Source organism: Polypterus senegalus, chromosome 3, assembly GCF_016835505.1.
Source record: "Polypterus senegalus isolate Bchr_013 chromosome 3, ASM1683550v1, whole genome shotgun sequence".
Taxonomy (NCBI): Eukaryota; Metazoa; Chordata; class Cladistia; order Polypteriformes; family Polypteridae; genus Polypterus; species Polypterus senegalus.
In genome coordinates, this window is record NC_053156.1 from 143,650,327 (window position 1) to 143,722,415 (window position 72,089).

The window sequence follows — 72,089 nt, forward strand, 5'->3', positions numbered from 1 at the left end:
AAAGCATAGCGTTTGTGAACAATTGGGTTGATTTTTGGGAAAGGCCTGGATTTTTCAGAAGAGATGGTCTTCAACCTAACTGGAGGGGATCTTATGTATTATCCTAAAATATGGCAGCAAAACTGCCTGGTTGACTGATGAGAGCACCATCCAGGCCGCAGTCATGTGATCTTAAATCACAGGCTGTTGTTTATCCCACCTGTTATTTTTCTGTTACCCATAATCCCTGTCGTGGGGCAGTAAATTTAGTGTTGATACAAACCTTAAATTATTGATAACCAAAAAATAAGGTGTAAAATTAGACCAAGGGATAAAACCAGACCCTCCACCAGGGCCACTTGTAATAGAAATTTACTTCAAATTAAAACAAAAAATATATCACCAGTTCAGAAAAAAACATGCAGTTTTAAATGCTGTTTATTGAACATTCGCTCTCTTGGCACTAAAGCTGTTTTGGTAAATGATATTATATTAAGTACAAAATCTGATCTGTGTCTTCTTACTGAAACCTGGCTTGTAAATGTGACACTGTTCCCCTAGCAGAGGCGTCACCAGATGGATACTCTTTCCTTCATAAGTCTAGAGATTCTGGTCGAGGAGGAGGCTTTGGAATAATTCATTGTAACAAAATGCAAATCACGTCTAAAAATCTAGGCAACTTTACATCCTTTGAGGCATTCATTTTAAATGTTAAAACAGATTTCAACACAATTATAGTGCTAGTCTACAGACCACCAGGGCCATATTCATTGTTCATGACTGAATTTAGCAACCTTCTATCTGATTTGGCTATAAATTATGATCACGTAGTTCTGATGGGGGATTATATTGTACATATTGATGTGGAAACTGACACTTTTAGCAAATGTTTTACTTATTTGTTAAATTCAGTAGGATTTTGTCAGATTGTCAAAGGCTCAACTCATAATTATAACCACACATTAGATTTAATTATAACTTACAAAGTTGAAATTCAAAATTTAAGTATTACTCCATTAAATTAAGTTATTTCTGATCACTTCTTAATTACATTTGATTTAGTTCTGCCCATGCCAACGCACTCACAGATTAAAACAAAGACAGTGCGACATCTAGATTGTAATTCTGCTTCAAAATTTATAGATACCTTGAGAAGAGCCAAGCAAAATGACACCTTTTATTGGCTAACTAAAAAGATTACAATATGCAAGCTTTCGAGGCAACTCAGGCCCCTTCTTCAGGCAAGATGATCTTAGATCTGTTAACATTAAATGTAAACGTGGAATACAATTTAGATCAGCTAACATCACGTTATAATTAGATGCTCTGGACACAGTGGCTCCCCTTAAAACAAAAGTGATCAAAGCACATAGAAACTCTCCCTGGTTTAATGAAAATACTCGAGCTCTTAAATTAGAGTGTCGAAAACTGGAGTGCAGATGGAGAACAACAAAGCTACATGTCTTTCAAATTGCATGGACAGAGAGTGTTAATAAATATAAAAAAGCCCTCTTTAAAGCTCGCTCAGAATACTATTCTACATTAATAGATAGCAATAATAAAAATCCTTGGGTACTGTTTAGAACAGTGGCTAAATTAACAAATGGGAATTCAGATCAACAGTTCAAAATACCAACAGATATTAGCAGTACAGACTTTATGAACTTCTTCAATGAGAAAATTAAAAATATAAGATCCCAGATCTTAGCATCACAGTACAAACCAAATACTAGCTCAGCAGACCCTGTCGCACATTGCATTCAGCACTTTAGTAATTTTAATCCTGTAACTGAGCAGGAAGTCTTAACTTTAATTACTAAAATGAAGCCCACTACTTGTTCCCTAGATCCAGTGCCAACAAAACTAGTAAAAGTGCAATGGATGTTCTTCTATTCTAACCATTATCAATAGTTCATTACTGCATGGCACCGTACCTGATGCACTAAAAGTGTCAGTCATTAAACCTTTACTTAAAAAGTCAGACCTAGACCTACACCAATAATTATAGGCCTATTTCAAATTTACCATTTCTCTCTAAAATACTAGAAAAATGATGTCGCCAGTCAGCTTCAGTCACACCTTACACATTACAATTTATTTGAGAAATTCCAGTCTGGTTTCGCACTGGTCATAGTACAGAAACGCACTAACACGGGTTGTAAATGACATTCTGATATCCTCTGATGAAGGAAACTCCACTGTAATTATGTTGTTGGACTTAAGTGCAGCATTTGACACCATTGACCATTCTATTTTACTGCACAGGCTAGAAAACGATGTTGGGCTTACAGGCCCGTGCTCGCTTGGTTTAGTTCTTATTTATCAAATCGATTCCAATATGTACAGAAATGTGCTGACAGTACTCCATCATTATACACAGAAGTTCAATATGGTGTCCGCAGGGCTCAGTACTGGACCTTTACTGTTTTCACTTTACATGCTTCCACTGGGATCTCTCATTAGGAAACATAATGTTAATTTTCACTATGCAGATGACACCCAGTTATACCTTTCATTTAAATCAAATGAAGTTTCTCCGATGTTGTCTTTAATTAGTTGTGTTAGTGAATTAAAGGAATGGATGAATGAGAACTACTTGTCTTTAAATACAGATAAAACAGAGATGTTAATTGTTGGAGGGAATGACGCTGATCACAGCAATATTTTGTCATCATTTAACTCAGTTGGAATCCCAATTAATTTTACTGAATCAGCCCGCAATCTAGGAGTTATCTTTGACTCTAGCATGTCATTTAAAGCACATATTACAAAGTTGTCCAAAACATGTTTTTCCATCTTAAAAATGAAATTAAGGCGCTTTCTAAATAAACAGGATTGTGAGAAATTAATTCATGCATTTATCTCTAGTAGGATTGACTACTGCAATGCGGTGTTCACTGGCTGTTCAAACTGTTCTCTATACAGCCTCCAGTTAATCCAAAATGCGCTGCAAGAATTATTACAAGAACAAGAAAATATGAACACATAACTCAGTTCTTAAATCTTTACACTGGCTCCCAGTTAAATTTAGGGCAGATTTCAAAATCCTCCTTTTAACATATAAAGCATTAAACGGCCAAGGTCCGCTTACTTGTCTGAACTTATCATGACTTACAAACCTGAGCACATTAAGATCTCAAGATGCCGGTCTGCTTACGATTCCAAGGATTAATAAAATAACAGTGGGAGGTCGAGCTTTTAGTTACAGGGCCCCTAAACTGTGGAATGGTCTTCCTGCTTCTATAAGAGATGCCCCTTCGGTCTCAGCCTTTAAATCCCGGCTGAAGACTCACTACTTCAGTTTAGCATATCCTGACTAGAGCTGCTGATTAACTGTACAGACTGCATCTCTGTTGTTAGTCATTAGCACTAAAACATAAGTAACATGATTGTTATAATTTGAATACTAACCCTCACCTATTCTATTTCTATTCTCAGTACTCAAATGTGGCAATTGGTGCCATGGCCCACCTGCCAAGTTGTTTGCCTGCCTGTGGTAAAGTCATCCCTGATGGAGGATCACAGGAATCATGGGTAAAAGGGGTCCTTTCATCGGATTGGCTGGCCGAGCAACGTTTCAGCCGTGGAATGGCCAAATGGGGAGGCAGCTTGATGGATGAGGTCTCCAGGACTCTAAAAATATCCAAATCTTATTATGTGATATCATCTACTGTTAAATTCTGCTCCATACTTCTAAAATTTTATTATTATGCTGTATTAAGGATTTGTTCTGTTCTGTGTATTGTATTGTATTGACCCCCTTCTTTTGACACCCACTGCATGCCCAACCTACCTGGAAAGGGGTCTCTCTTTGAACTGCCTTTCCCAGGTTTCTTCCATTTTCCCTACAAGGTTTTTATTGGGAGTTTTTCCTTGTCTTCTCAGAGAGTCAAGGCTGGGGGGCTGTCAAAAGGCAGGGCCTGTTAAAGCCCATTGCGGCACTTCCTGTGTGATTTTGGGCTATACAAAAATAAACTGTATTGTATTGTATTGTACTCTGAGAAATGCCAAACATTATCATGCCTACACTGAACATTGTATGGTCCATTGATTAAATGACAAAAGAAAGTATAGTTTAATTACTTTTATGTGCAAATCTACAACAAAAGACTCACATTGCCCACTTTTTGAATTATTACCCTATTCAAACATGAGATACCAAATATTTGGCCTCAATATTTGTACAGTAATTATGTCAGTGGCATCTCATATTATTTTAAGAATGGAAAAGATGATTCAGTACCACAATGACACAATGATATTCGTATTGAGTATGTTTCACCCAACACTTTCCTCCTGGCTGGGGTACAAATTCATATTTGGGGTTTGTTTTGTCTAATTTGATGTCAGTTATTTGTATCTATGTCTATTTTATTTATTATGTACTGTACATTTTTCTGTTTGTATGTGGGAAAAGGAGAAGGGCCTTAGTTATGTTCCTTATGCTTTGTGGGTGGTCCTGCCCATCACTGCCAGCCAACGGCCCTCCAACCTATTTAAGGGAGAGCTTCCTATAGTTCCATGGTGGTTCATTAAATGTGCTAGTAGTGTAGATTTACAGGGTGGTCCAGATCTCATTATGCAGATCCAGATCATCTGGATGACTTTAATTTATATGGGGACGATTCCAGTTTGGCGCAAAGATGATTCTTCATATCGTCAGTTTGCACACTTCTCTGGGATTTTTCGGGTGATTTTCTATGTAATAAACTTAATAGGTTATAGCATAATGAAAATTGCATAATTAGATCTGGACCACCCTATATTTATTTATTGTTATTGTTTTGTGATTTTCTGTTTTTTGACCTTGCCTCTAGATTTGACCTTGCCTCTAGATTTTGGATTGGGACTGTGTTTATTGTTACTGTATTTTTAAACCTCTGCTATGTTTATGACCAAATATTTGGATTCTGTATTAGGAATTTGTTTTCTGTGTATTGCCTTGCCTTTGCAGGCGTCTCCTTTGTGGTCTTGTGTGCTTTAAGGCTTGCACAGCCTTTTTTCGCTAAAATAAACATTTTATTTTATCAATATTTGTCTCAACCCTTTAGGTTCCTAGTCAGGGTGTTTGGCAGTGTTTCCCCTCTCTATTGGGCAACTTTAGATGTTTTTTTGGCAGTTAGTGCATTCAGAACTCAAGCACTTCATGACAGACAGCTTTAATGTGTGAGTGTGCGCAGTCACATCTTCAAAATTAAACTCAGTTTTACAGTTAATCTGTCTTTTATGCAACATCTCCAACGTTGAGAAGAAAACTGCCCTTTACCAAAAAGAATAAAAAAAGGCAAGAAATGTCCATAATTTGCATGAATCTCAGTTGGTTTAAAGCCACAATGGGTGAGACTGAATATGTCATGTTTCAGAAGGTTGCTTCAGATGTAAAATGGTAGCACACATGCAGACCCATCTCTGGGCATGCCAGAATGTCTGATCATAGTCTGATTACTTTTATTCTAGGCAGAATTTGGTGATGAAGTTGTGGTTTTGTGTCAACAGTTCATTAAGGAAGGGCATGGCGTTTTCAACATTTCATCATTTCTTTTCTGATTACTTAGTAGTGCAGCTGGGGTTAGCATTTTGACATGACATTTACAGACTTTGATCGTATGATTCGATGCCCTTATCCTTATAATAAGGATATAATAAGGAATAATAATAATTCATAAGCTACAAATTGTTAATCCTGCTTATTCAAATTGCTTTATTTGCAAGCTAGTTTCAGTGCATTGGATATCACAGTAATTAAGATGGGTTTTGTTAAATCTTTCTTTCTGGAACAGGCAAATCCTTAGCTCATTCCAAAAAGCAAGATTAGCGAGATATCCATATCTTTGGCCTCATGGATCATGAACTCCTGGCTTAATCTGTTCCAGAAATGCAGGTTTGGCCTAATCAAGGTTTTCTGAAACAGAATTATCCTGATTTCCATAAATCCTGACTTTAACCCTATTTTTCATTAATTCTGCATTCTAGAACAGACACCAGATCAAGTATTCCATAGTAAATTGTAAAAGCAAGTAATCCACACAACCTGGTAAACATTATTGATTTATTAAATACCAGTACCCAAGCACTCTTTCACTCTCTCTACTAGAGTCTGACCGACTGAGATGGTCTGATATAAGATTTTAGCAGATATATTACCTTTTTTGGAATGCCTGTGTTTCTCAACCTTTTTAAGAATTCTGGAATAAGAAAGTTTACTATATTTTCCATGTGTGCCTGCATGTGTGCACACCATAGAGAGAACATTGAACAAGAATTTGTAGGAAATGAGTTAAAACAGAATCAAATAATTGTCGTTTCCACCTATTTTAATTTTATTTAGGTTAGTTTTTTAAGTATGTGGGTTGAATATCAGATCTATTTTCATTTTCCAGTGAGCATTTTGTTTTACTTTTATTTGTAATTATGAAATTATTTTCTAGCCATTTCAGTTATAGTTTTCTTAATGATAATAACCTTGGTAATCCTTTGCCAGCTGGGAAATTGCTTAAAACAAGCAGAACTAAAAATATCACAGTAGAAAAACAATGTATTCTAAAACACACATTTAAAAGTCTAAATTGAGTTATGTGTTCATAGAAGAATATGGCTTTGAATATTAATACAGTATAACATCAGTAAAAAGAAAATGTACTTATTCTGCTCTCACCGCTGTGGTTTATAAAAAAAAGAATGTATCCTTTGAACAAAGTCAAATGTCTATACCCCTCTGGGTTTTTCTTAATTGTGGATTGATTATGTATACAATTCAGTACACTATTTTATTACAGTATAAAGCTGATATACACTAGACATTCATATAGTACAATAATATATTCATAAAGGTGTGGTGGGATGGGTGTTTTATCATAATATTTACAAGCAGATGTTGGACATCATATAGTAGAAATAGTAGTAGTAGTAGCATTGTTCTGTGTACAAAGTGCACTGAATTTCTCACTTGAATGTTCAAAAGTGCAACCCTGTATATCTATATTAATAAAAGGCAAAGCCCTCACTCACTCACTCACTCACTCACTGACTCATCACTAATTCTCCAACTTCCCGTGTGGGTGGAAGGCTGAAATTTGGCAGGTTCATTCCTTACAGCTTCCTTACAAAAGTTGGGCAGGTTTTATATCGAAATTCTACGCGTAATGGTCATAACTGGAAGCAGTTTTTCTCCATTTACTGTAATGGAGATGAGCTTCAACGCCGTGGGGGAGTTTCGTGTGACATCATCACGCCTCCCACGTAATCACGCAGTACATAGAAAACCAGGAAGACCTCAAAAAGCGCTGAAGAAAACATGCATTATATAATTGAGAAGGCAGCGAAACAATAAGAAGCGAGCGAGTGACATATACAACCATATTCATGAGTTCTGCTACTTCGGAAACAAAGCACGATGTAAACCTACACTTTAAATTAAGTTCATAGACAAGCTGCCGCTGGCGTTTGTAATTTAGTGCCTGCCCATATAAGGCCGTCCGTCAGCGGCAATCCAATAGCAAACTGCCACGGGTGAATATTCACGGGTGAAGGACTGTGTTTATGGAGAGGAAGATGAGATGGTCAGGGTGGTGTTTGACACAAACTCAGCGAAACTGCGAGAGAAAGTTTTAAGTGCCAGGACTAAGGTAACATTAAATACAGCCATGGACATAGCACGAGATGGCACCAGCACAGCTGGGAACCTTCGATGCATGTACACCGAGCGGCTCACGTGAACTGACGCAGTGCACAGATAAAAAGCAACAGTTCCAAAGACGCTGAACAAAACCGAATTACACAATTGAAAAGGCAGCAAAAATATGAAGCGTCTCATACATACAAGCATATTCATAAATCCAACTACTGCGGAAACAAAGCACACGTTGGAAAAAGTCAATGTCCCGCTAAAGGAAGACAGTGTAAAAAACCCGTGCATGCAGTGTGTCAGGTCTCAGATAAAGAAGAAGACGAGCTGTTTATTGATGCAGTAAGAAACGAATCGATGAATGAAACCTGTCATCTTTACAGCGATTGACAAACACGGAATGTAACTTGAACACAACACATCCTACAAATACGAACCTGATTGAAAGAAATAATGATAATCAAATCCTTGATGACAGCAACACTCAGTAACACTCACAAAACAAATACTGTATATTGACAGTCATGTTACGTTATTTTTAAAATGTTCCCTTTTCTTTTCTAGCTTTTTAACACACTACTTCTCCGCTGCGATACGCGGGTATATATATATATATATATATATATATATCCCGATCTACATACTCGAATAATGGATACTTTATTCGCCATCAATGATTGTTTTGGTAAAGCCATACTCAGTGTATTCATTAGATGAGCGGTAAAAAGTAAGAGCGAGGGAGGATGACTTATTGAGGCATGCAGGCTGTAGTGCGTCAACTCTATCTGAATTGCGATCACATTTGAAAAAATATATCTTTTCAAGTTCTATTTAGTCCATATGTGTCAAACTCAAGGGCCGAGGGCCACATCCGGCCCGGCGTGTAATTATATCCGCCCGCAGATCATTTTATATACTGTATTATTGTTATTAAAGCCGGGTATATGAAGCGCTGGTAACACAATAAACTACAGATCCCATAATGCAGCGCTTCAGCTGCCTTGCCGAACACTTACGCGTTAATCAAGTCTACCTTATGATGCTGCAAGTTATTGCGAAGCTAGCTCACACGATGCTGAAGAGAAAAGTTGATTCTGAAAATAGAGCCTTTAAAACCGATGGGAGGCTGAGTATATGTTTACTGAACCCGTGTGTCTCATTTGTGGAGCTAATGTGGCTGTAATTACAGAATTTAATCTAAGACGGCACTATAAAACAAAACATCAGGGTAACCTGAAAGACCTGAATGCAATGCAGAAGATACAGAAAGCAGAAGAATTAAATAAGAATCTGACACTTCAGCGGACGTTTTACCCGTGCACAATCACAAAGTGATTTCAATTGAAACTGCTTTTATGGGAGACACAACCACTTGCCCCACTTTCCCTGTTGCCAAGTAATGTTAAACCAAGTCGTCACTACGGTGTTCCCAAATACGCACTTTGCTGATAAACTGGCGCACTGAGTTTGCACGGCGCTTTGGTGACTTTGAAGAACAAAAAGTCCGTCTACATGCGGCTCGAACCTTGTGCATGTTTGGTAGCACATATCTGTGTGAGAAGCTCTTCTCAGTGATAAAGACTAACAAAACAGCACACAGGAGTCGCCTCACTGATGAGCACCTGCAATCCATCCTGAGAATCTCCACAACACAGAACCTCACACCAAACAGAAACGAACTTGTTGCCAAAAAGATGCCAGGCGTCCAGCTCTAAAATGACATATGAGCAAAGACAACTGAATGATTTGATTTGTTATTGCTGAAAGGAACACATTTTATTTATATTTCCAGGTTTTGTTATGCAGCATGTTCATATTTGAATTTGTATAATTTTGACAGGATATATTTTTATGGAGAGCAAAATCTTTTGGGATATTTAAAATCTAAGTTTATTTTTATATAAAATTACATAAGAGTAAAGAAATTTGAATGTTTGTTCTTTTAACGTTTACTTTATTTCTAACTTGTATAATTTAGACAGGATATATTTTTATGGAGAGCAAAATATTATAAGTTGTTTAAGGTTTGAGTTGATTTATTCAGAATAATATTCCTGTCTGTTTTACCATTCCTACCAAAGATATTTCTGTCGACTAAATAAAAATTCCTTCTATTTAAAATTTAAATAGAACTTGAACAAATACGATAGTTCATAATATCCACGCAGACTTGCACGTAAGAGCGGGAGTCATCCGTTTTAACAAGCAGCGTATTGCACTGATACGAAATAGCTGTGTGTGTATATATGTAGATATGTATGTATATGTATATATATGTGTGTGTATATGTATGTGTATATATGTAGATATATATATATGTATGTATATATGTGTATATGTATAGATATGCATATATATATATGTTTATGTGTGTGTGTGTGTAAATATATATATATATATATATATGACAACAACACTCATCACTCACAGCAGTGACAAAACAATTACATTGACAATCATGTTACGTTATTTTCAAAATGTTTCCTTTTCTTTTCATTGCTTCTTTAACACACTACTTCTCTGCTGCGAAGCGCGGGTATTCTGCTAGTTATAAATAAAACACGGGTATTGATGTGTCAAAAAGAAAAGTAAAGAAAACTTTTTGTCAATGCGAGTCTATAAAACAGACTGTTCCAGTATTATTGGCTCCAGGCAGAAAGAGGCGGATCCAGACAGACAGACATTGGAAGTGATGTCATGGTTGTTAATCTTCTACTCTGTACAGAGAAGAGAAATGGCATCAGTTGACAGTGCCCTCTTGGTTTTTGGCGTAAAATTACAATTATCTGAGTCATTAAATTGTCCCCTAGACGAAAGCATGTGACTATAGTATGTATATACACTACCAGTCAAAGGTTTTAGAACTCCTTAGTTTTCCCTGTTTTTCTTCAGATGTAGTCACTTAAACGTAATGAACCACCTAAAATGGCGAAAAGGTAGGCAGTAAACTGCCAGAGGTTTAAATTTAAAGTTTAAGTTAGCAAAAACTGAAAAATGAAATTTCAGAATATTACAAATGAGCCTTCTTCATGGAAAAACTAATAGGTTACAACCTGCAGATATTCTGCAGCAACTAAACTAAATTACACCTTGCATTTTGAAGCAAACAATTTGCACAGGTGTCCCAGCTTCTGTTGATTACTTAAAAAACCTCTGTCTTTCTTAAAGCAGAGTTGAAGCAGGCTGTGTTACTACACCCTCTGAAAGACTACAGTACTTGGACAATATTACACAGTAGAAAGTTATAAATTCCAGTGATAATGGCAAGAAAATGATAATTAACTAATAATAACATCGATTCATCCATTATCTAACCCGCTATATCATAACTACAGAGCATCAAAGTTATTTAAGTTCATGCGAAAGTGTGGTCTCTTGCAGCAAAACCATTCAGTGAATGCAAAAGCAGCAGCTTAACAAACCACTGCAAAACATCTGCATTTATAGTTCATGTTGTTTACCAGAACAATACTGCCCTGGAAAAGAAAAATGCTGGAGGTGGGCAAACCATAATGTTAATCTGAAATTTGTGACCTTATGTCAAAAATCAACTGATCTGTAACCAGAGTAAACGTACATCCCTAGAGATAGTAGTGTAGTGTTTCTACTGCTCGTTTTATCTCCAGACATTCCTTTTCAATAGTGGAATAATTACATACCCTGGGCAACAACGTTTGGCTTAAACACATGATTGGATGTTACTGCTGATCAAAAACCTGAGATAAATTGGAACTCAAACTAAAAGTATTTACATATGTCTATAAAATGTCCTTTGAAAAATCTGGGTTCCAGAGTATATGGTTAGAAAAGACTGCTTTCTTTAAATCAACCAGACCTTTTTCTCACAAGCATCAGTGCAGGAATTTTGTCAAATCAGTAAAAGGGACAGAACATGTAGCAACATTAGAGATAAATAATCAACCAATCCCAAGAGAGCATAAACCTGCTTCTGTGTTTCCAGGTGAGCATGTAAAATAACCTCATGAATCTTCTTGAATAGTGGTTTCACTAAAATATTCCCACAGAATAACCAAGGTAATAAGACTCTAAAATCCACAGTTTACACCCTTTAGGATTTGGAGTTAGTTCAACGTCACTCAGGCTGTCTAACAACATTTTAAGTGGTGTCAGAAGAAAATCACAGTCATTACCAAAAATAACATCATCAAGATAGGCACTGGAAAAGTCTGCAACTTCGATCCTAGAGGGCAAAAATGACTACAAGTTTTCATTTTAACCCTTTTCCTAACCATTGACCAGTTTCAACTGCTGATTAACTTTTTACCCTTCATTTAATAGCCCTGTTTTTAAGGATTCAGTCCTCTGAATTGATTCTCTTCTTTATTAAATGGCAGCCAAACAGAAACGAGATGACCAGCTAAATCAGGGCTTCAAAGTCCATCCAATTTCACTCCAACCAGATTCTTAATGAGAAGCAGATTCTTGCTGTTAATTAAACCCATTAATGAATTTCATGGCATGCTTCTGCTCTCATTCTGCCATAGCAGACATTTCCAAAACTGTTGAGTTCCTGTTTTCTAAGGACACCATCAAAATGTTTTGGGAACCTGAGCAGATCAACCTTACTGAGGCTTTCACCTTACTTTATTTTCAGATACTGTGTGATGGGTGCATGTTGGCTGGTCATTTGGCAACTTGTTTTGTGTATCATTATTGTTTGTCTGTACATTTAAGGAAAAAGAAACAACTAAAGGATCTAAGTCAAGTTAATTAAAACTAAAACAAAAGAGGTTAATTAGCTGCAGAAAGTGGTCACTAATTAAGAAGATGGTTAGAATGAAAACCTGTAGCCTCTGTGGCCCTCCAGGACTGGAGTTGGACACCCCTGATCTAGGACATTAAAAGTTTTCCTGCAACTGGCTCCTGTAAAGGTATTTGCCAGTAACCTTTAATTATGTTAAGTACAGAGTTTTAAGATACTTGTCCTAAATTCTCCAAAAGCTTATCAACTAAAGGCATTCACTATTTAGAATCCTTATTTGGTCACCTAAATTTTATGCAAAACTGTATAGTTCTATCTGGCTTAAGAACTATAATGATTGAAGTACTCCATGCTGTAAAACTGCCCCATATTACACCTAAATCAGCCATTCAAGTATCATTAAAGTAAACCTTAAAAAAGTTGATAGCAATGATCAGGACACTATCAGAAGTAAATGCATAAAATGCAAAAGTATCACTTCGACATAATATAAGTGTTCTCAGGCTTTTGTGATATTCAAACTGCAATGTACAGTGATTACAAACCTGAATTTATTTTCTTCTAACAAATCTTTGCATGATTCTATTGAATTTCTCTTCTAGTTATATTAAACTGAAAAGTATGTATGAGGAAAATTTATACTGCCGCACTTGCATTGATTTTCATAAAACTACTCAGTCAGAAGTCACTTTATATTAGACATTACACAAATAGTAATCTATTATTACTATAAAGTGTGATGTTTGAGCAAGTTTGCAGATTGAATATTGCATTTTTATTGTATTCAGACCGTGGAGAGTTAACAAATATTTTAAGATTTGTATCTTAAAATTAAAAAAAAATGAGAGAACCACGTTTTTAGTGCATGAAAGGCATGAAAAAAAAACACTACAAAGAAGTCTCTTAAATTAGCATGTGTAACAACATTTACTTTATGGAATGTTTAACACAAGAAAATACAGTACATCCTTAAGATGAGGAGATTAATTGCATCAATAATCTTTTATGTTTAAACACATTTTGTGTCTTCTTTTAGTAACTAGCAAATTTTGCTAGTGCAATCACTGAAATGATGATGAGGGACAAAAGAACATCACACACTACAGTAAGAAAGATTATTTTAATAAGTAGTTACATGTAGTGTACCATGGGTAAAAACAGGGCCTGGCAAATAAACTCCAACGTTATTAAACGTTTGTCGTTGTGACTTGTGACTTACTGATAGTCATACAATATGCTAAGCAAACAGGGAATTGTCTACGCCGTAATATCAAGGGAATATCTTGTTTTGAGTTGTCAGTGTTATGGAATCCCTATAGTTTTTCCATCATAATGTTTCTTGTTGTCTGGCAGTTTGCCGCTGCTCTTCAAAAAGGTTGTGTGTGTAATTTGTTTTTCATTCACTGTCTAAGTGCAAGAATTGCTGCTGCTGATCTTTGGATAATGTCGCTCTGTGGTTTGTCATACATTGTCTTTAAAGTTCTAAGGCATCTTGCGTGTACTAGTTGGTCTGGCGTGATGTAGATGCTTTTGTTTCTGTGCATTGGTGTGAGTATGTAGGCCGGCAAGACCATTTTTGTTGGAAGCTAGACTGTATGTGCCTTTTCATTTTATCAGGAGGCTTACGTTGAAGTGAAGGAAAAAGGAGGTGTAAAATGGTAGTGTCATAATGCAGTTTCGGTCAGTAACAAAGTATGCATGGAATAAACAGTCAAATACCACAGTCGATAATTGGTCACATTGAAGAACTGAAGAAGGCTAAGACCAAAACTCTGCCAGGAACACAGATCCCTTGCTATTGTTGTGGAGAGGTATAGTAGTTGTGGCAACTGTTTTTTAATATTGAGTACGGCTGGATACAAACTAAATAATATGAGGATAGGTCCTGATTTGTGCATACATTGATTGTGTGCTTACAGCCACAAATCAGTTGCTGTGAAAAGGACTATGAGATATTCATGTCCTATGTCAGAAACTGGACATGTGTATTAACAACCCCAACTGTTTGGAACCCATGATTGCATCCAAGTTTCTGCCAGTTTGCACTGAATGAGTGAAATGACTCAATGTAAGCATCTGTAGCACCCACTTACTGGGGACAAAACTAATGTTAACAACCTTATAGCACTTATTATTGCTATATACTTGCTTATTTGAAACCATATGTACATGGGTTTTTTTCTCTGAGAGCTCCAGTATTCCAAAGATGTGAATACTAGGTTTATTTTTGACTCTGAATTTACCCTATGTGAGAGGGCTCTGCAATAGACAGTTGCAGGGTTAGTCCCTGCCTTGCCCCTGATGATTACGCCTGCTGGGATAAGGTAAATGAATGAATGAATGAAATCAAAATCTTAATGTACATCTTTCTAGTTTGAAATTTTAATGGCATGCTACCAACTGTAACCTGAACCCTCACTCATGGTGAATTTAATTATTATAAAATGCTTTGGATGTAAAAATATACACTACAGTCATGGCACGTGCTAAAGCAAGGGAAAACAGCAAACTAAATATCTGGTAAGAGGAACAGCCATGCAGAGTGCACAAAATAGAAAATGAATTTGTTCACTTTCAATATTTTTAAATGTGCACTTCATCAGAAAGCAGCTGGCAAAGATAGCTGAACAAATGCTGTATGGCATTTCTCACAGATAATCCTATTACTAAAATCTATACATGTTAAAAAAGGACACACATGTATGCAAGATAATATCCACAGCTCATGATCAAAGAAACAGAAAATTGTTAAAGGCAACATTTTTTGCCCTCTAACAGAATAAAATTGTTGTTCCCCAAACATATGGACAAAAACACAACAGTGTGATTAGTATTTGATTAAAACTGAAACAATACATGGAGGTAGTTATGCAACTGAAATAGGAGCAATGCAAATAAATGAACTCCACTCCTCTTTTTGCCTGCTCCAGTAACAGACTGTATTTACCATTTACTCACAAACTGAGTATAATGGTAATTAAAGTTTCTTTTGATCAATCAGAATGTAACTAAGTATGGGCAAGAAAAACGTATATGGCAAATTATACTTTTGTATTCTCTCTTTAACTCTTTATGGGGGGGAGTTTCAGACCAGTTGAATTTCCCCGTTCCGAGTAGCATTTAATGAAATAGCTAAGTGCATTGGGTGCTGCTGCCTCTAAGAAAGCATGATTTTAATTTTCAATACATACAACCTAACAGTATGACTTTTTTTTTTTTATTTTGATGTGTGTTCTAGTCATATAAACTGAAATCGGACCATTGTTATTGATGTTATATTATATTTTGTTCATGACAATATATTTTTTGTGTTCACCTGTTATTAAAATCAGGTTATTGAAAAATAGGTCCTGATCATACCTTTACATTTTTTTGATGTTACCAATGTGCAATATTATTTAAGAATAATATTAAAAATAAGAAGCTATAAAAAGAATTATATAAAAGGTTCTGACTTAATTTTATCCAGTATATTTGTCCATCTTTTTAATCTGCTATGACATTCATCTCAGTATATAAAAGTGCCTTTTGCTATACAGTATATATATTTATAATTCAACTGCCAATCTACATACATGGTTTCCAGAACTAATGAACTCTCTTAAAAAAAAATATATTTTGTTTTTAGTACTTGTTGCATTCCCATTCAGGTCGCTATCTGTGTTTGATTTACTGGTTTTCTTTTCCGTCCATGTTCTAAAGATTTGCATTTTAGGTTAATAGTGACTTTAAATTGCTCCAGAGTGAATTTGTATGGGTATCTTCATGAGTGTGCTGCAAGCCTTTGGCTTCTGTCATTTAAAAGTAAATGGAAGAACTTTTAATTCTTTGACAATGTCTTTGCCCTTATTTAGTCTAATATGCCCAACAATTTAAAGGAGCACACTCACAGTATGTTTGATTAAGTATTAACTACACAAATGTTTTATATAATCACTAATAAAATCTATTACACTTACTTTGACACAAGAGTCAGGGACACAAGAAAAATGAAAGAAAAGATGAGGAACTCCAGATGTCTTAAAGACTGCTCTTCTATCAGTTTCGAAAAGTGTTGGAAACATTGCAATGGAAAGATTTCTCAGCAGGAAATCAGATGTACCTTGGAGACTACCCTGCCCAGTAAGGTCAACAAGAAAGAGTGAACTGCCTTGTCATTCAGGTTACCTAGAGCTGCCATTAAAAGAAAAATTCTTAAGCGCAAAGCTTCAGTTCATTTTTGGCAACAACAACATATGGAACTCTGCTTTTTCTCAAGGACTTTTTTGAGAACTTTGAAAGGGGTCCTGTACCTCCACTACTACTGGTATTTCTACTGTGAACTGTCTATTGTGAATTCATTAATTTTTTAACATCAGGACAGGAAAGAGACTAGCACTCTCACCTGTGGTTATTTTTTTATCAGACTTCTTTTTATTTAATAAAATCATCCATACCTGATCGAAAGTATTGTAAAAACAGTATTTGTCCATGAAGCACACCATACCCATCATGATCAAGGCTACATATGTTTGTCTATATTATTTAGTATTTACAAACTTTCATTCATATTTTTGTAGTGGTACAGAGACTGTTGACGAACAATTTTTCAACTCTTTCCTCAAATTTTTCTACAGCTTTTGAAATTAATGTAGTGCAGCTTTGACTATATTGCCTGTTGGAACATGAACCACAACATCAGTGTATGAGCTACTGCAGACTAAATATGATTAACCACAACAACCGACCCCTATTTATATTGTTCTTTCTAACCTGAAAAGCATCCTAAACCCTGCTAGTGAAAGTGTCCATATAACAGGATGCTGTCAACAGCATACTTCATTGCAGGTATGGTAATATAAGGGTATGTTTATTTCATGCCAGATACAGCAATTTGCAATTAGGCCATAAAGTTCAGCTTTTTTTTTCACAAAAGACCAAGATCTTTTGCCAAACTTCAAGTGTTTTATTTTGGCTTTTTTGCCAGGAGCTTCCCACCTCTCTGGAAAAGTATAGGTATGAAGTTCTTTATTTATTTTAAGGTTGCTATTAAATTACTAGTCATGTTTCTGACAAACAATGTTTTTACCCAGTCATGTTCAGAGGGCTGATATCTCAAGAATGAGTTATATTTTATAAACAAGACTGTACCTCTAGGAACACCCAATTGGTATGCCTGACCATAGTCAGATGTAAAACAGCAACCAACATTGGTTGACACAGTTGACACTATTGCTTCTGTGCTCATACAGAAACATATGGGGTCAGAAAAGTGTATGCAGTCAACCTAGAGAGAGCGGTTGGGAGCACGCGCTGAGAACACGATGCCGCATCCACCACATGATGAACCACCTGGATTGGGACCCAAGTGCAGCAGGTGACAACCTTAGCAGAACAGTGTGAGTTTTTTTTTTACAGAGGCTGGAGTGCCAATCCAACCCTCAAATTTTCCCTGTAATTTGGAGGACCTGCTTACAGGGCTGGAAATTAATATCATACCCAAGATGAAGCAATTGCAGGTTAAGGGGCCTGTAGCGAGGCATTTCTGGATTCAAACTGCTAACATTCTGATTGCTGGCACAGATCCCTAGCCTTGTAGCCACCATTCCACCCATTCAACCTAACCTGGTTGTAATTTGAATATGTGAAAAAAAACTGAACATCTAGCGAAAACACACACAGGTATGGATAGAATGTATAACTGAAAACAGACAGTGGCAGGATTTAGATCAGGTGTCATTTTTCTGGAGTTTTAAGGCAGTAGCACTAAGGTCTGAGCCACGCCATCTCAATCAGCATTTCTGTGCTTTAAACATTATTTGTTGGTTGGTGCTTTGAAATCATTCATTAGTCTTACAGTGAAACTTGTGACCTGTAATAAAATAAAACCCATCAATATCCAGACCTTTTATGCTCATAGATTTTTACAGTTTATTAGAAAATACCATTCCTATTAGCAGTAGTAGCATTAATAGCAGTAGTACGGTATTAGTACAGTGTAAATAGCTATGTCTACAACCCAGTAAATGTGTAGAGTTTATATCTCTTTCTGTTTGTGTATGTGCTTTTCACTGAATACATCTTTTTCCCTTGTGCACACACAGTGATGTCCATATAAGCTTAATAGACGATTGTACATTTTCCCTCTGTGTAGGAATAGACCGTGGAATGGACGGACACTGTTTTTACTGATGGTTTTCTCTTTTCTCTAAAGCTGCTAGAATAGACTTGCTATCCCTACAACCCTGAAAAGGTTTAATACAAAGAGTGTTATGTCAACAAAGCAGAAATCCAATGTTTTAACACTAACTTACTATATGGTCCAATTGCAGAAGATACTTGAAGGCTAAGATGTTATTGTCCTTAATGTATAGTGCATATATCTCGTAAGTGTTAGCATGCAGGGTAAGAATAATCTGAATTGAATTGCCCCTTATAAGACAATGAAGTTCAAAATATTTTATATATGGAATATTCCCAGAATTAATTTTTTAAATGTGTATAATGATAGTACATTCTTTCTTTAAATAACTGTGTCTCAGATATAACCATTTAACAATTAAGTTCCCCTATGACATGTAAGTGACAGACTGAACAACTTTCCAGATATTCTTAAATATCTACAGTAGAAATGACACCTTCTAGCTATGATAAATATATGTTATATTTTCAAAGTAAATCAGTGATTCCAAAAGATTTACATCTACAATCGATATTCTAGGATAAGTTTGAGAATACAACCTATTATTTTGAACTATGCATGATTAATAATATATACTTTTTCAATATGTGTGAAATTTTCACTTAGTTCAGAATTTTACATTGCAGAAATCCTTCTTGACTCATATTATACAAATTTACTATAATCAAGGCCCTACTTTAAAGATACCTATTCTTCTGGATCACATTTTTAGAATGTCCTCTGCTGAGATCTTATTGAAAAAAAATCTTTTGAAATTTGTCAGGCAGTATTACAAAAATCCCTAATCCTACAACAGTACTGGTTAGATAAATCCAATGGAACATTACTGCTTAATGTAAAATCTACCATGGTCTCTTAAACTGCACAAATATTATTCCATTTTGATCAACTAGAGGGGTCCTCGTCCACCTGCTATAACACAGTTACATTTTATTTAACTTATAATTGATTAGAAATTCCAAAGCTTTTTAGACTATGACAGGCTTATATTAATGTCCTTATATGAACATGACAAACCATTGCTAACATCTTGGATATTTTATATCTCTGAGTGACTATGTCATGTCAAATCTGTCTTTTCCTTTGCTCTCTATATGGATCGAGGAAGTGGTGTTTGATCTAAATAAGATATAAAAATGTGTTATCAGTAATGTATGCATTGTAGAAAAGACTTGAAGCCAATTAAATTTTTATTTACAAATGTGAAATTATTTTCTGTGTCTATCAACTACTATTTATATTGAAAAACATTTTCTGTACTCCTAAAAGCAAGAAGACTACATAAAGTCAAAAATATTTAGCCAAGTATGTGCAGAATATATCCATAGCTAATAAAAATGTTGTGTAACATTAAACTTCATACAGAGTTGGCCCCTGTGGCAGTGAATATCTCTAAAATCATAGTTATTGTGTTACAATGACATCACAGTTTCTTACTCACTATCATATGACTTGGCTTAAAGATCTTAAATTGCTTACATTTACAAGTCTACAGAACATTCAGTTTTGATTTTCCATAATTTACCTTTAACGGGCATCTGTTATTAACTTATTACTTGTAAATGTAAGCATTAATACTGTTTAGGTTAAGTGACTGTTGTCAAAAGAGTAATGAACGGTGCAGAGTCTGCTTTATCAAAACTTAATTCCCACATTGGAACAGAAAACTGGTAAAGAATAAGCTTTACATTGCACAAACATGCCAATTACTGCATGTGAAAATTTATCTCAGACATGCTTTTTTTCATTGCAACATATTATTCTTATTAAGTTGTAGAAAAGAACATTATTTTTTTGTTAATAGTTCATCATTTATGTCAAAAGATTTTTTTTTTTGTGTGTTGTAACTTACATAATTTTTCATTATCATTCTTACTTTTCTTCAACATTATTCAAACAAGCCAGATTTAAAAATATCTTGTTGTGACATTAATATATTAGCAGATTTTATTTTGCACGGGCAGCACTGACAGGGTTTTGATTATTGCATCATATCATAAAAGGCTTTATAATGTTCATGTGAAGTAACATGTCCCAAGTTTTAAAGTTTTTAGTTCTGTTTCCTAGTAGTTCCTTTTATAGGGCCCTTCAAGAGATACTAAAGTGAATGTCAGACTTGGTGATTTCTGTACTCCAGCAGAGATGTAAAAATGTAAAACATGTCAAGTAATTCAGCAGAAGAGTAAACCACAACCCTGCAAGTAAGAACAATGCTATATAATGATTTGCAAATGTTAAATATTGGATGCAGAACTGCAGACCATTTGATTTATATGTAATGCAGTAGTTCAAATGCAGTTTAATGTATAAGCACTTTGACATGCCAAAATGATTACGCTGTGTGTTTTATTGACTGGTGTAGAGCAGGTTACACTGTATAGTGTGAGAATGTCAAAAGATTTCACAGCAGAGAATTATTATTTGCCTTATCCAATAACTTTTCATGCAGCATTAGTAAGTGGTGTTCAAATAAAAGAGCTTGCCATTTATTTTTCTAGCCTAAGATTGCTTAGTAATGAAGAGCGTGCATATGTATTTATTAATAAATATCATATATACTTTATTCTGTATACTTTACCTCATAATAATTATCTGAGCCTCAAGGAAAACAATGAGGGGCAACACATAGTTTTAATGACTATTCAACTTATGTGTGCAGTTTTTAATCAGCAAAAAGTCATAGCACCCATTGTGTTCTTTTTTGTAAAAGTATTCAATATAATAATTTACCTTGGTTATTTGCCTGGGTAGTTTTTACTAATAAAGACAATGCCAATATGCTTCTGCTTGTCCTGGTCATTGTATTGGTGGCTGCAGTCTTCATAAGTCAAATCAGCATACTCGATCACTAATTTGAGCCTACAAGTACTCTACATCAGGACAATTCCTTAGCTCAGCCGTGCCATCTAGAATACATTACTATTTCAGCATGACCTGTGTCTTCTTACCTTTATGCCTCTTGCTGTAGATAACTAGAGGCTTTCTTGTTATATTCACAAACTAGCTCATCTAATTTTACTTTGTCCGTAGAAGCAGTGATTCTACTTTGACATCTTCACATGCAGTATTACATAGTTCCTCACCATGAAATTTACTCAATTAGTTCATTCTATTGCACACTGCTCCACACTTTAGAAAATAAATTATTATAGTGATATAGCCTAATGAATTAAATAGAAATTATTGGGTCCTTAGGTCCTAATTTACAGTACCTTGTCAATCCGTTTCTTATTTTCCCAATTGTCCCTACCCTTATTCATGAGCAAAGAAACATTTCAGGTTACTAATATTGCTTAATAGACAGTATATTATGCATGTAATTTTCCTTTCAGTATTGAATATTTATTTGAACTGTTTAACAATCTCAATATATTAAAGAACTGCTGAGTAAAAATTAGAATGGAGACTACAATATTTGATGTTGACTAGAATTTGAAGTTCACTTATTGTAAAGAGTATCACAGATGTGTTGGGACTTAGGAACAAACTAATCACAGGAGGAGCCAAGAGATCTGTGTGTGTATATATATATTGTCGCAGCCGGGATGTCTGGAAGGACCGAGAGGTGGCATGTATGTCCTCCGGGCCATAAGGGGGCATCCGCCCTGGATCCGGAGAGGACCACAGGAGTGGAGCAAGGAGACTCAAGCCCACTGGGGCCCGTGGCCACTGCCAGGGGGCACCCCGAGTCTCAGAGGGCCCGGGAAATATCTACTTTCACCACACCTGGGAACATGGAGGATGATCCTTTCAGGGACGCCCGGAGTTCTTCCGAGTGCTCTCCTGACTGCACTTCTGCTACACCAGGAGGTGTCGTCAGACGGAGCACCTGGAGCACATCCGGGTAGGAATAAAAGGACCCGCCTTCCTACAGTCTGGGAGCTAGAGTTGGGAGCAGGAGCAGGATGAGGCTGCCGTGGAGGAAGGAAAAGTGGCCAAAGGACAGAGAGAGAGAAGCCCGGAGGAGTGGTGATAAGTGCTGGGAGCACTGTGTGCTGTGCGGGACTGTGTATTTTGGCTCTGAATAAAAGTGTAGTTTATAAAGATGTGGTCTCAGTCTGATGGTGTTCAGGCATGCCTCACAATATATATATATATAATGTGTGTGTATGAGCTACCCTTTGAAACCACCATCATCTCTGATCCACCAGCTAGTCACAACTGTGAACTGCCACTAAAGCCCTGGAAGATGCTTAAATCAACCTCAAACAGTAAGACACCTATAATGTATCATAGCTTTAACCTGTGCACCAACTTCAAACAATCAGAGATGTGCAGAATGAATGCTGACTCTGTAGTAAAAAGCATCTTATGGGGATATGAAAGTAATCTGCGCCGTCAAATAACTGAAGGGTCCCTATATTGTGGCCATGGTAAAAAAAATTCCAATATCCAAAATGTTAACTAAATGATCAAGGGCCAGAAGATAAAAAGCCAAAACATGAGGATAAATAAAACATGCTGTATGAGTCCAGACGGTCAAAATGGACCAGGAAACAAAGCCTAAATATAAGCCAAACGTTGATGGTTAAAAGACAAAAAAAGGTCCTACTCATAACTAAAAATTCCTTCATCGTAGATTTTAGGTTTATCCAAAATCTTGGATGTTATACAGTGTGCAACTCAATCTTAAATGGGCTAGGCGATGCGACATCACATGCAGTACTACATGACGTTATATACCTGCCAACAAACCTGTTGCCAAAAACCATATTGCTGTGACCATAAAACGATAACCACAAAATGTCAGAAAAAATGTAAACCAAATGTTAGGAAAAATTCAATAAACAGAATAATCAGTAATGATAAAAGCATGAGAAATGGCATAAAATAATATTTTACTGTTAAAAATCAGAACACTTTGTGTAAACTCAGACCCCCTAAATGTATCACAACTGTCACAGTCCACCTTGATGTTTCTTTTAAAAGGTTTTGTTTTGAGCCTGACTAACTAAAAGAAACAATATTAAAACCAAACATCTTTACTTGAATATAATCCCTGTAAACACTAGTAAACTCATTATAATTTTCACAAAGTTTTTCTGTGCTACTCAAAACATTTTGCCTTTCATGTGCAATCACTCAACACTAACTATCTTAACACTGTATCTCCATTACTGACATAGCACATTCAACAGGCAATTCAGACGGAGGACAGAAGGGAGTCACACTTGGCCTGTTTTGGAGTACAGGGTGTGTGTAGCATCTCTGACAACCAGTTTCATAGAGTAGACTTAGCAAGCCATACTGTATAGTGTGAGTGGGAACATTACTGTGAAGTATAAGCAGGATGGTCAACAGTTTTCCTTCCTTCTTTTCTCTGAGTGACTGCTGCTAACACCGAAGCAATCCAGGTTAATATTGACTGGTTATGTGGGCCTTATGAGACATTAAATCAATACAGACTACAATTTTTACATCCTAAAAAGTCATACATGTTATCTTGCCAGCATTGGCTTGGACCATGAATTACTCCAATCTTATCGAGTCACTATGCTTCCAATATTTCAACTGTTGTTTGGACTGTGTGTCAGTTTGATATATCTAAGTTACTCATGTTTAACTATTTATAAAGAATGGATTCATTCATTTATGACTAATCCTATAGTGTTTGCTGTCTCACATGCTGTCACGCTGAGTCTCCATTAAAACATACTTTAAGTAGGCAATATCCTTTTCAATTTAAAAGGCTGGCTTCACCTTGGGTTATCTTTGGCAGATGTTCTAGCGCAATGAAATTGTGTAGCTCATTTTTTGAATGTTGCCAATGTAGCCGACTATCCCTGGTGCAAATTCACTGGGAGGGAATAAATCAACATGCCATGACATCTACCTGATTTTGACTTGCCTTGTATTATTATTGACAATTCAAAAACAGGAAACACACACTATAAGGCATAAATGCTAGAAACTTTGTATTTTAGTGGAAAGAAGCTAACTTCTTACCATTTACAAAAAAAGTACCATGGAATACCCCTTTCAGATTTTCACTTAATACGTTGCCATGATTCATTGTCTGACTAGGCACAAAATCTTGTGTAAGAACAAATAATCATATATCTTTTAAATTCATGTAGAATGAATTGTTACAAGATTGATGTAGTTTGTAAACTGTAGCAAAATACATATGTACATTCTTCCCATGAAGTATCTCTCCACGTTTCCAAAAAAAGGTCATAATCTTAACTTAGAGAGACATAAACAGCCTGAAATAAACTGAAATGAGACAACCAGCCCTCAGGCTGAGGGTCAGCCAGGCTGATGTATTGAGGCAAATCATAGGTTCTACCACTTGATGGTGCCTGTAGCCCATGGTGTCCAGTCTATTTACTACAATGACATGATGAGTTTTAGAGATGAGCACAGACAGCAGTTTTCATGTGGGCAATGCTCCATGAAGCTAAGCTGACATCACTGACTTCTTTCACACTTAAAATTATTGTGAACATCAGTAATTAATACAGAGATTCATCTTGCATTGCTAAATTAGATTACATGTGTAGGTCAGTAGAGAAAGCAGCACACCCAGTTAGATAAATACATGGCCTAACAAAGCTATAAGACTTCTTTGGATTCATAATACTCTTAATTACTGTGGGTAAATCACTTAGTATTTAATGGCCCTACAGTTGCTAGCACACTTCCTAAAAAAGCCTACTGAACATGGATTCTGAAATATACATGCCAGGTCTCTGCTAAACCTTTTCTGTAGTAGTAATAAATTAGCTTATTTCTATATATTGCTACAACTCATGTAGGTAAACGACATTGAGTGTTCCATTTGATGTTTTTTTCCTTGTATACAATGTGTCGATTACTGTATTGATATGATGGTACTATGCTTTGTAGTTTTTTTTCTTCTCATTAGAACATTGGAACTTTAGTACAATCTAGACGAGAACAGGCGATTCAGCCCAACAAAGCTCGCCAGTCCTATCTACTTATTTCTTCCAAAAAAAAACCATCAAGTCGAGTCCCTAAAGTCTTACTGTCTACCACACTACTTGGTAGCTTATTCCAAGTGTCTATTGTTCTTTATGTAAAGAAAAACTTCCTAATGTTTGTGCAAAATTTACCCTTAACAAGTTTCCAACTGTGTCCCCGTGTTCTTGATGAACTCATTTTAAAATAACAGTCTCGATCCGCTGTACTAATTCCCTTCATAATTTTAATCATGTCACCTCTTAATCTTCTTTTTGCTTAAACTGTATAGGCTCAGCTCATTTAATCTTTCTTCATAATTCATCCCCTGCAGTCCTGGAATGAGCTCAGTCACTCTTCTCTGGACCTTTTCTAGTGCTGCTATGTCCTTTTTGTAGCCTGGAGACCAAAACTGCACACAGTACTCAAGATGAGGCCTCACCAGTACATTATAAAGGTTGAGCATAACCTCCTTGGACTTGTACTCCACAGATCGTGCTATATAACCTAACAATCTGTTTGCCTTCTTAATGGCTTCTGAACACTGTCAGGAAGTTCATAGCTTAGAGTCCACTATGACTCCTAAATCTTTCTCATAAGGTGTACTCTTGATTTTCCGACCACCTGCTCATAAAAATAAGCACATTTAAAAAAAAAAGGTAAAACTATTTATAGGCTGTTTTTTTTAAGATGAAGGAAACCTCATCAATATCTTGTACTGGTGCTTCAAAAAGAAGGCAAACCACGAACAAAGAGCCATTAAGGTGGCAACATAATTATATCTTTCAGCTTAATTAAAAAAAATAAATAGTCAATTAAATTTTAAAAATAGAAAAATGGTGATCGTATCCTCACACCAAGATTCTCTAAAGATCTAAGATATTCCCTTTAACAAATTTGCAGCCTAGCTCCAGACCTACAGTGGCACAGTAAGTTTACTGCATGTAAAAACTTGATAAGGCTGTAAGACCAAATAAACATTATACATTTTTCTTGGTGTGCCTCTTTTACAGAATTAAATTAGGTGAGTTAACGAACAGTGGATTAAGTGTTTACATGTGTAAAAAGTGAGGCAATTTGTAAAACTATTTTGAGTAGTGTAGAGATTCTTTACTTGCAGGTGGTGAATGCATTTTTGGTCATAAAGACTTTTAAGAGAGATGTGGCTGTTTATAAAGGAAACATGAAAACGCTAATGTAAATGTTCATTCCTCCTCTGAAATCCTCAATGCAGAGCACATTTTCTGTTAAGTGTAACCCATTTCTTTCTGAAATTCCATATTGGTGTGGTGTCTTTGCCTAATTGATATTCTATTATTCTATTGTTCTATATTGGTCAAGAACATTATTTGTGTTAATGTCAATGAAGCTTCATTCTGTAAAAATGGCAGAACTAAGATGGTTGAAATACCAAGAATTAAGGAAATGCATTTGAGTGGTAAGCAGTCATTGTACCTTTACTCTTAAAAAGTGAGTGTAAAAGACTAGCTATTACTATGGACTAATTTAGTAATAGTAATTAGAACAGTCTCTTTATCATTTCATGACAGTGCCCTAAAGCATTAATAAAAGCAGAAGTTTTTGAGCAAATTAGGAAAGCAACTTTGTATGTTCATCTGTAATTGTGCCACTGCTCCAAACTGATATCATGACATTCATATATACAAACCATTTTCATCCTTGTTTTGATGTTTTCAAGTGTCTTTTAAGCTTAATGTTCTGTAAATTTAACCTTGGCATCGTTTTAAGCTCTTAATACAGCTTCAGCAAAAATAAACAGTACTTCTTAAAGAACTCAATTACACAATTAAGTGGACTTCATTATTAAACTGCTGTGACCCACATGTTGGCACTAAACTAAACTATGCAAATAACTGGCTAGTTTATGTAAACAGAGAAAAAAGTGACTCACAAACCTGCTGTCTACAGTAGCTGCAACAAACTTGCAAGAGCTTTTAGGCTTTGATTAGAGCTTTTTAACTTTTAGAAAAACAAACTGGAATTACCACTGAACTCTAATCTGACATTAAATCATATTTAGTCAGGCTATGGGATAAAGTCACCATAGGCCACCTTCATTTTTTTGTCAAGAGATATGCATGCATGATGAAAATGGTATTTTGATCACCACATGAAGGCAAAAGTTTTTTGTTTTAATTTTTAACTTGAAAAATGAATATTTTAATTACTGTTGCTAATTTCCTTTATGCTGATGCAGCATCAATACTGGCAAAAACACATACTAGGAAATAAGTGATTTTAATTTCTTAATATTAAATAATCAAGGTTAGGGTTATGTTGCATTTGATTACACCATATAAAAATAATGTAAAATTCTCAGAACCACTTAACACAGATTACCAAATTTATGTTTAGAATTATCTAGACCCTATCACAGCAACACTGAGTGCATAGCATGAATGCATGCTAGAAGGTTACATATTCTTAACAGGGCTCATCCGCCAAATTAGAATCACTAATTAACCTAACATGCATGTCTTTAGACTGTGAAAGGAAAACTACAGTACTCAGAAACTGGTTGTCAGAGAAAAATACCTGCATTGTCATGACAAAATGTACAAATTCTGCACATTAACCAGGGGGTGGGTTTCGCATTATGGATGGTGGATCTGTGGGGCAGTAGCACCAACCGCTGCAGCACACATTAGATAGACAGGTTGGGAGCATGCGGTGATTACAGCACATTGCTGCACCCACCACACAACTAACTACCCAGATTGGGATCCGAGTGCAGCTGTGAAATGGGTGACACCTCAGCAAATAATCATTAAAAATATTTATCTTTAAATGTTATAATCAATATTAAATTTATCTTTGGTATAGCTACAATACTTTTTAATAATAAGAAAAGTGGATGTCACTGAAAACTGCAATTCCAAGAATATCTGATATGAGTAATATGTGAATCTAAATTCTTATTCTTTGGTTAAAATTTGTGATCTCCATAATCTAAGTGTGTGTTTCTAAACTTTAGCCCTGGGTGTTCACTGAGGGAGCAGGCTTTCCTTCCAACTAACCTCTTCTTTTAACTGGACCTCTGCCTGAAAGGGTTTGGTGTGAATCCAGAAACTGAAATCCAGAAACGGAATTTGCTAATTTTTTTACCGGAATGTATCAAGCATTATACATGTTTGTTACTTGGAGACAAGTTAGTGTTTTTATTCAATTTTTTTTTTAGAATTTTCATCATTGTCATTTCCTTTCTGTTTTACCAGGCATTCTGGATATTTAAGCCATTATTTATTAAAGTACCTCAATGAGTGTATTGCAGAACATTGAAATCTTATGCTAAGCTACTCCCAAGTTAATGACACAAAGGCCTGAAAATATGAATGTTGTATCAAAGGCCTCTGTTGAGACTTGTACTGCAGATATTTTTACACATTGCAGGACAGGTGTTGGCTCTTAGGGAGCCCTATGCATTGTCAATAGCCACTTTGGTAGTCTTGTCAGTAACACTCATCCACCATCAACAAGGGATACAATTCCTCCTAATTATGCAAGTACTTTTAGAGAGAAAGGAAAAAGGTGGGCACTGGGTAGGATGGTAGGAAAGACCCAGCAGGTAGGAGGTTGGCATCATTGAAACTTATTGTCTTATCCATGGGCAGACCTGTGGAATGCCTGGCCCCATTTTTGAGGCTAGATTTTAGTACAGCAAGGACAACTAATACTGTTAAAAGTAGCACAAAGAATAGTTACCAATTCTATTCCAAATCACTGATTTGATCCCAGGGTTGCACCCAGAAGAAGTTCTGAGCTAGGGCTAAAATGTTGCTTCTGGTCATCAACCAGATGTGCTTAAAGTGTGAATTATTATTATTATTATTATTATTATTATTATTATTATGTACTTAGCAGAAGCCTTTTTCTAAGGTGACTTACAAAGGAAGTTAAAATACATACATAATGAAGGTTCAAGCATCAAAGCAACAGAGAACAAGATAAAAAATGAGCACAAGAGAGTAGAACTACTACACAATCACACCTACAGCTAGACTAAGACAACCATCAATACCCTAAGCTCTTTGTTAGTACAAAAGCAGCTATCCTGTAGGACAGAAGCTAAGCAGATCCAAAATATTTAACGAAAAGTAATGCTTTCAAAAGTCACCTAAACATAAGTAAATTGGATGCAATATAAATGGATAAAAGGAGATAATTCCATAGCTTGGGAGCAAGAATGAAGAAACATTATCCAGTCTTGGCATATCTGGCAAGAGGAGGAGCATTCAGCAGAAAAGCAGAGGCAGAAGTGACACTTCTTGAAGGACGATATGGAGAGACCAAGGAATGGAGAAATCAAGGAATAGAACAGGTTAGAAAGGGGCAAAGTCTCAAACTGGAAGAAGAGAAACCAGAGGTAGAAGGCATACAAGAAGACCTATAATTGATGTTGTAGTGCCATGCTGATGCTTCTCAGTTTCAAATGACAAAGGATTCTGGCTTTTTACATTGCTTTATTAGGTAGCTTTTTATGATTGTTAAACTGTAGAGGGAAAAGCTGATGTCTCACATGATGAAAGTATGGGAAAGGGTTATACAGAAGAGGTGCAGGGAAGAGTCCACCATAGGGAAGGAGTAGCTTGTTTTTGTGGCAGGCAGAGGAGCAACAGTTTTTGCATTGAGATAGCTCACAAAGAAGCCTTGAGAATAACAGAAAAGGTTGCATATGGTATTTATTGATTTGGAGAAGGATTATGATAGAATGCCACAGCAGCTCAAAGATATATAAAAACATCTCAAGAATTTTCTCTTCAAAGATCCTGTGTATGATGGGAAAAAATCTCTCAATTACTATCTCAGAAAATGAAATAAAGTCAGTCTCAACTCCATCTTTCAGTCACGTTTATCTTGTCTTATTTAAAATTGTCCAAAATGTATCCATGGCAAGATCTAACCTGCAAGTGTCCTAATCTTGCTTCAGTCTCACTCGACCATATGTTCTATGCATCAAATTAACATAATTCTGGACAAACATCTTTAAATGCTTATTAAATAGCCTTGTTGTCACAATCACTCCTAACCCATTAACAGTTGTATTTGGTGCACTAACAGATGAGCTTAAAGTGGACAAGAATAACTTGATTGTAAATGTGTATACCACATTACTAACATGTAGACTTATTGTGCTTAACCAGAAGAATTTTTTAATTCAGTGGGTAACTGATGTTGTATACTATTTGAAATTGGAAAATTCTTGCTTAGGGGATCTTTTTCAAAACTTTATTAAAACATGGCATGATTTAATTAATGCAATTTAGAATAAGCATTCATATAGGGAAAAAATCACATTTTCCTTTCTATTTTATTTTTTTTTCTATTTTTGCCCATGCTCTTGGCTCTCCTCTTTTTTTTCCTGTTTTTTTTTTAGTTTGATTATGAAGTTATTTGTTGTATAAGTTTAACTTGATTGTATTCAGAGTTATTTTCTTGAAATAAAATTAATAAATAAAAATGAAAAAAGAATGCCACAACAAGAAGTCTGAAGGTACATGAGAGATAATGGTGTACCACAGAAGTATGAGAAGATTGTCAGGGATATATATGAGGGAGTGAGGACCCTGGTTACAACCAGTGCTCAGGTAACAGACAATATCCTGTCTGGAGCAGGTCTGCACCAGGAATCCTCTTTAGGCCCTTACCTGTTTGATCTGGTTATGGATGTATTGACACAAAGAATAAAAGAACAGTCCCCCAGTGCATGCTTTTTCCTGATGATATTGTGTTGTTTAGCATTAGACAGGAGGAAATGGAGAATAAGTTAAAAGAATGGAAAAGGGCTTTGGAAGATAGAGGATTGAAGATAAACAGAAAAAAGACAGGATATTTGAGGTTTAATTATAATAGGTTGTCCCCAGGGGGAAATTTGGCTTTTTACAGAAACACTTTCAATAAATCAATAAATAAATAGGTATATAAGTAAAAAAATAAATATTGTACATATACTCATGTACTTTGGTACATGAACACACACCAGAATGACTACAAAGCAAGAAAATTCAAAAGAAAGAAAAGCTCTGACTTGTTGAGTCTTTTTGGAAGCGATGTTACCAGCCTGGCACACCACAGTGTAGAAAAATCACACTCACCATTAGAGTTATAGAAGATGTGGAGCGTGTTACTTCTTACATTAAAGGAGCTTCCTAAGGAAGAACAGCATGCTTTACCCTTTCTTTTATCGCTACCAGAACACCTCAGTTTTCCCAGTTTTTCTTAATCAGCTGAAATGCAATGAACGGCCTTAAATAATGAAAAGGTAAGCAGTAAACTGCCAGAGGTTTAACTTTAAAGTTTAGGTTAGCAAAAACTGAGCAAAAGGGACTTTCAGAGTATTACAAGGGAACAAGTAATAGGTTACAACCTACCGGTGTTCTGCAGCAATTAAGGTAAATTAAGGAGCCTGTATCGAAGGAGTGACACTTCATAGGAGTGACATAACAAAGGAGTGACATTTAATTGGAGTGACATAACAAAGGAGTGACATTTTATTGGAGTGACATAACAAGTCACCTACCACACACAAAATCGTTATTGCCTCACCTACTACACAAAACTGAAAGAACGTTCAGCAAAAATATCGTTGTCACCTCAACTACCGCACACAACTGAAAGTACGCTCGCGAAAAAAAATTGCTGTCACCTCACCTACTACTTGGATGATTGGTTGGATGGTTGTCACTCCTTTGAAATTTATATCTGAGGTTTCACTACTTTGTTATGTCACTCCTATGACACGTCACTCCTTTGAATAGGACCGAAATTAAGCCTTGCAAGTTGAAGCAATTTACACAGGTGTCACAACTTGTGTTGATTACTTAGAAATAATCTGTCTGTCTTAAAGCAGAGCTGGAACAGACTGTGTTACTACACCCTCTGAAGTACTACTCGGAGAATATTACACATTTTCCTAGCCTAAACTTTGAATTGAATTCTCTGGCAGTTTACTGTTTACCTTTTCACCATTTTAGGTCTTTCATTGCATTTCAGCTGATTATATTTGGTGAAAAACTGGAAAAACGAATGTGCTTTAAAACTTTTGACTTTTTGACCGGTAGTGTAGTTCATTGTGTTCTGAGACCAGTTCGACCTGCTATTAATGTGGACCCCCAAGTATTTATAGGAGTAGACCACCTCTTCATCCACTCCTTGAATATTCACTGGACATAGATACTCTTTGTTATACTGATGTTAAGATGAAGACAATTCTCTTAGCACCAAGAAATATACTTCTCCACCTGACACCTATACTGTGTCTCATCTACTTTATCAATACACCCCATAAGTGCAGAATCATCTAAGAATTTATGAAACTGACATGATTAAATATGTTATATTTATAGTCTGAGGTGTACAGACTGTAGAGAAAAAAAGATAGAATAGTTCCCCGTGCTGCTCCAGTGTTGCACACATCTGTATCAACTTTATACTTACTGTACTTTATTTAGGACACCATAGGTTTATCCACCTGCGTATCTCTGAGTTTAACCCTTAACAGGAATGGCTAGATAACATGGAAAGTGCTGGAGAAATAAAAAAAAAATATATCCTCACAGTTCTGCCCACTTTGTCCAGGAGGTTAGCCTACAGGGAGAACTACTAAAAAGAATAGATAAGTTTAAACAGTTAAAAGCAGTGGTAGCACAAGATGGAGAAATGGACGCAGAGATAATCCACATAGTACAGTGTAGCTGGAATAATTGGATAAAGTTATCAAAAGTATTGTGCAATTAAAGAGCCAAGGCAAGGAATAAGAGTATGTTTTTTAAGACAGTGGTAAGACCAACAATGATGTTTGGAGCTGAGACATGGGCAGTAAAATAAACAAAAGAGAAGAAGTCAGATGTGGCATTAATTTCAATGTTGAGGTGGAATGTGGAGTTACAAAGAAGGACAGAACAAGAAATGAGACAGTCAGAGGTACAATAAAAGTAGGAGAGCTATTGAAGAAAGTGCAGAAAATTATATTGAACAGGTATTCAGTGTAATGAGGAATGGCAGTGAAAATGTGGGCAAAAGATTGATGGCAATGGAACTACAGGGGAAGAGAAAGCTAGAGAGGATGAAGTGGAGGTGGACAGATAGAGTAAAAGAAGAGTTGAAGGAAAATGGTCAGATTGGGGAGGTTTTAAATGGAGAGTGTTGATCAGGCGCATTGACCCCACATAGTATGGATTGTATTTTCTACAAAAAAGGAAATGAAAATTAAAAGTATGAAATAAACATACACATACAAATACAAAGTTAACAAGAAACAATGACAAAAATAATTCATTCAAAAATATTTTTGCACCTATTCAAGTATATTTTTGGAAAGATTTGCTCAATACTTTCGAGAATGGTAAGAAAATTGATTCTGGTTTGTTCAAATTTTATTCTTTTTGTTTATAAATATGAAATTAATTGATAGATAATACAGTTCATGTTTGTTATTCATATATTTCTCAATGAGATGGATTTTTTGAATTTTATAAATGATGAAAAAAGAAGCATGAAGTAAATGAAAATTTTGGATTATTGAACATCATTAAAGTGAATAAAATAATCACTACCATATCACCTTATTGTATAAAGTTATAACAATAAAGAGTCTGATCAAGGTGTCTATCAACCACAGAGGAATGGAACAGAGGAGGAGATGGTGAATATTGTAGAGGGGTAAATTATATAATTTTACAAAAAAACAAAATACAAAGTGTCCACTTCAGTGTAAATAAATGTAAATTGTGACGTAATAAAGGCTAATTTTTGTTATGTAAAATATTGTAATTCAATAGCACATTAATTACTTCAGAACTACAATTATGTGTGGTGATTGGATTTTGTGAGACGGTTTGCTGTGAAGCTCGCAATATAGCTACAGCTACGAAGGACAAAGAATTGTGGGAAACTGAGGTGTAAAGTCCCGGCCTACGCTATCTGCATGCTGAGAACTTGAAAGTGCTAAGTGGAAAATGAAAATTCAATGAGAAGCAGGTGGTGCCAGTGCTTATTTGCATTTTACTTCTTATTTTTGCAGCATTCTTGCATGTAGACTTTGAAAATAAAATTGCAAAAAAGAGATTGCATTTTCATTTTATAATTTTAATTTTAATTTCCTTTTTTGCACCATATATCACCCATACACACTGAAGTGGGAAAAGATGAAGAAAAAGAAGAAGAAGAAATTGGAATTCAATGCAACTTTGACAGGCTTACTATTTTTAAAGGCTCCGCTGAAGCTGACTGTTAAGCTACTCATTAGTGTGATGAAAAACCATGAACAGTGACACACCCCAATGTCATTCACAGGGTCACACAACTTGTTAGTGTCATTACAATGGACTGGCCACCTGCCTAATAGCTGGGTACCACACAATTTCAGCTTGGACCTATGAAGGCTTTAGATTTTTTTATTTATTTTCCTTTTGTGGTGCACCTAATGTCTCTAATACTCTCCGCTGCTTTATATTTATTATTTTTGCAATAATAAACCCTTTTTTGTTTACTTTTTGCCTCATTGGTACCATTTGTAATTTATATTATAATTTAGCTTTCACATTAATAGAACCAAAAAATTAAATCACATATCATTAATTGTACTTTCTTATACATTCACTCATTTTCTAAATCCACTTAGGGCCACAGTCAGGTGGAGCCTATCAAAGAAGTATCAGGCAGAAAATGCCAGGCTACTAGAGAGCACTTGTAGCGGCAATCCAAACAGATACTGGCAGAATGTGCAAACAACACACAGACAATGTCCAAGCATGGATATGAAACCAGCACAGAAGAGGTAGGCAGCAACAGAGCTAACCTTTATGCTACAATGCCACCAATGCTCAGTCACAACACAATAATAATATACGGACACCTGCTTAATTCTGTTCATGCTTACAGGACCCTGGAAAATAGAAGATAATAAAACAGAAGACAATAAGGTGCTGCATTCAAACCCATAACACTGGATCTGTCAGATAGCAATGCTAACTAACTGAACAAATACCATGCCACCCCTCATAAAACATACAAATTTGAAATAATATGAAAGGTTAAAATGTATTAAAAGTAAAGGCATAATGAGACAATATAAAGATTCAGTATGGAAATGAAAAAAATACTCTATAAAAAGTATGTTTTCTCATATTTGTTCTTTTTGCAAATGTACTGTATTTCTGATGTTAATATATTCACATAAATTATATGCCTTAATCACAATTCAATCTCTTTATTTTAAACCTAAAATAAAAACAAGTTAAATAATCTACAAGAATTTCCCCACTCTTAATTAATAAAAGACAAAGATCTTTTGAAATCTTTAAAAACAACCACTATGCCAGTAAAATTAAAATTTCCCTTTCTTTCATGATCAAACAAATGAAATATCTACATCAGTCTAGTGCAAATATTTCTGCTTTATCATTTCCTGCTGCTGCCCTCAATGCTAACGATAATTAGGTTGGAATAAACTGCCAAATTAGTTGACCTCTGTATATTGTTGACTTAAGATGGGAGAATTATTGCTTTGTTTATTTGCTTCTGTAATTTCTACCAACTGAAGAAATATCAGCCAGCCTTAGAATAAGCAGCCAGGGTGTTCCTTTTAATGTACAAGGTATCCTTGGTTCCATAGTCCTGTTTTATCTTCTGGTATTTTTTTCATGTGAATTTGTATAAATACAATTGATAATTTCTTATTAACCCACTTATGGACTTAAACAATCAATTCATTTTAGAAAAAAATATAAAATTAGAGACTATTCGGAACGTACTGTATATCACATGCTCCAGCAGACCCCCGTGACCCTGTAGTTAGCATATAGTGGGTTGGATAATGGATGGATGGATATCACATGCTTTCAGCTTATACATTGAAAAATAATAAAACAAGTCTGCACTCCAGTCTACACAACTTCATTACACATACAGTATAATATCTAAATAAAATTAGAACAGAATCAAAATAAATAACCCATCGGGTATTACAATATATCCTAGTCTTTTACTCTGGAAAATCAGCCACAAAATTGAATTAATTATCAAATATCAAATATCATTTAAGGAGTAGGTCTTTTCATTATGTAGTATACTGTACTTGTTGCTTATCATGCAGTCTATTATAATTAATATGTGCTATCAGGAAAACTTAACCGACTATTGATAAAAAGAAACAAATATGTTAACTTCAAGTCGGGTTGGATATCTGGGAAATCGTGACAAAGATAAATAAAAATTTAAAACCCTACACCCTTCTGTGTTTACTTATTGTTCCAAGCATTGACAACAACTTATTCTCTGCGAAGATGAGTTCTGGATCAGCTTCCATGTCTTATTGTTATATTGTTGGACACAGCAGTCTGCTGTCTAATATTAGCTTCCTGGCACATAGAAAATTACAAGGTTGGAAGGACAGAAAAGCACAGAAATAAAGCCCATGAAGCCTGTAGTGTACTGAAGTTAAATAGGTTTTTGTGGTTGATAAAGAATATGACCTGTGACAGATGACCAGGGACCTTGCTCCACCGGGATGCCTGGAGCAGGGAAAGACCGGGAGAGGGGCAATATTTTCCTTGGGCGTAAGAGGGCAGCTCAACCCTGTGGGGGTCCGTGACCGCTACCGGGGTTGCCTGGATGGTTCCCGAGCCCTGGAGGACAGCACTTCCACCACACCAGAAAGTGCTACTGCTCCAGGAACTGTGTATGCTCGGAGTGCTTCCTGGTGCAAGGGCAGCACTTCCGCCACGCCAGGAAGTCCTGCCTGAAGTCCATCACTGAGCACCTGGAGCACATCCAGGGTGATATAAAAGGGGCTGCCTCACTCCATTTGAGGAGCCGGAGTTGGGAGGAAGAAGAAGGAGCTTGCGAGAGTGGAATGGTGGCAGCCAAAGAGAGGAAAGGACTGAGTAGTTGTGTGTGAGTTGGTAGAATCAGATTGTATAAATAGTGTAAATAAACACGTGTGTTGTGGACATCTGGTGTCATGTCTGCCTGTGGCCGGGCTATCTTTTACAGACCAAACGATTGCCAATTTAACCATTTTACAACTTCACAAGATTAGGCTTTTCCCAGATTCCAAAATCATACATACGTTCTGTAGAGAAGAGCTTTCAAGGGAGAAGTGCACAGAGATGGAACATTTTGGCACAAGGCAGCCATCACAAAAGTATCTATCCAAAAGCAACATCCAATGGTTGGTTGGCCTGGAGGGTAGGAGCTGGATGATATAGTCTAGAGGCTGACAAACATTTCTGAAGTGTCTAAAACCTTGTTTGGTTTCTTAAAAAGGAAATTGATAGATGTCACAGTGAAACTCAGTTTTTAATAAACTGACAGCAATGGCTGGTAACCAAATGAATTTCCACACTTAAGGGGCCTTAGAAAAGTCCAGTCAAGGTCTATTTAAACTTCAATAGGGTCATAATCTCTCTTATAGATAACTCAGAGCAGAGAGCAAAGAACTTCTGTAGTTTTTTTTAAACCAACTTCTTTTTTATTATAACCTATTAAGGATTACTAATAAGTATTAAAATAGTCTCTCTCATTTCTGGCCATGAGTTGATTTTTTCCTAATTAAACACTGGTTTCCAAGTACACAAATCATATACTGATAAAGCATTGAGCTACTTTGAAGTTTATAAGATGACATCCATTTTCAAATTGTTCCTGCCCACCACTGCTGACAGCATTCTGCTTCCAACCATATATTATGTTATTGAATAACTGTATTACTTTAGTTGCAGAAGTTGCTTCACCTTGCATTCAGAAACCTCAGACTAATATGTATAAACTGATATTAAATATTCTTGAAGGATGTTAAAAACGTTGTGACCACAAATGAGAAAGGCCTATTATAGGGGCTTTTCTCTCACTAGAGGTATGACATATGAGGCTTTAATTCTAATATTTTTTCTGATATTTTTACAGTAGCCACATTTTATTATTAACAATATAAAAAATTGATGCAAGGGTTCTAGGAGTAGGTTGTTTTGTAGACAATGATAAAATTTGAATGTTGCACAGTTGTTTAAAAGTAGTGTCTCTAGCATGGAAAAAAATGTCACAAAATTTGTAATCTGCAAATATAAAAACATTTTATTACAGCATACATTATCTCTTACAGAGCTATTTGAATGTAATGCATAACATTTCTTTAAATAAACCTCTAAGGGTCAAGATTCCATATTCATGCAAGAAACCAAGCATATAAATATTTCAATAAGAAAGTAAACAAGTGATTTGTTTTTAGGGATACAAAATAAAATATGCCTACACTATATTGTCAGATTCTCAATGAGAGCTGACCTGTTGTATTTTTGGAGCGTGCAGATAAAGGCATGCACACATGGAAGACTGATACAAAATGGAAGGATACTTTAGCCTTATAAGTCAGGAAGGTATTGGTTAAGAGTTACTGCACAAAATACATACCTGGACTCCATTTCACTGTAGTGATTTTTTGAGGCCATTTCATTTTTCCAAATTAATGAGGTTATAGCTGTTAAAAAGTTACAAGACAGCATTACTTCTTCTACCAGTTAGACATAGATGTCAGTCCAGTTTGAACAGTCCAACTGAATGTACTCTAAGAATAAAGTAAAGTTTAGATTGAATAGATCTTTGAAGCTGTATAAATGTCTGACATCTAAACATGTGACACGTTGATGTGTTTTTTGTTTTTTTGATGATAAAACTTATGAAATGCCAGGGACATTTGAGGAATACAAGGGGCAAATGTAATTAGTTGCCAAATGCATACCATAAAATTTGCAAGTGAGGATATAAAGGCCCTGTACAATTTTAAACTGCAAATGTTTTGAGGATGCAGAGAAGATTCGGAGATATTGTTAAGTATAGTTTTCCATGATATCATGTGAGAAGAGGGATGAGGGGAGTCATACTTCCAGACTGAAAATAAAAATTCAGGTCTAGCAGATGCCTTAGTCAGGCTTGTATATAAGCCAAAGGCGTAAAGTTTGGAGATAACACGTAATAAAATATAAATGGGGAGGACATGAAATGCAGAGGGTATTGGGATTACATTGGCTTTAATGACTAATCTGAGATACAGAGGGCAAAAATAGTAGGAATCAACATAAATGATAGCAGAGTTTCTTAATACCTTGAGCAGCCTATAGTGAAAGAGAGAGCGATTGCCACCGACACAAAGAGGAAGCTTCTGAAAGACGAAGCTGTGGTTCTGCCAAACTGGAAAAGTCCCAAGATGTTTCTCAACTTTCTTCCAGATCTGAAAAGCATGTAAGGCTCAAAGAACTAAAGTAGGGCAACATTCAAGGAAGTAAAGGGAAGAATAGTGAGGTGTTGTTAGGTTATAGTATTTATAATGCCAAATATTGTAGATGGTGAAGATAAAGACCAAGGGAGCCCCCTTTTTGTTTTGTTTTTTCTACATACAGTACACACTACTGTATATCACTGTTTCTTAATTACTGTATAAGAGTATCTGCCTATTTGTTGCTTCATTATTACGTACAAAAAGCACATATTGTAGGAGGACCCAGGTAGATCTGAAAGATATTTATCACATTTTCCTACACAAAACATTGTGGTAGTTGAATGTTGTAAAAAAATACAGAAAATGCTAAACAAAGGTTTGGGGTTCCTGATGGGAAAGTCTCATTCACTAATGGAAAATTGTATTTTTGTTTTTTTTTTTCTTCAAAGTAAACAAAATCACTGCTGGCATTCTCTTAGTGCACTTCAGGTGTGAGGCTTTAGGAATATAGCAGACATCTGACAACTGCAGCTCAGGATGTATAGTGAGGTGTTTTTGGGGACAGAGGAGCAAGCTGGAGTTTACTGTGCCTTCAGTTCTAAATGCGAAGCAGACACATGAGATCTCTCTGGATTTTTCCAACTCCCTTACCTGTGCTCCCCTGCTTGAGACCAGTGTTGTATAAGTAGAAATACTTTGTTACTGTACTTGAGTATGTTTTGCGAATATTTGAACTTTACTTGAATAAAATAAAAAATGTCTACTTTAAGTTTTACTTTATTATATTTTCAAACACAAATGGCTTCTTTCAGATAAGACTTTAGATTGACTGTTGACTTTAAATTATACCAGTGTGAATGTGTGCATGACAGTATCCTATCATAGTCCAACAAAACTTCCAGATTTGGTTTCTGAAATTTTCCCATTGCAGCTTGGGATAGGCTGAAACTCCTCATGAACCTGCAGTTGATAACATAGATTCAGACAATAGCTTGTTCATATTGCTATTCTACTTTTAAATACTCTTGTTATGTTTTTGATGAAAAATACATTCAGAGTGTTATTTTTTTTAATGAACCATACATTCTTCATATGAAATTGTATGTGGATCTTTGAAAATGTATTATTAAATTAATATTCATATTATTGTACACATTCAAGATTTTTAAAGTCACTCCATATTAAAATAAAAAATGTGAAAGCTTGTTATATATTTTTATTGCATTTAAAGAATACTAAATTAATTTGTTACAGCTAGAGTCCATAAAGCCTTATTGATTTATTCTTAAAATGAAGTTCAGAAAATATTGAAGGATGTTTGTTTGTCTTATAAACAAATAAATGGCCATAAAAATGTCAATGAATACTTAAATGCTTGTCGCATATAATCATCCTCTGTTGTAAGAGCTATAAATGAACAGTTGTATGACTGATTCTTGACATTCTGCTCACTTCTGTGTACACATCTGTTGAAGACATGTTCTCTAACAGGCAATGCATTCAAGACTTAAAAATTAAACAAAATAAGCTGTCTGGCATGAAGATAGTTTCGACTTCTAACAGCAGTCCAGTTACAAATACCGATGCCTGTCAAAAAAAAAGAAAACTTAACAGAATAAGGAAAACAAACAGCAGATCTTAGGCTAAGCCTTCTTAACACTGAGAACTTAAAATTATGAACAAAAATTAAAAAGAAAAAAGAAAATCAAACAGTAAATGTCAGTATGCTAACTAACAAGGAAAGTCAACATAATAGTCAAGAAACTTGAGGTTTATGTACATTGATTTTTTTTTTCTTTTTTTCATTTTGGATAAGTGGGTTTAAAGTAGACCCATCCTCCATATGCTTTTTGCAAAACTGTCAACAGAAGATTAGAACCAGTTGTTTGTACTATGATATTTTACAGGCAGTGCCTTCAAGCTCCATCATGGTTTGGGTGTAATTGTCAGTTTTAGACACTTAATTTAGGAAAGCTAAATGCAGTTTTGCCATCATCAAAAAAATTGGCAAAAACAGAGACAATATCTGAATGCATTATGTGACACTTTCGTTAAAATTATGGCTTGGTTACATACTGAACATGTAATTAAGATTGAGCCTTGTATTCTTAAACTAATATGCTTCAAAATGAATGTTTTTATGTGATCCTTTAAAATATTATTATTAGGTACTCATTTATAGTACAAACTAATTGGGTAAAAACTGTTACATGACTAAATGTCACTTTTATAGGAAAATTAAAAAAATGCTTTTTTCAAAATTAATATTTTGTGTTTTATTTCAGCATAAGAAGACACTTATTTAATGATGAACTCTGGAATAGCAGTTCTGATTTAGCAATAAAATATAATGTGGGTAGAGACATCTTTTACATATCCCATAACTTTGTGAGACCCAGTATGATTTTATATAGTGTGTCAACAAACACTACTGGGACTTCTTCATACCTACTGTATGGTAATGTGCTTTTCTGTCATATCTATTTGTGTCTAAAATGACGAGATACAAATGATAACTGACATTTTTTACAGGTGGCTTTTGAATCCTATTGTTGTTCATCTGGATTTTACACATTCTTGCCACATCTGTGTTCTAGGTTGTCAAGTTAAGTTAAACAGTTTTTCCATACTAGCCATCCCCCGCAGCTCTACCCTCATAGAAGTGAAACAGGACAGTGAGGAGGTCCCTCCCCGGCTCCCCACTCCTGACGTCATGCTTCCTCATCCCCTGGGCCCGCAGCCTCTGTCTCGGATTAGCGCAAATACATTGCTTCTGCAAGCGAAATATGATTCTTAGCACAATGAAAGAAGTCGTAAATTCAACCGGAATGTTCAAGCAAATTCTAGAAAAAGCCAGATCTAAATCCGTTAAGTAGTTCTCTTGTTCACTAGCTAAGCAGACAGACGCTGGATTTGATATATATAGAGATTAGCCACGTGTGAAGTTGTTTGATGAAATGCATGAATGGCTAGCATCTAATGCTGCTGGGACAGGAAAACATAATTAGGTTAAGCAGATTTGAGAATGCCGTTTTATTATCATTCAGTCATTAACATTGTACATACTACCTGTATTAATACTCTCACGCAAAGTTGGCTGTTTCAATTGACTTCAAGCTATAGAATACTCTAAAATAATTTGTTTATTTTAAAAATTGTTTATTTACGGCATCCAGCAAAGCCCTGCTGGATGGCGTGGGGGCCACAGGAGGGAGCTGCAGGGAGGACCGAGGGCTTCTTCGTGCCCTGTGACCCGGAGGTTCGTCATAGGAAGAGCGACGGACTTCCAGTTTGAAGAAAAGGACTATTTACCCTGACCCGGAAGGAATAAGGACTTGTGGACTGTTGGGCAGAAACACCTCCAGATCAGGGAGTATAAAAGGACTATGGGAACTCCCAGACAACGAGCTGAGCTGGGTGGAAGGGTGGCAACGCGTCTGGGAGCTGGAGGATTGATTTATTTGAGAATTATTGATTTATATGAGTATTGTGGTGGAGAGTGTGCTTTGTGCACTGTGGAAGAAAAATAAAGTCAACATTTGGACTTTAAAAAAAAAAAAAAAAATAATAATTTGTTTATTGACTTTGCATTTTTGGGGTTAATTTAAAATAGGCTAATTGGCTTGTTTGATATTGGTCAAGAATCTTTGGGCATTTATTAGAAAACAAAGATCAACTTGTTGTTTTCCTACTGGATTTGAAGTTATGAATAATATTTCCGATTTTAAAGATCGTAGCTGTGGTCACAGTGCACTGACGACAGTCATAGTGCTGAATATGGCTATAGAGAAAATACTTCAGCACAGCAGATTATATTATAATATCAGGGATTTACAATATTTTAGAACATTTAATGCCACAAAACCAATGCAAAAATTAAGTGTATAGGCAGCTTGACTAATTTAATGGTACAAATCTCACAGGAGCAGGTATTATACCAAAAGTAAGCTCAGTCATAAATTGCTTTAGCCAGGCAGAAGAGCCAGTCAGGCGCTCCTTCATAACCATTCCATCTAGTATTTCTACCGTGATACAGATCATAATCACCATAATCACTTGATAATCAGAGTATATTAGGAGCTGTTGCAATTAGTGAGAGCTTAAACAGTTATTAATAAACAAGCAGGTTGAGAAGATAATAAAAAAACCTATAAAAACAACTCACAGTACCGCAGGCCAACTGGACAAGAGAGACACAAAAATACATAACTATTTGCATCTTGCTTGAGCAAAGAAAAACTTTTTTGGATAAACCTCTAAACCTAGAAAATCACTGTACAGATCATTCTACATAACATTTAAGATAATATGAAAGAAATTAATTTTCCAAAGGTCATAAACTCATTTTTTTAAAGTAATTTATGGCAAAGCAGATTCAATGAAAATATGAAATCAGCATTACCCACTAGTTGCCAAAAAGACTGCCTGGAAAAGTTACCACATTTATAGGGATGTTTTCTTGGATATCAAGATACAGTATTTTTGCTCTCTTGGCGAGACAGGAACACATCAGTGTGAAGATTATCGGATGTTTATTTTCCCCTGATAATAGCATACAGATCACAAAGAGAATAGAGTCCTTCAAAGAAAATCTGAAGGAATGTAATACAGTCTTTTATATCCATTTCAAAATCTCTTTGGATAACAATACAGACTTTTTCAACAAGCCCAAAGAAGCTAAAGCCTTTTCAATAGCCTATATTAAAGATGGAAGGTTGGGAAAGGGGTAAGTAATAAATACTTTATGGATATCAGAGGAAACTAATGACTGAAGATCACCTAATAACTGACCTGAGGTCATCGTAGAAGTTTAATTTACAATAGAATATTTATAAAGATCACCCTAGCTAATTCTAGTTTTCTCTTTATTTATTATGTTTCATCAGTTTTCTGAATTATGAAATTATGCTATTACTATTTTAAGTAATAATAGTATTAGAATTATTGAACCACTTCTGCTAACAACATATTCTTGTGTAAGTCACCAGGAATTAGCTTATTTACCATATTGAGTGTATACTTGCATATATGCATCTGTACATGTAGGCATATATTTGTATATGCACGTACATGCAGGTGTTCACTTTGATTTTGCATTACCAATACTAAACATTTGTGTCTTCATATATTTTTTATCTTTTTAGTTTTATTTTAATATATTTAATAACTTCTCTATTACTAAAATTATTTCTATTGCTATTTCAATTTGTATACCTACTTTTACAGTTGGTTTGGCCAATCCTCCAAATAGAAATAATATAAACAGCCATAATAAGCCACATTAAACAAAACTGATTGTGGTCACATTCCACTAGATGCTACCCTTTATCCTCATAAAAATAAATTAACCTGTTACAGCTGCTGTTGATTTAAAAAGTAAGAAGCTTCTTGCAACATTGACAAAAAATGTAGATCTAAATGTTTAAGGATGAAATTCACCCAACATATGGTATATAGACAGTCAAGAATGTAGCAACAATAAAGTGAATGAAAGATACAGTGTATAATAAAAACTTAAATCATTTAAGTTCAACCATACTTTAAGAAATCTCACCTCATTTTGAGAGTCACATAAGTCAGGGGAGCCCTTAAAGTTGATTGTATTTGTAACACACACACACACACATACACAAATGTTGCCAGTGCAGTGTCATCATGTGTACCATTTTGAATAAAACACACATGGCAGGTTCAGCAATCTTGCTGTTACTTAGTATGAAGAAAGCAGGAAGTGATTCTGCTCCTTGAGAAAACAACTCCAACAAGTGACTTTTTGTTTGGAAAGACAATGTTATAATCAACTACTTTATTATGTTAACTGATTCGATGCCATTATTTGGTAAAGACAACCAGATGTGTGTGACATGTGGCATCACCTGGTTAAAGGTATAAACTTCAGCGTCATACACTTCCTGGTTGTCTGAAATTGCGGATAAGATTTACAAAGTCTTGTCAATGTGCTTTTTCCTTTACTTGTTTTTTTGGTTAACAATTTTTTGTATGTGTATTATTGACTAAGGATTCTGGATTAATGTCTTGTGGTTAAATTGCACCATTTTTTACTTCTTGGTATAAAACATTTCCTGGTTTTTTTTACTACTTTTCATCTTCCAATCTTTCATTAAAAAAATACCTTGGCATGTTTCTTCCTGTGGTAGAACAGACAAAGAAAGGTACAATCATTGTTTTAAATTAAAATCATAAATGGTTTTATTTTTAATTTGGTTTAATTTATTTGTATAAAGCACACAGTTTTGGTAAAATGTATATACCAAAGTGTTTTTTTTTTTTGCTTGTAGATTTTGTTTTTGTCCAGCTTTCCATCTCTCCTCAGATAGACACAGTTTTAATTGCTGAGGGAGGTGTGCAGCTTTTTGAGTTCTACCTGTCTAGTGCTTCTGATTTTAATCAAGTTTATTTTAAAAAGGGTCGTTCAGTCTAGTCCTTTGAGACTGCGGATGATTCTTTTGCTTTCATCTTTCTATTTGTACAGTTTGTTGGAGACACTGGTGAACACAAACAGCCATAATATATTATCCTTCCTTTTCTAATTGCCAGCCCAGTCTGCCAGCCCTCAGCTAAATGATAGCTCATAAATTTTATTTATGTGTGCGGCCAGCCCATCCCACTTAGCATCAGCTGCTTACTTTTGTCACAGTGGCAAGTACGTTATTTATGCCATATCCTGATTCAATCTTGTGGCATCTTAGGTTAAGTAATCATTCTTGTTTTTGACCCTGGTAATGCCTTGTTTGAGATTCTGGTTTTTGCACCTCTGTTTTGAGGACCTATATACAGTATGTTTAATTTTTAGTAATTCTAACAAGTGTGTGCTTTCTCCACCATAAAGCTCCATTTCTTCCTCAAAATTTCTATGGCATGGTTAGAATTGCAACAAAAACTTTACTAGTGGTTTGTCAACCATTAATAATTTCTAGTTCTGACCTAGATAAAGTTTTAACATCTAATCTAAGACATATCCTCTACATTTTGATACCTTCAGGGTTTTAATCCACAAATGTTCACATGTGATATCATAGGGGATTCTGTATTCTTTCCTAATCTTCCCCAAGTCTAGTAAATTTTTCCGTAGCTTCTTTTGTGGTTTCTCTTAGTTTCTTATAAGATATATTGCAATCAGAATTGAATAAAACAAGTGAATGTACATTAAGTAATGTGATTTTTGTATCAAATTAAAACAGCTTCCACATCCCATTTAGTGAGCTTTGTAACCAGAGTACCTGTTATACTGCTGTCATTTGAAAGATATTGAATTGTCTGTTGTAGAAGGTTAATAGAGGCCCAGTATGTTTACTTAAAGAAATTATTAACCTTTACAAAGCTTTGGACAGGTTCTCAGATGTTAAATATTTTTTCCCCTAAAATTAAATTGAATCATCTTTTCCCTCTCCACTGCAGTATAGTGGGCAGGCAGGGATTTTTCAAATTAAATAAGGTGACAAGCAAGCAATGTAGTGTAAGATGTCACAATGAATTTTCCACCATGCAATATTATGGCATCTGATAGTATTTAGAGGGCAATTAGAAACTGACATGGAGTGACAGTGGTTCAAATACTTTTCACAGTATGGTCCAAATGTGGCACAACCCCAAAATATATGACCAACCAATGAGGGTAACATCCCCCACAACTTGGCTCTCGGCTTGAATAGATTTTAGACGACCTATTGTTAATCAGGATAAGCAGACTTGGTATACAACTTTTAGTCGAACTACACCATGCTTTGACTATTGAGAAGGGTATTTGGCCAATTGTCCATTTGAATTGTACATCTGAAGTTATTACTGAAACATCTGTTTCCCACAAGTATCTTAAGTGGAAATGTTTTGAGAAAAGGTAGCAGTACTAAGGTGTTGTACCATGTTAGCCATTATGGATTTAGTGAGTCATTAAGCAAAATAACATCTTTTACTGGATAACTAAAACGATTACACTATGCAAGCTTTCAAGGCAACTCAGACCCCTTCTTTAGGCAAAATGTAAAAGCTCTTATAACTTTATTTTTGTAAAACAGTATAACTTCTATTACCAATATTAAGGGATTGGGAAAGCCTTACAAGTGTCTTTTAAAAACATTCCTAATTTATTTTCTGAAATATAAAGAAGTGATGAAATGATAACACCCGTTATTTCCCCAATCGATGTATGGACCTTTGCAAGTTGATAAAGGCAGCGAAACAAGAACTCCTGGAAAGAGACTTATGTAATTAAATGCAACAAATGTTACTGTAAAATTATCTAAACTAATCTATACTAATAAAAGGCAAAGCCCTCACTCACTCACTCACTCACTCACTCACTCACTCATCACTAATTCTCCAACTTCCCGTGTAGGTAGAAGGCTGAAATTTGGCAGGCTCATTCCTTACAGCTTACTTACAAAAGTTGGGCAGGTTTCATTTCGAAATTCTACGCCTAATGGTCATAACTGGAAGGTATTTTTCTCCATTAACTGTAATGGAGTTGAGCTGGAAGGGCGGAGTTTCGTGTGACATCATCACGCCTTCCACGTAATCACGTGAACTGATTGTCAACGCAGTGCGTAGAAAACCAGGAAGACCTGCAAAAAGCGCTTAAGAAAACATGCATTATATAATTGAGAACGCAGCGAAAAACAATAAGAAGCGGCGAGTGGCATATACTACCATATTCATGAGTGTTGCTGCCTCGGAAAGAAAGCAAGGTGCAAACCTAAACTTTAAATTAAGTTCATAGACAGGCTACCGCTGGCGTTTCACATGCCCACAGGTAATGCGGGATACAAGTTTAATGAGAGGACGCAGGATATAAACGAGAGTTTTGATCACTTTGTAACTAAGTTAAAATTGCAGGTGAAGGGCTGTGCTTATGCAAATTCCGAGAGACTGTGTTTGTGGGGATTGACAGTTAAGGCGGGTGGGGGAGGCACGTCATCATCTCCCCTCCCATTCATCTAATTTCGGTCTGAGCTGAGCTCCGCGGCTAATGCCGTCTTCGAAGCAACTTTGTCAGACTGCCACCAAATACTCACTGAAAAATCCACAAGTTAATACACACGCTGTCTCTATAAAGTTTCTCCACACTGAATCCTCCAGGCACTACTTACAAAAGGTCACATTGACAATCGTGTTACGTTATTTTTAAAATCTTTCCTTTTCTTAGCACAAGCACAGCTGAGAAGCTTTGATGCATGTGCTCCATAACGCGTTAAAAAATAATGCATTTAATCACACTTTGCATTACAAGCAAAGGGGAGCTTTTGTCAATGCATGATTTCCTGGTACTGTACACCGATTACATTGATCAGCGCATCCTGATTCATTTTGCCCTCGCACCACCTTAGTTTGAGAAGAAGTCTGAAAAATATGAGGTTAACACAGAAAAACATCACCAATTCAAGCTTTATGAATAATCGATTCGCCATCAATAATTGTTTTGGTAAAGCCATCCTCCTTCCATTTTATAATGTTTCCGCCAATAGCCATGATTAAATGAACGGTAAATAAAGTAAGAGCAAAGCGAGGGTGACTTATTTAGGCAGGCATACAGTGGTGTGAAAAACTATTTGCCCCCTTTCTGATTTCTTATTCTTTTGCATGTTTGTCACACAAAATGTTTCTGATCATCAAACACATTTAACCATTAGTCAAATATAACACAAGTAAACACAAAATGCAGTTTTTAAATGATGGTTTTATTATTTAGGGAGAAAAAATCCAAACCTACATGGCCCTGTGTGAAAAAGTAATTGCCCCTGAACCTAATAACTGGTTGGGCCACCCTTAGCAGCAATAACTGCAATCAAGCGTTTTGATAACTTGCAATGAGTCTTTTACAGCGCTCTGGAGGAATTTTGGCCCACTCATCTTTGCAGAATTGTTGTAATTCAGCTTTATTTGAGGGTTTTCTAGCATGAACCGCCTTTTTAAGGTCATGCCATAGCATCTCAATTGGATTCAGGTCAGGACTTTGACTAGGCCACTCCAAAGTCTTCATTTTGTTTTTCTTCAGCCATTCAGAGGTGGATTTGCTGGTGTGTTTTGGGTCATTGTGCTGTTGCAGCACCCAGGATCGCTTCAGCTTGAGTTGACGAACAGATGGCCGGACATTCTCCTTCAGGATTTTTGGTAGACAGTAGAATTCATGGTTCCATCTATCACAGCAAGCCTTCCAGGTCCTGAAGCAGCAAAACAACCCCAGACCATCACACTACCACCACCATATTTTACTGTTGGTATGATGTTCTTTTTCTGAAATGCTGTGTTCCTTTTACGCCAGATGTAACAGGACATTTGCCTTCCAAAAAGTTCAACTTTTGTCTCATCAGTCCACAAGGTATTTTTCCAAATGTCTTGGCAATCATTGAGATGTTTCTTAGCAAAATTGAGACGAGCCCTAATGTTCTTTTGCTTAACAGTGGTTTGCGTCTTGGAAATCTGCCATGCAGGCCGTTTTTGCCCAGTCTCTTTCTTATGGTGGAGCCGTGAACACTGACCTTAATTGAGGCAAGTGAGGCCTGCAGTCCTTTAGACGTTGTCCTGGGGTCTTTTGTGAGCTCTCGGATGAGACGTCTCTGTGCTCTTGGGGTAATTTTGGTCGGCTGGCCACTCCTGGGAAGGTTCACCACTGTTCCATGTTTTTGCCATTTGTGGATAATGGCTCTCACTGTGGTTCGCTGGAGTCCCAAAGCTTTAGAAATGGCTTTATAACCTTTACCATACTGATAGATCTCAATTACTTCTGTTCTCATTTGTTCCTGAATTTCTTTGGATCTTGGCATGATGTCTAGCTTTTGAGGTGCTTTTGGTCTACTTCTCTGTGTCAGGCAGCTCCTATTTAAGTGATTTCTTGATTGAAACAGGTGTGGCAGTAATCAGGCCTGGGGGTGGCTACGGAAATTGAACTCAGGTGTGATACACCACAGTTAGGTTATTTTTAACAAGGGGCAATTACTTTTCACACAGGGCCATGTAGGTTTGGATTTTTTCTCCTAAATAATAAAACCATCATTTAAAAACTGCATTTTGTGTTTACTTGTGTTATATTTGACTAATGGTTAAATGTGTTTGATGATCAGAAACATTTTGTGTGACAAACATGCAAAAGAATAAGAAATCAGGAAGGGGCAAATAATTTTTCACACCACTGTATATATGACAGCAACACTCATGACAATGTCAATCATGTTACGTTATTATTAAAATGTTTCCTTTTCTTTTCATTACTTCTTGAACACACTACTTCTCCGCTGCAAGACGCGGGGATTTTGCTATATATATAATATATGAATGACCTCCAAAGAGCGCTGAGACTTTTGATATCATGAACGTGTGTACAAAAACTGGGGTCTCCTGCCCAGCAAAAGTCGAGCAGCCAGCGCGCGTGCATAGCTGTGCCGGCCTTTGAGACGCTGACTGCGCTTCTGCCTTAAGTCAAAGTGAGCACTTTTAATTTTTTTCATCCTCCCCCTGTGCTATAGCCCAGACAAGTGCAAACACGGGACCCCTTTTCTACACCACGGAAAAATAATATTAAGGCGATTCACACTTTCTTTTGCACGTATACGATTATGAGGTCCTCACCTCGGATTATGAAAACACGCACACGAGTGGAGGACTGACAGTGCCATCACAGCTGATTAATGGCAGGGACGTCTCACCAGTTTACACAAGGCGATCATAACGTCAGCGAACACATCTCTATACTATATAAAAGAAAAAGGCAACTTTCCTTTCTTTACACCTTTTTTCCTTTTATCCCAAACCAAAGCCTTTCTCTCTTAACACTGCAGAGGACACAAAACTAATTTTCTTTAAATGCCGGTAAGGCACATTACCACAGGCACAAATTTGAACGTTCACATAGAAAATGTAATTTCTATACCACAGCCGTCGTGTAGCGCCTTTCAAAAGGGATCAACTACCGAGAGATGATCCATATACATTTTAGCTGCTGTTAGTTACTTACCTGTTGTGTTACACAGTCTTTAAAATGTAGTTTACCTGAAACCACTCCAGTAGTGCTCAATGTACCTGTACTTCTTAAAACGTTAATGTTTTACTGTTTAATAACTTATAGACTATATTTTATTATTTTCCCTTGCACTCAGTGACCAAATCTATACACACACATATAGACACATACAAACATACACACAAGTATATGTATGTGTATATATATGTATGTATGTGTATACAGTATATATATATATATATAAAACACACACACACCCTATCTACATTATATATATATATATATATATATATATATATATATATATATACATACACACACACACACACACACACACACACACACACACACACACACATACATACATATATATACACATACATATCTTCATATCTACATATCTATATAAATATCTACATATACACATATATATATATATACATACCTATCTACATCATATATACACATACATACATACACACATATATATAATTTGTGTGTGTGTATGTATGTATGTATGTGTATATATGATGTAGATAGGTATGTATATATATATATATATGTGTATATGTAGATATGTATATAGATATGTAGATATGAAGATAAGTATGTGTATATATATGTATGTGTGTGTGTGTGTGTGTGTTTGTGTGTGTGTGTATATATATGACAGCAGCAATCCAAGCTGTGAGAAAACACTAAAAAGGAGGCGTGTCAGACGTTGTGGTACATTTTCTGATGCAGCTAGATGAAAAAAACTTTGTGACGCTGCCGCCAAATACACAAAACAATTACTTTGGCAATCATGTTACATTATTTTTAAAATGTTTCCTTTTCTTTTCATAACTTCTTTAACACATTACATACACAAGCGCTGGTATTCATCCATCCATTTTCTAACCCGCTGAATCCGAATACAGGGTCACGGGGTCTGCTGGAGCCAATCCCAGCCAACACAGGGCACAAGGCAGGAACCAATCCTGGGCAGGGTGCCAACCCACCGCAGGACACACACAAACACACCAAGCACACACTAGGGCCAATTTAGAATCGCCAATCCACCTAACCTGCATGTCTTTGGATTGTGGGAGGAAACCGGAGCGCCCGGAGGAAACCACGCGAGACACGGGAGAACATGCAAACTCCACGCAGGGAGGACCCGGGAAGTGAACCTGGGTCTCCTAACTGCGAGGCAGCAGCACTACCACTGCGCCACCGTGCCAGCTGGTATTTTGCTATATATATATATATATCACAGCGACACTCATAACAGTGACAAAACAATAACATTGACAATCATGTTACGTTATTTTCAAAATGTTTCCTTTTCTTTCTCTTTCCTTCTTTAACACACTACTTCTCCGCTGCCAAGCTGGTATATATATATATATATATATAGATAGATAGATAGATAGATAGATAGATAGATAGATAGATAGATAGATAGATAGATATGAGAACAACACTCATTCAATGACAAAACAATTACATTAACAATCAAGTTACGTTGTTTTTCAAATTTTTCCTTTTCTTTTCGTACCTTCTTTAACACACTACTTCTCAGCTTGAGGCTTGGTATTCTGCTAGTGTATGTATATATGTGTGTGTGTATATATATGTGTATATGAGTTTATGTATATATGTATGGATATGTATATATATATATATGTTTATATGTGTGTGTGTATGTGTGTATATATCTATACTAATAAAAGGCAAAGCCCTCACTCACTCACTCACTCACTCACTGACTCATCACTAATTCTCCAACTTCCCCTGTAGGTAGAAGGCTGAAATTTGGCAGGCTCATTCCTTACAGCTTACTTACAAAAGTTGGGCAGGTTTCATTTCGAAATTCTACGCCTAATGGTCATAACTGGAAGGTATTTTTTCCATTAACTGTAATGGAGTTGAGCTGGAAAGGCGTGGGGGGAGTTTCGTGTGACATCATCACGCCTCCCACGTAATCACGTGAACTGACTGTCAACGCAGTGCGTAGAAAACCAGGAAGACCTCCAAAAGCGCTTAAGAAAACATGCATTATATAATTGAGAAGGCAGCGAAACAATAAGAAGCGCGAAAGTGACATATACTACCATATTCATGAGTGCTGCTACCTCGAAAGAAAGCAAGGTGTAAACCTAAACTTTAAATTAAGTTCATAGACAGGCTACGCTGGCGTTTCACATGCCCACAGGTAATGGGATACAAGTTTAATGAGAGGACGAGGATATAAACGAGAGTTTTGATCACTTTGTAACTAAGTTAAAATTGTAGGTGAAGGGTGTGCTTATGCAAATTCGAGAGACTGTGTTTGTGGGGATTGACAGTTAAAGGCGGGTGGGGAGTCACGCCATCATCTCCCTCCCATTTACCTCATTTCGCTCTGAGCTGAGCTCAGCTAACGCCGTCTTCGAAGCAACCGTCAGACTGCCACCAAATACTCACAGAAAAATCCACAAGTTAATACACACGCTGTCTCTAGAGTTTCTCCACACTGAATCCTCCAGGCACTACTTACAAAAGGTTACATTGACAATCGTGTTACGTTATTTTTAAAATCTTTCCTTTTCTTAGCACAAGCACAGCTGAGAAGCTTGATGCATGTGCTCCATAACGTTAAAAATAATGCATTTAATCACACTTTGCATTACAAGCAAAGGGAGCTTTTGTCAATGCATGATTTCCTGGTACACGATTACATTGATCAGCGCATCCCGATTCATTTTACCCTCGCACCACCTTAGTTTGAGAAGAAGTATGAAAAATATGAGGTTAACACAGAAAAACAGATCACCAATTCAAGCTTTATGAATAATCGATTAAGCCATCAATAATTGTTTTGGTAAAGCCATCCTCCTTCCATTTTATAATTTTTCCGCCACTAGCCATGATTAAATGAGCGGTAAAAAGTAAGAGCAAAGCGAGGGTGACTTATTTAGGCAGGCATATATATGACAGCAACACTCATGACAATGTCAATCATGTTACGTTATTATTAAAATGTTTCCTTTTCTTTTCATTACTTCTTTAACACACTACTTCTCGCTGCGAGTGCGGGTATTTTGCTATATATATAATATATGAATGACCTCCAAAGAGCGCTGAGACTTTTGATATCATGAACGTGTGTACAAAACTGGGGTCCCCTGCCCAGCAAAAGTCGAGCAGCCAGCAGCGCGTGCATAGCTGTGCCGGCCTTTGAGACGCTGACTGCGCTTCTGCCTTAAGTCAAAGTGAGCACTTTTAATTTTTTCATCCTCCCCTGCGCTATAGCCCAGACAAGTGCAAACACGGACCCCTTTTCTACACCACGGCAAAATAATATTAAGGCGATTCACACTTTCTTTTGCACGTATACGATTATGAGGTCCTCACCTCGGATTATGAAGACACGCATACAGTGGAGGACTGACAGTGCCATCACAGCCGATTAATGGCGGGGCGTCTCACCAGTCTACACAAGACCCACGCGACTGTCCCCAAAAGGCGATCATAACGCCAGCGAACACATCTCTCTATACTATATAAAAGAAAAAGGCAACTTTCCTTTCTTTACACCTTTTTCCTTTTATCCCAAACCAAAGCCTTTCTCTCTTAACACTGCAGAGGACACAAAACTAATTTTCTTTAAATGCCGGTAAGGCACATTACCAGAGGCACAAATTTGAACGTTCACATAGAAAATGTAATTTCTATACCACAGCCGTCGTGTAGCGCCTTTCAAAAGGGATCTACTACCGAGAGATGATCCATATACATTTTAGCTGCTGTTAGTTACTTACCTGTTGTGTTACAGTCTTTAAAATGTAGTTTACCCACAACCACTCCAGTAGTGCTCAATGTACCTGTACTTCTTAAAACGTTAATGTTTTACTGTTTAATAACTTATAGACTATATTTTATTATTTTCCCTTGCACTCAGTGACCAAAGCTATACACACACATATAGACACATACAAACATACACACAAGTATATGTATGTGTATATATATATATATGTATATATATATATACACACACACACACCTATCTAGATTATATATATATATATATATACACACACACATACATACATACACATACACACATATATATAATTTGTGTGTGTGTATGTATGTATGTGTGTGTATATATGATGTAGATAGGTATGTATATATATATATATATATATATATATATATATATATATATATATATGTGTGTATATGTAGATATCTATTCTCGCTGTGAAGCTGGTATTCTGCTAGTTAATTATAAAGCAAACACTGCTTAGAATAATTGTGAAAATAAAATAAAAAAACAAAACAGAAAAAAACACGAAAATATTACATTTCAGCCAGGGTTTGTGCCCTGTCTAAAGTTCATATTCTTGTTTATTGCCATTTTGTTCACTTTTGAGTCTTTGATTTATGTTGATGTTACTTTTGTTTAATAGTTTCTGTATTCCATGTGCCTGTGAAATGTTCCGTGTATTTCGTGAAAAGAGGTGGAGCCATCACCACAGTGGATCATTCGATGTGCTTGGTAATAGTGAATTTTTCTGAGTTGTGATTTTTTATGCTGTTTTTGGACTTTTGTTGCTGGATTTACATTTAAATGACCTTGCCTTTGTAGGCATTCCCTTATGTGCTTTTTGGAGCTTAATGCGTAGCATAGCAGTTTTTGAAAATAAGTCTTTTATTTATAATGTTTCTATGTTACCCTCAGTGATACTAGCTAGGGTTTTTGACAGGATTTCCCACTCTAGAGAGTATTTTTGGAACTGTTGGGAATTCGCACACTTTAGGACTTTTGAGCTTCATCACACAAAACATACTTAATGACCACAATTACATGAAAACCAAATATATTATATTACAATAGAGGTAATCATTTTCCCCAGTGTGCTTATCTATTTCAACCACAGCCAAGGAATGCTCATACGGTTGAGCGAATGCCAGCCAAATGCATTTTAAAAGCGGGAACTAGTTTAATAATATTTAGTTGTTTAAAATTCATCCTCAAGACAAAGTTATGAATGATATAAAAGCAATTCAATAGAGTTTTTTAAAATAATTTACATAAATCATTTTCTGTTTACAAAATTCATCCTTACGTTTTTTGTCAAAATGCTTACTCTGCTTAGTGTCACTGGAATTGTATGGGTTTTACTATAATTTCTACTGTACATATGTCTTTATTTTTAGTCTATTTTGGAAATCACCTCTTTGAATGAATGCAAAACAGATGTCTTTTATACCTCTACCCTCTACTGAAAATATATATTTAAGTTTTCTTTCTTTTAGTTAATAATAATAAAAGTAACATTAATAACTAACATTCAGTGTTTTTAATCCTTGCAATATATAATTTAAGGTGTGCTATTTTATTGAGGAAACACATTGTTAATTGAAGCCAGAGAGAAATATGTACATTCAGCATCTCTTTGTTTTGGGATGATGCTGATGACTATTAAATGCTGTTTGCTAAATCAAAATAACATAAAGGGGAGGAATTCATTTTATAAAATGCAGTTTATAAGAGGTAGATAAATAAAATGCATTCAGTTTAATTTCTTGTAATTACCTAGGGTAATCTTTGCTTTTATAAGTAGTAAATTATGGTGGTTTAACTAGATTTGTTAAAAAAAAAAAAAACTATTTTAGTCACGTCTTTTTAACATCAATTAGTCACTAGGCTCTCCATTTTATGAGTTGTCTTGAAGAAAATCATATGTTTCCTTTGTCTGCTGGCTGAAGTTGCAAGGAACTCCACTAAAATAAGAAAACCATATCATCTTTCCAGTTTTTTCTTTTTCGCTCTCACTGCCACATTCTTTATTAACTTAACACTCCTCACCCTTCTCTTTCCATTAAGTATGCCATTACTTTAATTTTTGTAGCTACAACATTTATTCATTCACAACTATTCCCCTTTATATCTAAAGTTTCTCTGCTTCACAGACAATCCAATACATCACAGCTACCCCAGGGCGTATTCACATTTGCACAACCATAAGGCACTGAAACCAAATACAAATTAATGCTGTTTTCTGTCTCAGCTTGCTCCCCCAGTTTTCTTTTGCTGTCCTAAGAAACTTTGAATTGTGCCAAAGTTTTGTATTTTTTTCTTTTAATGACTGGTATTTCTTCTGAGGGTCTTTATCTCATCTCATCTTCCCATCTGTTTTTCCTGGTAAGGGTCACAATTTTCTGAATGACCTTTAAATGATTAATACATACATTATAATATATGTCTTAAAACTCACCTCCATATTACACTTATATTTTCATTAATCTAACTGCAATTTCAGAAATAGTTTTCTGGAAAGCCTAGGACTAAATTAGGTACTCAGTTCCAAACTATGCTATGATATCCATTGGACTTTTGAAAGGCTATGATGAAGACAAGATATTGCTATGTGGGCAAATAAACAAATTGTATTTTATTGCTTGTTGAATTGCTTATTTAATACTAAAGGACTGCGATGGACTGACGTCCTGCCCGGGGTTTGTTTCCTGCCTTGCGCCCTATGTTGGCTGGGATTGGCACCAGCAGACCCCCGTGACCCTGTAGTTAGGATATAGCAGGTTGGCTAATGGATGGATGGATACTAAAGGAGAAATTAGTCCACAAACCAGTAATGGACCCAGTATAGAAATGAGCTAAACAATATCTATTAAACATGATAGTAAAAATAACTACCAGGACAATGGAATTAAGCCTCAACATTAAAAAAGACATTCCAAAAAAAAAAAACACAACAAACTGGAAGCTCATTTTACCTTGTGCTCCTACACAATTTACAGCTTTGTTTTTAAATTGTTTGACATTTCTGCTATTGATTGTATTTCTTTGGTTCTTAAAATTATGCTAATTGCCAGTTTGTCCCTGACACCGTCAAATCTCTGACACAGAATGAAGGCATTTATATACAAAATATGTCCATCATGTACCAAAAAATCAAGGAAACAAAAAACAATACAATTTAACATGAAAAAAGGTTTACAAATGTTCAGAATAAAAGCATTTGTGTATTAACTCTTCCAAGGTCCCTATTCAAGGCTGTTCAATATACATTTTAATACCAATTTGTAAAATAATTTATAGCAAATTATATACTATCCAAGTGTTTAGTGAAAGCTTTAAAAGTCATTAAATCCACTTATTCTAAAACAGAAGTATGTGCAAAAATATTTTATGTACATAGGGAACCCTTTATTTATTATTGAGCATTGGAGCCATTCCTGAATGTAATGTCAATCTGTCATTGAGTCCATTCAGGAGACCACTGGACCTGCCTTCATGGCATTACAAATCTCAGGGAGGTTTAAAAGTCATTTAAATATATCACTGTTTACTGATGTTTTGAAATTGTTTAAATGTTTTGTGAAAGTAAAAATGTATTATTAAATGTAAAATTCCATTAGACACTAAAATGAACTTGTTAATTTGTTTGTGCATGTGTAAAGATTTTGGGGATTTGGGGCTTGTTTTTAGATTATTTTTTCTTTGTTGTGGACATTTATTCATTGACATCACATATTATGTTGTCATTATTTATGATAGAAGTCACTCCATACAGCTTTATGTCATTTCATTACTATAAACTGTTTCTCTTTTTAGTAGTTTGATACATCCTTTATAAAGTTGTGAAAAAGTATTAAAGAGGAATCAATGTAACATCACATTCTCACTCCCACATATCCCAGGGTCACCATCAGCCCATTACAGGACTCACTAGCACACACATTCAAATAAGCCCAACTGAGAATTTCCTATTAACCTAACTAAAAGTCTTTAGGATGCAGGATGAAAACAACAATACCCCTAAAAAGCCTGTGCAGACATACGATGTACATGAACACAACACAGACAGTGACCAGACATTACGTCAGGATGCTGAATCTATGAGGATGCATTGCTAACCATTGTACAGCCATGCTTCCCTGTTAACAGACATGTAGCCAAATTTAGTTTGATTTAAATAAATGTGAAATTTTTCAAATTGAAAAATAAAATATAATGTGACTGAAGCTTAATACAAAGTGTTGACAGACCTAGTATACTCATCTCTGTCCTTAACTTGTATACAGAAGCAATTTAATAGAAAACACAGAATTAGTAGAAATGCCCAGTTCTCTCTCCCATTAACTATTCTTTATCTATATGATTTGCATCATATTCAGCAGCCTTCTATGCACTTACATTATTTGGACAATGGTTACTCACTCATGCTTTTTATGATTTAGTATTCCCATAACATTTTTCTTCAATATATTTTTAAATCATTCTCCTCTGGCCATTCCTTTATGTTACTGTTTCTCATCATCAGAAAAAAAGTCGCAACACAGTTTTCTGAGTTTGCATTTCATGGGGATGGCAAAACAACCCCTCCCTCAAAGTTTCTGAGTATATTTTATCCTCCATTAGCTTTAAAATTAAAGCAAATGAGTATCATGTGTAGCATAAATTTTTAAAAATAGGGTATTATTCCCCTAAACATCTCAAAATGTTGGCTTAAAGAAAAATCAGGAAATGTACAGAACTGGGATATACTTGATTTTGAAATGGTATGGCAGACAAATACGGAGAGGAAAAGCTGAAAGTTCCATATTCCACATTAAAGAATTAAGTTATTTGGTTCTTTCTTGTTAAAATGTTGCAGTTCTAACTTCACATATACTGTAAGTATTAGAATATTAGGCTTAGAAGATTATAAAGAAAAATCCTGCAACATATAATGTCCAATTTATGTTCATAAAGATAAACGCAGAAGTCCCAGTCTACCAGTCTTACTAAAACTGTGAGGCAGTCGCATGAAATCACTGTAGCGTTGCTTTCAAAGAAGGGGAAATAATTAACATTAGGTAAAAAATAGACTAGTACTTCAAATAAATAAGCACATTCATTTACTATGAAGCAAAATTAAACTGGTTTATGCCACATACTATAATACGATTATATCCATCCATCATTTGCTGAACCCCCTTAAAGGGGAACCACAGTTAATCCTAATAGCTTACTACATAAAACATGAAGTAAACCTGGACAGGTTGCAGTCCACTACTGGGCACACATTTATCTACATGGTGTGACCGGTGTCACCGCCGGTTATCTGCCCATAACAGTGGCAACCGTCGCTCATGAGCCCATAACAGTGGCAACTGTTGTTCATGTGCATTTCAGTACTTCCCCTACCCCATTTTTCCTCCTGCATAGTGCTGCCAAACAGCAACCCTATGGCAAAGAGACATAGTTACCCTTTAGGAACTCCCTCTTAAATATTATTTCAATAAGAAACACATTCTTACGCATCCCCTTTGTGGGATCAGCTGCAGGCTTACCGTACAACATGCTTCTTGCACAAGGTTTAGAACATTTAAAAGACTGAGGCTGACAAACTTAACGGCTCAAACTCATGTTCTCTCTCCCTCAGACTGTGTCTGCTCCAGTCGCTGCTTCTGAGCTGTTGAACCTGCTTGATGAGGAGAACTTTGTGTTCTTTTGACTTGGAGAGGGGAGCTGGACCACCACGTTTGACATCTGTAACCTGTGTGCTTTTCTCCTGCTGACAAACCCCTTCTGGATTAGATCTTGTGTTTGTACCTGCCAGTTTAGCAGTAAAGATTTTGTACCTTGTAGACTTGATCCCTTTTCTAGTCTCCTGTGCAACTCTGTGACCCAAGTTAGAAAACATATATTCACAGCATGTATTGTAGACAGTGACTGGGCCAAAGTTTGACCCAGTCTCCAGGAGCTGGGTTTGATTGTTTTTTTTTTAACATTTTTCCACTTTTCTCTTTTGGATCATCACATCTGAGGTCAATTATTTTATTGTATTACCAGTAGTAGTAATAGACTAATTTTACTTTACACATTTTGTCTATATTACTTTTACTTTCTGACATGTTAACCAGACTCTTTCTCAGGAAATAATCCTGGGTTCTGTTTCAAGATACCTGTGTAGTATTTTCTTCACTATACCATCCCTGATTTTCATTTGCGTATTTGCTGCTTTAATTAGTCTTAACTTATCATGTCTTTTACTCCAATTTTTTTTTAATTTGAATCTCGCCCTCAGTGTCCACATAGATTTTGAACACTTATTCCATGTGGCTTTCCCATGGGTACTCCAGCTTTACTCCAAAAGACATATGAGTTAGGTTAATAGGCTTCTCTAAATTGGACAGCATAAGTCATTTAATGGCAATCCATCCAAGGTTGATTTCTGCCTAAAACCATTATAGACTCAGACCTAAAATTCTTACTTTGGATTAAGCTGGATGGGAAATGTATGAATGAATTAATGTTTTCTATAACTCTGTCACTTTCCTGTATAACTCTGTTAGTTTTCTTCCTCTTACATAATACTTAATAAAATGTTTGTCTTTTTTCACTGACCAATTTATTCAAGTTGTTAATCTTGGCCAGCCAGAGCCTTTATGGATGATCCAATGGTAACAGATTAATCATTGCTAGAATGTAGATGGATACTCCAGGGTCTAGAGGACTGTATTGACAAGACTCAGATATGCTTTAACCTGGACAAATCCAAATCCTTACAACAACAACATTTATTCCTATAGCACTTTTTCATACAAGAAATGAAGCTTTGCAAGAAGACAAAGAAGTAGTTACATGCAAAGAATAATAATGCATAAATAGTATTAGAAATAAATAATATAGAATTACTATATATATATATAACATTAAGAGAAATAGAGTCATTAAATATAGAATTTTTTTAAGTTCAAGATGAAAGAGAGTTTTCTAATGTTCAGAATAAGAGCATTTGCACATTAACTCCTCCAAGGCCCTGACTCATAGCTATTCAGTACACATTTTAATACCAGTTTTTAGAGTAATTCATTGAAAATTACATATTATACAAGTGTTTAGTGAAAACTTAAAAAGTAATTAGGTCCACCAATTCAGAATCATAAATGTGTGCCACATGCTTTACATAGGCGACCCTTTATTATACTGCTTTGGAGCCATTCCTGAATCTATACTAATAAAAGGCAAAGCCCTCACTGACTCACTCATCACTAATTCTCCAACATCCCGTGTAGGTAGAAGGCTAAAATTTGGGAGGCTCATCCTTTACAGGTTACTTACAAAAGTTAAGCAGGTTTCATTTCGAAATTCTATGCGTAACGGTCATAACTGAATCCTACTTACGTGCATATATACGTCCATAGCCTGCAGCTCGGTCGCCGTATGAGGCGGAGTTGCGTCCCCCTTCCCCACGCCTCCCACGTAGTTGGCTGCCTTCCTATATTGCATCCCCCATCCCCACGCCTCCCACGTAATTGGCTGCCTGCCCATATAAGGCTGTCCGTCGCACCGGTCTCTTCATTCCGTTCCTTGCTTCGCCACGGTATTCATGTCTCCCTGCTGATAACTGTAGCCTTTATATCTAATCCATGGCTTCTCCGCTGTTTTATTGTTCATTTATTACGCTTATAGTTATTGTGTAGGTATTTTAGACTTAGTTTACATTGTTCAGGTACCCATTTCTCTTACCGTTCCAACCGTGCCCTCATTAACATATCTATCGAGGTGATCACCACCGATCAAAGAACTGTCACTTACCGAGTGGTTTCCATACCCGGAGATGGCACCTGCCTTTTCCATTCTCTGTGTTACATATTGCACGGCCATATCAGACTCACTCTTGATATCCGGAGGAACATTGTGTCTTATGTATTGAATGACTGAGAGGGTTCAAGGTGTGGACTGATGACGGTACAGGAGATAATTATACTACACAGGAGCACTATAAGAGTGAAATGCATAAGCCCTTCACCTATACTTCTGCATGTGAGTTGATGGCTGCCGCTGAATTGTTCGGTTGTTGCTTTCAAGTGTACCAAAATGGCCAAATATTTTACACCTTTGGAGAACCGCCAATGCCTCTTAAACATCTTAGATTCACAGGTGACGATCTGAGCAGTGGATACTTTGATGTTTATGAATGTTTCAACTCTCAAAAGCTGGAAGCGAAGTTATCGATGAAGTGGGCTGTATGCTTAAAACGCTTGACAGATGCCGAATGTCACTTCAACACAAGTCCTGCAAATACTAACATTATGAAACAAACCATGAAACTCAAACCGATTATGACAGCAGCAATCCAAGCTGTGAGAAAACAGTAAAAAGGAGGCGTGTCAGACATTGTGGTACATTTTCTGATGCAGCTAGATGGAAACAACTTCATGACGCTGCCGCCAAATACTCGCAGAAAAATCTACAAGTTAATAGACACGCTGTCGCTAAACACTCGCAGGCAAATCCACAACTTAATAGAGACGCTGCCACTATATATTTGCAGGTAAATCCACAAGTTCATAGACACGCTGCCGCTAAATATTCGCAGTCAAATCCAAAAGTTAATACCGGGAATGCATGTTAAACATCTTAGATTCATGCGTAGCGATTTGGGTAGTGAACACTTCGATGAATAAAACCTGTTATCTTTACAACAGTTGACAAACACGGAATGTAACTTGAACACAACACGTCCTCCAAAAATAAAACTGACTGAAAAAAATAATGATAAGCAAATCCATAATGACAGCAACACTCATAACAGTCACAAAACAATTACATTGACAATCATGTTATGTTATTTTTAAAATGTTTCCTTTTCTTTTTCATAACTTCTTTAACACACTACTTCTCCCATGCGAAGCGTGGGTATTTTGCTAGTGTGATATAAATCTACTGTTGGGCCTGTTCAGCAGACCATTGGACCTGCTTTTATGACATTACAAATCTGAGAGTCCAATAATAAGGTCAGTTGGCCAGAGTGGACAGAAAAAAAATAAAAAAGATAGATAGATAGATAGATAGATAGATAGATAGATAGATAGATAGATAGATAGATAGATAGATAGAATGAATAAGTATGTGCATAAGTACTGTAAGTAAGTAAGTAAATAAATAGATAAATATAAACACACTTTGGTCTGAAAACACACTGGAATGACTATAAAGAAAGAAAATTTAAAAGAAAGAAAAGTTCTGACTTGGCTGTCAGAGTCACAATGAGACATTATGCACATATATTGCTATTGTTTTAAAGGAGCTTCAGTAGTGTTTCTTGACACATGTCTGGCTGAAAGTATTCAATGTAATGGCACTCAGTTTTGTTTTAACCCTCTCCTTCGCTACAACTTTCAAGGGGTTCAGAGTGTGTCCTATAACTGAGCTTGCCGTTTTAATTAGTTTGTTGATTTGGTGGGCCTCTCTTGAAGTGATGTTACTAGCCCAGCACACCACAGAGTGGAAAATTGCCGTGGCCATCACAGATTTATAGATGTAATCCCACATTAAAGGATATCAGTTTCCTAAAGAAAAAGAGCATACTCTACTCTTTATTATATAGTTCCTATATGTTCTGAGACCAGTCCAACCTGTCATTAATGTGGACCCCCAAGTACATGTAGGAGTGGACCACTTGTATTGACCGGACATAGAGGCTCTTTGGTACGACAAAGGTCAATAACCAGTTCTTTGGATTTGCAGATATTAAGATGCAGGTAATTCTTTTTGCACCAAGAAACAAACTTCTCCACCTGAGTCCTACACTTTGACCCATCATCTTTATTAATACAAGCCATGCATGCAGAGTCCTCTGAGAATTTTCTCTGATGGCAAGTGACATGACCTGGTGTTATATTTATAGTCTGAGCTAAAAAAAATAAAAAAGTAAAAGTAAAAATAAAAACATAACCAGGAGAAAAAAAGACACAAAATCTGTAGGCCAAAAGACCTCCCAGCCCCGACAGGGCATTCTGCCTAATGTAAATGTTCTTAACTAGATCTAGTAACTAGTTTTTTTCCCCATCATCTTAAAGGTTTTGACGCAGTGAGTCTCATGCCTTGTTGGGGTATCCACTTTCATTCAAACATTCATATATCACAGGTGGCTGCACAGGACTTTGATTAGGTGGTGGTCGCGCAGAGCGCCATTACAGAAAAACCAGAAAAGAACACAGAAAAACATAAAGATTAATAAAGATTGCAGGTTCATTACTTAGTATGATAATTCTATGCATATCTAGTTTATTAAGGGAACTAAAATGTAGTTATTAAAACCCAAATTAACATGGTGGGTTATAAGGAATTTTTTAAATGTTCTACAGTGTTAGCCTGGTGTGGGGCAGGAGATAGGCACTCCAAAACACAGGAAGAAGTGTATTTAAAGCTTTTTTTACCATTAGTAAAATTTTAAGTCAACTCTAAAAGACACGGGTAATGTAACAACACTAAAACTAATGAAATGTGCTCAGATTTTCTGTTTCTGGCTAAGATTTTGGACTAACTGTAAAAGATTGATCTCTTTCTTAGGTAAATAAGTTAGGACTGCATTACAGTAATCTAACTGAATTAAATTAAAAACATTAATTAATTTCTTAGCACCTTGCTAAGATATAAGGTGTGTAATGTTTCCAATGTTCCTTGAAAAGGAAAAATGCAGCGTTAGTAATATCGTTAATATATGATTTAAAGTTTAGATCAGAGTCTATGATTACACCTTAAATCTTTGTCCTACTGTGCTGGTGTGACTGGTTACTTTGACTGTTGCTCAGTTGCTGCAAGCTGCTTCTTTCTTTACTTTCAGCATTCTATCCTTTTTAATTTATATTCATTGCTAAAAAGGCAAAGGCAACTCTTCTTTAGACTTTTCTACCCTTTTTTGTTTCTAGATTTTATCCATCACAGAAACTGCCTCCATTTCTCATATTACAGTATGTATAATTTGGTCATTAAATTGTTATCTACAAAAAACACGATACTGAAATATTTCACTCTAGAGTACTTAATTGAGAAAGCCATAGCCATCATTGGAGATGACATAGATACAGGGTGCTGAAAAACCTCAAAATGTAAACACAGAAAAGTTTCCTTCGGTAAACAGTATGTTATAGATTAAACTTTGGATTGTACAGATTTAAAATTGGCCTATTATATGCTTCAATGTCAAGTACACTTACTTATATACTTATTGGAAAAAGTATAGAATTTCACATTAACTTAAATGGGCTAATTAGTTGCAAAACGACACTTTAATATTATATAAATTCATGAGTCAGAGTAATATCTATGAAACACTTCGCAGAGAACTGAAAAAGGATACACAGTGTTTGCAATCAGATTGCTTAAATACTGTTGTGACAGTCTGTGATTTGTTATAAGTTAGTTGAATAAAAAAAGGTTCTGTAAATTTGTTCTGAAAGGCCTCGTTTACATCATGGTAAACCACAGCAAAGGAAAAACTATAATGCAGGAGCTTCTTTAAATAACAGGCCGCGCACAGAAGAAGTCAATGAATGTGATTGTGAGTTTCCATGGGAAATTACACACACATTCTAAGGTTTCTTGGCAGACTATATAATTACACATAGAAATGCATGCTGTGCAGTTGGCTAGGCAGGTTGCAAGAAAAATGATAACTTGACAGCAAAGAGGTTTTATGGATGCTCTTATCCACTTGAATGTTAAAATAAAAATGCTGCTCATCTTTTCTGAGCAAATCTTAATATGTGACATTATCATATACAAGACCACCATGAAGAGAAAGATTATATTATATTATATTATATTATATTATATTATATTATATTATATTATATTATATTATATTATATTATATTATCCTTGCTGGGACAGGCTCCTGGTTACCTGCGATCCTGCTCAGGGTAAGGTTTGAATGAATGAATAATATAATATAACCTGCGACTTTAAATTAGAATAAGTAGGTGTTGAATTTAATATAGGTATGTATATGTATGAAGTAATATACAGTATATAGTAAAACACAATGTTTTCTTCAATAAGTAAAAGGAATACACATTTTAAATACTAATTGTAGGAAATAAATGGAATTTTTTATGCTGGGTGATGTTCCATCTGCTTTAATATTTCATAGATACTGGTCATTTTTAATTATGAAAGTTTAAAAAAATAGTGAATTGAAAGTGGAGGGTTTTTTTGGCCATGTAAAGGCAGGATCAGGAAATAAGAAGAACTTATTCCAAAGTAACTGTAAGGAAACATTATAGAAAAAGAGGGAAGCAAAAGTCATACTCAAAGAGCCAATAAACTATGTTCCTAAAAATAGACTAATTCCCCAGAATCCAGTGATACTTTTTACTATAAATCAAAAATAATTAAGCATATCTCAATACATTCTGCCATGTCATATAGCCACTGTATGAATCTGTCATACATCATCCATCCATCCATCTTCTATACTGGTTATCCTGAATAGGGTCGGAGGGAAGCTGGTGCCATTCCCAGCAAGCAATGGGTACAAGGCAGGAAATATCTCTTGACACATTGCATCACACTCATGTAACCAGTAAAAGGGTGTCATTACTATGAACAATATGCCTAAATCCATGTTAAAACAAATAAAATACTGCTTCCTAAAAAACAAAATGACAATTTATAAAATGATTAAGAAAACTTTAAAAATACATGATTCTAAAAACACATTTTTCGAATCAAGTTTGTCAGAAAACCACTTTGCTGTTATGAGCTTGCATCAGTGTATGGAAGAGACATTAGTTGGTTAATAAACACTTACAGTAGAGCAATATTTATAAAGTCAATTTAACTTAAATTTTAAATATCACAAACTCTAAATACATCATTTTTCAAAATCATAGTAAATAACATGATTATTCTTATTATTAAATTAAACTTTTTAACTAAATGCTTGCGAAACCACCTTTGTTTTGTTTTTTTCTGATGTAACTGATCAGATTTTGCTATTATCTATACTGTACCTGTGTGTTAATGCATTATTTTGCAATGAATTAAACAACAATAATTACTCACAACTGGCGATTACATCCTGTTTGCCCCGTATGATCCAAAATGAGTTATGTGTTCATTATAATCAGAAGATAGGTGGAATGCTTCTGTTCATTCCTCAGGGATATATATGGTGTTGTATTAAAAGGCAATTTATCTCACTATCTTTCAAATGTGTGACATTACAAGTTGAAATAACAACATTTTTTTACCACATAATCTCACCCTTAAGATCTCAGGTCGCTAGGTTGGGATAGATAATCAGGAAACTGGAATGTCAAATACCAGTGAACCACTCGAATGTTGGAATGCCTCATTCTCTGCATCCACTGCAAAGCTCACTCTTTAAACTAAACTCATTCTACAAGAGGTAATTTTTCAAACTCTCTACTTGTATTTCCCACTTTATTGCTAATTTCCTTTGGCCAACGTAGCATATTTTTTCTTCCTTTCAAACAGCTTCCAACTAATAAACGAAATTGGCCTTTTCTCCTCACCTTCCCCCTGCATCAGAATCGCAACTAAACCTTCCTATGAGGCAACAACCTGCATGAAAAAATGATATGGTAAAATCAGGACAGTGTAGCAAAACATTGTTACACTTTTTTTTTTCAGTGAATTAAAAGCTCTTTCACAGTTATCTGTCCATTTGATGTTTATTGGTGCAAATCCTTTGAGCAGGTTAGTAAGAGGTGCCACTATACTGGAAAATCTGTGGATAAACATCCAGTACCATCACACTAAACCAAGAAATAACTGGACCTGCTTGTTTGTTCCAGGAAGAGGACGATCCTTGATTGCGTCCATTTTGTCTACTTTGGGGTCGGATAAGACTTCCCCCTACAGTATACCCAAAGTATTTCACCTCCTCCTTGGCAATAACAGTTTTGTCAGGGATTACCACTAATCCTGCTTTCTGTTGATAAAATACATCTGTTAAGTGCTGTAAGTGCTCCTCCCAGGTTTTGCTGCTGTATGCCACCACATTATCTATGTACGCCCTGGCATATGCTTCTCCCCCTTGCAGTACTTTGTTCATGAGGTGCTTCAAATTTGCTGCTGCTCCATGTCCAAGTCAAATGGCATTCCAGGGAACTGGTATAAACTAGTGATTTTGCCTCCTCAGTGAATGGAACCTACCAATAACCTTTGCAAAGATCGCTGGTTGTGAAATAGTTTGCAGGACTTAGCTGCTCACAAACTCATCCTTCCTAGGCATGGGGTAAGTATCAAAAGCTGAGATGGATTTAACTTACTGTAATCCACAAAGAACCACATCTGTCCAATCATCTTGGACACAAGAACTACAGGGCTGCACCAGTCACTCACCGATGGCATGATTCCTAACTTTTTCATCTGCTCCAGCTCTTCATGGAAGACCTCCTGCACACTCAACAGGGATCCAACAATATACTGTTCTCCCCGGATTTGGGGAGGTAAGATGAATGTAATACTAGATTAGGTCTGTATTACCAGGCAATGATACAGATAATCTTCTGAAATAATCTTTAGTATTTCTCCCCTATTTCTTTCCCCCAGATGCTTCAGTGAGGGCACCATGCCAGCATCCTTGCCAGATAGTAAATACTGGTCCTCAGCCACCTCTTCTTCTGGGACACTATTAAAAACTGGCAGTGTTAGTATTTCTATGCCATGGTTTAAGCATGTTTATATGGAAAGTCTGCTTTGGCTTTCTGGGATGATCAGGCATTTCAGTCTCATAAGTGATGGGACCTTTTTGAGCTGTCACCATGTATGCCCTTGCCACTTAGCTAACAAACTGCTTGCTGATGTAGGCAACAACAACAGTAACTTCTGTTCAATGTTTAGGCCTCTGTCTCTGACCACCATGTTGTACCACAATTTCTGTCTAGCTTGGGCATTTTTCATATTTTTCACTAATTCTGACAGGTTAGCAAACTTTTCCTGCAACTTAATAACAAAAGATAGCACATTTTGTGATTCAGTTCTGTCTTTGTCTCCCTCTAAGATTTCTTTTAGGACAGCTACAGGTCCTCGCACATGACAACCATTTAAAATTGAATTCCTGGTCTATTAACATCTCTCTAGGGATTCCTACCATGAAACAGCTGTACTAGTGTTCTAACTATGTTGCTGGCATTGGACTTCTTCAGGGGAAAGGATTCTGGGAACCTACAGTAGCTGCATAGTTTCACACTACTAGAATGGATTTGTTTCCAGTATGGCTAAATTCAAGAGGACCCACTATGTCAACTGCAATGAGGGTGAAAGGCTCTTCTACCACTAGGAAAGGTATACATGGAACCTTATCCCCCTCTTCACATGTCCAATCTTCTGACATTCTTGCAGTTTACCACATTTGTACTCCATCATGACCAATAGAAATGACTGGATACCCATTCTGTGTGGGAGGTATTTTCTGAAAAAAGGGAAATGAAAATTAACATCATAAAATTAAAATGCAATCTCTCTTTTGAAATTTAATTTTCAAAGACTAAACGCAAGAATGCAGCAAAAATTAAAAATAAAATGAAATAACACCATTTGTAATTTCATTTTCAAAGCCTACACACAAGAAAGCTGCAAAAATTACAAATAAAATGAAAGAGCAGTATTTGCAAGTCAGCCTGAACAACAATAAGGCTGCAAAAATGAAAAGTAAAACACAAATAAGCTCTGGTGCTACCTACAGCTCACCAAATTTTCATTTTCCACTTTGAATCTTCATTTCCCACTCTGCATTTTCATTTTCAGGTTCTCAACATGCAAATATAGTGGGTCAATTGGTGTGGTTTTGCACCTCAACTTCCCAGAAATCATTTTCCTGCAAGCTTCACAAAATTTGAAGATCACTCATAATCGTAGTTCTGAAGTAATATTATTTAAAATGACAAAATTGATCCTTTATTACATCATAGTTTATATTTATTTACACACTGTATTTTTGTTTAGTCATGCTCCTCAACCCTGGTCCAGAGTTTGATGTCAAACACCAGCAACAGAATAAAGTCAATTATTTGGTCTATGGAATGTTTCTGTGGTGGTAAACATTTCATGCACAATTCCCTTAATTGAGTTAGAAGCTCTTTTGGAGACTGACTGTTTCAGTGCTGATTTCGCACTTCTCTACAATGGTGGCTTTTAACAAGTTGTATTTTAGAGTAACTTAATATAATAATAAGATTATATTTTGTTGTAATTGAAATTTTGTTATAACAAATATGGGGAAAATACTATTGTGACCGGGATTGTCCGAGGTGATTTGCCATCTCTAACGGCAGCGGACAGCTCCATAGCTGCTCTGCTGCATCTGGTAAACTGTAAACCAAAGGACAAAGTAATTTGTTGGTCTTAAGCAGTATCAGACTTACCATGTAATGTGCTTGTCACACAATGTTTAGAACATTTAACATCAGGCTTTAATCCGCCCTTCTCCAGACTGCATCTGCCGAGCTGCTTGTGTTCTTCTCATCTGACGATGGGAGATAAAACAGGATGCTTGCCTGTGTTGCAGCTCTTAACAGCTCCTATTTTGAATGAAGTCTTGAGATTTTACCTGAATTTTCTGTGGAAACCTGGATTCAACTTCCTGTCTCTCGTACAACAAACTCTGCAACCCAAGCCTGACAATACCTGTATAAAAAAACAGTGCTTCTTAA